The sequence below is a fragment of the Loxodonta africana genome, chromosome 18 (genome assembly GCF_030014295.1).
Source record: "Loxodonta africana isolate mLoxAfr1 chromosome 18, mLoxAfr1.hap2, whole genome shotgun sequence".
Taxonomy (NCBI): Eukaryota; Metazoa; Chordata; class Mammalia; order Proboscidea; family Elephantidae; genus Loxodonta; species Loxodonta africana.
In genome coordinates, this window is record NC_087359.1 from 8,755,656 (window position 1) to 8,827,744 (window position 72,089).

The window sequence follows — 72,089 nt, forward strand, 5'->3', positions numbered from 1 at the left end:
TGGGCAAAATGGATACCAAATGTGTGTTTTACTTCAGTTGTATTTCATATTTATAGCGTTTGGGCTCTCCTTTCCCCCAGCTTATAAAAAGCGACGTTCCTTTCAGTGAATTGGATAATGGATCTGTAACATTTATTACTGCTAGTGATAGGACAGGAAACCCTGGTGGCGTAGTGGTTAAGTGCTACGGCTGCTAACCAAGAGGTCAGCGGTTTGATTCCGCCAGGCGCTCCTTGGAAACTCTACGGGGCAGTTCTACTCTGTTCTATAGGGTCGCTATGAGTCGGGATCGACTCGACGGCAGTGGGTTTTTTAGTGATAGGATGGTCATTGCTTCTGAATACCAGGCCTTTCTCTTGATTTGAAACACTTACCCAGTCGCATACTCAGAGTTTTCTTGGAGTCAGTATTCAAAGAGAGTTTTTGCTTCTACTTCCTATTCCCCCCATTGTTTGACTGAAGAGTTTTTTAAAATAAAAAAATAAAACAGAAATAATCTGTGAGCCTGGGAACCAGACAGTGAAAACATTTGTTTTCACGTCAGTATAAAATGCTGATTTTACGAATATCCAATGGGGAGTTCTCACCACAGCCTTGGCTGAAACTTTCCATGTTTGGCATGGAACTTGAAATGGAAATAAAACTATATAGCTTTGTTGCCGTGGGAAGGGTAACATTTAATTTCATGTGTGTGACTAAACAAAGCCCTAACGCAACACGACTCCAGTAGCAGCCTGCAGCTTCACAGCAGAGCTGAGATGCAGAGATCCTGATGTCTGAAAAGCAGGCCTCTACGTAGTCAGTCACTTATTCAATCGGTAAATGTTCTTTGATAACCTATTCTGAACCAGGTACTATCATTCTACAAGCTGGAGGTGTAGCAGTTAACAAAAACAGCTGAAAAGTTCTGCCCTCATGAAGTTTATATTCCAGTGAGAGGAAGCAGAGGTGAGGATAAAAATATAAAATATTTGATATTTTAAACGGGAAAAAGTGCTACAAAGGAAACTAAAACAGGGCTATAGAAAGAAAGGGAGTCCCTGATGGTGCAAGAAGTTAATGTGCTTGGCTGCTAACTGAAAGGTTGGAGGCTGAGTATACCCAGAGGTACCTCAGAAGAAAGGCCTGGCAAACTGCTATTAAAAAATCAGCTACTGAAAACCCTGTGGAGCACAGTTCTTCTCTGACATACATGGGGTCGCCACGAGTCAGCGTCAACTCGATGTGCAACTGGTTACTGGTGAGGGGAGAGTATGTGTGTCTTGCAGTGGTGGAGTGGTGGTAGCAATTTAGATAATGTGGTAGGCAGAGTTCTGAGGTGACCCCTCCCATAAGCCCCATTCTGTATTCATCTTTCCCCTTGAGTGTGGGTGGGACCGGTAGAGTGTGGTGAAGGTTGTGGGATTGTCACCCTTATTTGGGTTATGTTATATAAGACTTGTCTTGGCAGACTAGAGGAAGGCTTTCCTGCTGGCCTTGAGCAGGTGGGCAACCTTGTGATAAGAGGACCTGCGGGAGCTGTACGTCGCAGGGATGTGGGGGCTTCTGGTTGCTGAGGGTCGCTCTGGCTCACAGCCAGCAGGAAAACAGGGACCTCAGTCCTCCAGCTGCAAGGGGCTGAATTCTACCAACAACCACATGAACTTGGAGAGGACCCAAGCTCCTGAAGGTAGGCGGCCCTGCCTTGTCTTGATTGCAGCCTCTGAGCTGAGAACACAGTGAAGCCGAGCCTGGATGCCTGACCCACGGAAGCTGCATGGTAATAAATGGGTGTTGTTTTAAGCTGTGGAGTTTGTGGTGATTTGTTACGCAGCATAGATGACTAGTAAAGATTGGGTGGCTAGGGAAAATCTCGCTGAGGAGGGAACGTTACAGTCAGGGCTGGCGGAAGGGAGGGTGTGAGCTCTCAGCTGTCTGTGGAAAATGTGTTCCAGGCTGGGGTGGTCCGGGAGCAGCAGGGAGAACCCTGTTTATGGAGTGGGGTGAGGGGCCGCCATGCAATCAGTTATGAGCTTGGAGAGTGAACTTGGAGCCAGGTTGGAAAGCGCCGGTGGGCAGTCATAGGGGTTTTGGCTTCTACTCTGAAGGAAATGGGAAGTCATTAGAGGATTTTAGGGAGAGTGACCCGGCCTGACCTGCGTTTTAACAGGACATCTGGCTGCTCTGCGGAGAATAGACTGCAGAGGGACTAGGATGTTTAAAGGGCTGAAACAAGAGACTGTTTTATAATTCTCAGACTGTTGCAATAACTCGGACCAGAGATGGTAGTGGCTGGGAATGGGTGGTAAGAATGGTTAGGTTCTGGAGATGTGTCGAAATTTGAGTGGATAGGATCTGATGACAACTTGGACGTGAGGTGTGATTGAAAGAGGAATGTGAAGAATGAGTCCAAGGTTTTAGGTTTTTGGCCAAAGTAACTGGAAAAAAAAAATGTTGTCATATTGATATCCTACTTTGGAGTTAGGGAAGGAGTGTGGAGTGGAGATATAAATTTCGGAGTCATTACCACATTTGTATGATCTGGATGAGGTCTCTAAGGTAGTCAGTATTGGTAGGTAAGAAAAAAGTCTAAAGTGCTCCATTAAAATATTTGCAGTTCTTTTATCTCTGTGATTTCTGTTACAAGCTTTTGTTCGATATTTGGCTTGACTTAATTTGTTTTCCCTATTCCTCTCAGGAACTTCAGCTCTCTTTAAAATATTTTCTGTTTGTGTTCCATATGTAGTATTAGGAAACCCTGGTGGTGTAGTGGTTAAGTGCTGCAGCTGCTGACCAAAAGGTTGGCAGTTCGAATCCACCAAGAGCTCCTTGGAAGCTCCATGGGGCAGTTCTACTCTGTCCTCTAGGGTCGTCATGAGTTGGAATCAACTCGACAGCAGTGAATTCGGTTTGGGTTGGTTTTATGTAGTATTACGTAAGGGACCTTGGGGGGTGAGGAAGTGAAGCTGGATATGAAACCCACGTTGCTACCTCCTGGTAGGAGGATTCCAGTACCATTAGGAGCAGTCTGCACCAAAGGGCCCCAGAACCCTTTTTCTCGAAGGCAAATAATTGTTTAAATTTAAAGTCTTCTAACTGCAGCTGAACAAGAGCAAACAGAGTGTTTATATACTTCACCCTAGTGCTTAATTTCATTATCTAAGAATAGGTAAACAATTGACGTGACTTTTCAAAATGGGATTTACAGAAGACCTATTGCCAGCTGGGTATAGTTTGCTGTAGTTCTTTAGTTACACGCAACTAAACTAATATATGCACAAGACTAGGACGTGGACTCTGCAGGTTTAGAGGGGAGGAGAAGATTGAGACTGACCAGAAGAGCAGCCGATAGGAGGTGAGAGAGTAGTCTCTGGTTGCCTTTTGGAGCCACACTAATGGAGAGTCCTGGGACCAGGGTATTTGGAGCTAGAAACTTGTCGGGGGCAGCGGTGATTTAGTGGTAGAATTCTCGTCTTCCATGCTGGAGACCGGGGTTTGATTCCTGGCTAGTGTACCTCATGCACAGCCACCACCTGTCTGTCAGTGGGACCTTGCATATTGCTTTGATGCCGAATAGGTTTCAGTGGACCTTCCAGGCTAAGACAGACTAGGAAGAAAGGCCTGGCAATCTACTTCCTAAAATAAGCCAGCAAAAACCCTATGAATTACAATAGTACGATTCCATTCAGCATGAAGTCGCCACAAGTCAAGGGCTGACTCGGTGACAGCTAACAACAAGAGACTTGTCAGAGTTGAAGGTGAGAGTAGATGAACCTTGTGGCTCTAAAGCAGTCGCCCTCTCTCTGTGGGTAGCTCTAGTCTTCCTTGAGCAATTCCATCTATCATACATTTCCTTTTCAGGCTAATTACGTGTTTATCTGTACCTTAAACAAAAATGAGCAGTGATCTCATAGCACCTTCTCAGTCCTTGTTGCTTTCTTCTGTTTTTCTACCCGAGATTATCAGACGTTCTGTTTAGTCAAGTATTTGATTGTTCTTGACAATGGGTAGTTCTCTAAGTGGCACCTTTTTTAAAAAAAGAATGACACAGAAGATGACATAAAACCTCTGGGAACTGGGAGAGTTATTCATACCCTCTCCTGTTCCACAAAGGAACTCCAGGCGGCAAGCTTGGGAAGTTTGGGTTTCAGGCTGTTTGCTGCTGTAATGAGGACATGGCAGTCATGTTGTCTTACCACTGGGGATTCAGCAGTGGGGTCAGACAGCAACAGCATGTCACCACACGCACCCTGCCACACGCACCCTGATTTACAGCGTGAAGGTTCAAGTACCTCCCTGCTTGACCTCCCGTGAGCCCTGGCACACATCTGACCAGCAGATGTGCCATGCTGAGGAGCCTGCTCAAGCCGACCTCATTTGGATAGATTGACCCTTCTTCTCGCCTCTACGGTCTCCCCGCTTTGTTCTTTTCATTTGAGGCTATGTTTCTTTCTGGCACATAAACAGTTACCATTCTTGATTTAGCGATTACATTTTAATTAATTTTCCCTGAACCTGCAGACACAAATTCTTTGGCGTCATCTGAGAAGGATGCTTTTGTCTGCTTCCCTTGGAGTTCTGTGTGTTTTTAAAGCGTGGCATTTTCTGTGCCCTTTTGAAGCTGAGTGAATCAATTGTGTTCTTAAGTGACAGAAGTAATTTTTTCTTTTTAAGGTGCATTGGGCCTGGGGAGATCTGATCTCAGTCAAATAAAGCATCCTCTTATAAGTAGATAGAACTCTTTATTTATCCGTCTGGAGTTACACATAGGACGTGCTCCGTTTTCAGCTTTTCATTCCTGTTAAGACAAAAAAGGAAAAAGGAAAAAACACCATCAAATCTTATGTTTCATGCTTAAAATTAGTACCTTTCAGGGGTTTGGGAGAAAAATTTCCCTCATTTGAATAGTTTTTTTTCTTGCTCTGCTGTATCAGTTTCTGATATTACGAGAGACCTGGTTCCATCCTGTTTTAGTCTACCCTGGATCAAATCTGGCCCGCCACTTGTTTGTGTAAATAAAATTTTATTGGACCACATTTGTTTATGTATTGACTGTGGCTTGTTTCATGCTACGGTGGCAGAGCTGAGCAGTTACGACAGACGTTGTGATCTGAAAAGCCTAAAATACTGCTGTATTTGGCCCTTTACAGAAAAAGTTTGCCAGCCTCTGGTCTAGATTTATCACTTTTTTTTTTTTAAACTCAGAATTTTCTGTCATAAAATAATTTTGGAATAATGGATATTTTTAGCTTTCTAAATTTGTTAGGATGAGCCCATCTAGAGAGTATCAAATGGTTTAAAATAAATGAAATTTAAATATTGTTTCACTTTCTAGTACCATTTCAATTTCTACAGGCTATAAAAATTTATTTTACTTAAGAAGCATATTGTGGGAAAATGTAGAATAAAAGACATCTACTGAGACTGCAGGAGGACGCTGGTATGTCTGTGTCAGCCTAAGTATTAGATTGCATTTTCATAGAGCTCGATAGCATTTAAAACTAAAATCTTCATGAAGGCATAATTCACACCTCTGTCGAGGTCTCTGGGTAAATTGCCCAAAATGACATGTTTATGGACTGAAGTGGAGGATGGATACGCTTTGACTAAAAGCAAAGCAGAGCTTAGTTTGCACAGGTTTCTGTGTGTATGTGTTTGTGAAAGTTTCAGGCCCCCCCCTTTTTTTTTGGTGGGGGGGAATACCAAAAACAAAAAGCCAAACCTGTCGCTGTTGAGCTGATTCCAACTCATAGCAACTCTTTAGAACAGAGTAGAACTGCCCCATAGGGTTTCCAAGGAGAGGCTGGTGGATTCGAACTGCTGACCTTTTAGTTAGCAGCTGTAGCTCTTAAACACTGCACAACCAGGGTTTTTTTTTTGTACTAATGCATATTTTATTTGAACTGCCATTCAGTTTTCCATAGCTTCGGGTTGTTGACGTGTGTTCCAAATGTGGTTAAGGATGGGTTTTCTTTCCCAGCCTTCTTCCTCACTCCTGCCCCTAGGGAAATGGCTGGGTATTGAGTGTTCTCTCCATCAGATTTTGTACTTTCATGGGTTAGAGTGGAACACGAGCTGAAACTGACGAAGCCTTTATTTTTTGTCTGGTGCTGGGAAATAAGGGTAACAAGGATTGTGTTAAATGCTGCAAAATCTAATTATGGCTTGATTTACAGCCCCATTTGCGCCCAGGCTCAGAGTTGAGTTCCCTGCCAGGAAAACAATCTCAGGTGGGCTCCCTGCTGTGCCAGCCTCCTGGCTGGGGTGCCTCGAGGGTGGCCGCTTCCCTCTGCTGGCACCTGCCTGCCTGCTCTCCAGGGCTAGCAGAGAAGCTCACGGTGTACAGCCCGGGCCAGCACACTTCTGGGGCAGTTGGCCAAGGGAGCCTGCGGCAGCTCCTTGTACTGTGGAGGACAGAAGATAGGGCTTGTTTGCAGAGTACCTGCTGTGGTTTCTCTCACCTCCTGCAGATAATGTGCTCCTTCCTGGCTCCCTTGTCCACCAGGAAGAGGCTTGGACACACACGCACAGGCACGCATGTGCGCATACACACAAGCGTGCGCACACATGCTTAGGCAACGGAGCATGCTGTTTTGGCCAGGCCACTCTTCTCTATTTCCTGAACATGGAGAAATCAGGCCACAGTTTATTTTCCTAAGAATATTAACTGGGGCCCCTGCCCTAGTAACTTCTCTTATTTCTCGGTACTGCTCTGAGCCAAGCTTGGGGACCCACATTTCCCCACTCTGTTTTAAATCAGGACTTGCTCCCCGCCACCAGCCCCCCCGCCCCCAAATCTTCCCAGTCACCTTCTCAAGTCAGTGGAAAGGCATGGTAGCTCAGAAACAACAGTGCGGCTTCATGGCTCAAAGCTCCAGTCCTGGGCGTGATCCTGGGGTGCCCTGGTCTGACAGCTGAGTAGCTCGCAAATGGTTTCTTCAACTGCAAAATGTGTGAAGGGGGAGGGAGGCAGCTCCCACTCCCCCTCCCCTTTCATAGCTGTGGTTACAACGATTTCTGTTTAAGAAGAAACTGAGTCTTAATTTAAGTAATTTAACCAAAATTCTTAAAGCTAGTAAAGAACAATGCAGGTATTTTACTCAAGACTGTTTTGAAAAGCCCCTTTGACCCCAAGATGCTTAGCTGTGAGTTTGTTGTTGAGAGGAGGAGGAGTCAGGAAGAAAGAGGGCCAGTGCATCTACAGTAAAACCTGCGGAAGCTGGAGCCTGTGGAACACAGAACCTGCCAGAGAAGGAAAATGCAAATATTTCCCGCTAAAACGAGCCATAGAAAAGTGGTAAGACTGCACATTGTCAAAGGCAGAAAACGTTGGAGACCCGGAAAAACAAGGCAGTCATGTCAAGTTCCAGCTCTCACGGGTTTCACTACATCGCTGTTCCAACTCACAGCGACCCTGTGTACAACAGAATGAAACACTGCCCGGCCCTGCACCATCCTCACAGTCGTGTCTGTTTGAGCCCATTGTTGCAGCCACTGTCAGTCCATCTCGTTGAGGGTCTTCCTCTTTTTGATGACCCTCTGCTTTACCAAATACCTTGTCCTTCTCCAAGGACTCGTCTCTCCTTGATAACATGTTACTTTCATGTAAAAAGTTACCAGTTTCCTCCAGAAAACTGCTTTGTTATTACAGACATGAGACAAAAGAAAAATTTGTCCGGTAAAAAAGCTGAAGAGGCAAAAATGTTAGGTGAAAACTTAAAAAAAAAAAAGAAGTGTTTTAAATGGGCGTTAACAGTGATAACTAACAGTAATAGAAGGAACAAATCTGTCCTGGAAGAAATACAACCAGAATGCTCCTTAGAAGCAAGGATGGCGAGACTGTATCTCCCAGCCTTTGGACGTGTTAGGTTAACTTTAAAAGAAACAGTCCGGCTTTCACATCGACAGCACGTGAGAATCCCAGTTGCTCCGTCTCCTAGACAACATTTGGTTTTTTAGCGATTTTGGTGACTATGAAGTAGTGTCTTATTGTGGCTTTAATTAGCATTTCCTTGATGACTAATAACGTTGAATACTTTTTCATTTCCTTATAGGTCATATGTATATCTTCTTTTGTGAAGTGTCCGTTCAAGTATTTTGCCCATTTTTTAAAAAAATCTGACTGCTTGTCTTTTTGTTGTTGATTTGTAGGGGTTCTTTTATTTTTTCTGGCTCAACATCCTTTGTCAAGTATAAGTACTACTAATTTTTTCTCCCGGTTGATACCTTGTCTTTTCACTTTCTTAACAGTGTCATTTGATAGGTGAAGTTTTTAATTTTTTTAAGGACCAATTTTTTCTTTTATCGTTAGTATTTTTTGTAACTTAGGGAATTTTTACCTACCCCAATGTTGCAAAATATTCTATGTTTTTTTCTGGAAGATTTATAGTTTTAGTTTTTACTTTTAGGTCTGTGATCTATTTCAGATTGTTTTTTTGATGTGAGAATGAGGTTCAAGGTTTATTATTTTTCCAAATGGATATCCAGTTCTTCCTTCGTCATTTGTTGAAAATACTTTTTTTTTTCATTGAATTGTTACAGTGTCATTGTCAAAAATCAGATGTATATACGTTGGCCTCTTTCTGGCCTCTCTCTCCTCTGCTTCATTTATCTGTTTATTTACGTTAGCACCACAATGTTATGGTTATGATGTCTTTATAATATAGCCTGGCCATCCCTCTGGGGTTGAGGATACTTTCATATCAGTGGGAACACATTTGGCCCACCCATCTATAGTCAGATGATTCCACAGATGCAAAACGTCACCATACAATATTCTGACATGGAATTTTGCAGGTGGAATGTGTTATGCCATTGGATGACTTCCAGTTTGTTCAGATATGAAAATTTGGTACAACACATTCCATTTCACTGTGATTTAGGTCAGAATAATGCTGAAAAGAAATGTGTATGAAGGCATGAACGAGCACTGACTACAGTGTGGCCCAAAACTAGTAAGCCAAGGAGGAAGACAGATTAACTGAAGCTCCGGTTAATTTTGCTCTGCTGAGAGCAACTGTTATCTTAGATAACAGTGCTTTAGAATTGGTTTTTGTTGAGTACCAACAGAGTAGTTCCCACCCCCCCCCCCATAAAATAACATCCTTCTAAAAGGTACACAGCACACGGTATATTAGGGGCAAATAGAAGCTGTTTTGCAAAAAGAATAAGGATGGAAAAGAAATTCTATGTTAATTCCATTGCTGAAAATGAGGAAGTTAAAAAACAGAAAAGGAGTAATTACAAATAAAAATAGATATTTTTTTTTCCTTCTCTGGCCTCCCTCCTACAGAGCACCCATCAGGGCTGAGGTTTGAGGATGGGTTCCCTGCCCATCAGAGCAGGGCTTGGGCTCTCTCACCCAGAAGGTCTCAAGGAGGAAAAGTAGAGTGTTAATTCTTAGGACCGCCCAACACCACCAATGGAGGAGCAACGCCTGTCAGATTTTCTGCCTCACCCAGAGAGGCCGGGACCCACTCTCTTCTGTGTGGCTGAGCTGCAGCCATTTGTAGATAAAAATAAAGTAACTAAGAATCCCTCACCTCCGTCCACAGACACGTGTGTGCACATGGTCTGTCACAACTCCTGGCACACTCACCCACTTCACTTACCAAGATCACACGTTCACATTGTTTCTGTTCCTTACACAACAATGAAAGTAAATGCTTGCCCTTTGGGGAAGGATGATGAAAACTGTAAAAGCTTCTTTAGTCTCTAAAATGTGCAAAACACCATCAGGAACTGGGGTGGGCAGATTCAGTTGCTGCCCTGTGGACTCGGGCAGTGCTTTCTTACGAATCCATTAGGTGCTTTGTGACGTTTATTCCTATCACAGAGCATTGCTGTGACATTAATTTAAAAGCCTTCTCTAAAATTTAGTACATACACCACTTGGGTAGGCTTGACTCAGACTTTATGATTCAAAAAAAATTTTTTTTATCATCATCTATTTTATATAAGACGGACTTAAACCCTCCTCTTCATTAGAAGGCCTGCCTGCAGTGGAATGAAATAGCTTCTCCCTGAAGCCAGATGGGAGCACCAACTTGTCAAAGATCATGAGCATTCATTCTGGGTGAATGTAATCTAATACTGGAAATTTAAATGAGTTTGTAATCTGACTTTGAAAATAAGGTAGAAGAGAAACCCAAGAAAGTTTCCTTAAGGTGAAGTAATGTCCTTCAACTCACTTTCACTTTCCGTAGCTAATGATGTAAACATGATAAAAGTAATAGGCCAACGAAGCTTATCTTTGCACGCACTTGTTCTTACCGCTACACTGATACTGTGCTCAGAAAGGTGCCCTACATAGGAGGAACTCAAAAGTGACTTTCAAATCTCGCCACAGGTATACAAACTGTTCCAGTAACGTTTTTAGGAGTAACTTTTTGAGTAACGTTTCCAGCAACTTTTTATTATTATTATGCCCATAAAACATAAATTGTTGACCCAAGAAAGAACCTTAAATAAGAGATTTTTGTCTTTATTTAGAAAGCATTCTGATGTTCATATTTTCAGAGGATTCTTTCTCTTCAGATAACTTCTTCCTCATTTTTGAAGGACAAACTACTTTTTCCTGTGAAAATTACTGGCTGGTGTAGGCTCCTGAAGAAGAATGAACCTTAAGTGAAAAACGTCCCATAATTATTGTGACTGCCTTTAACAGGGTAATGTAATGAAAATCATTTCTTTGCTGTAAAAGAAGAATATGGAAAATGATCTCTTTTCATGTTATTGCATGAAAATAGCAATGGGAGAAATATAGAGAATGTAGATAAAAATAAATAATCACCGTCTCTAAAAAACTAAACAGTTAAAAAAGAAGTCGGAGTGTGACTATTTTCAGTAGGAAAAAAGTCTTGTCTTTTTACAGGTAATTACACTCTTAATTGTATAGATGGAATAGAGCAGAGTCTGCTTCAAGGCAGATTTCTGTTACACTAATCCTACTTGCATGTTAGTTTCTATAGTCGAACTTAAAAAGAGTCTCCCTTCAATATAATAAAACCACCTCTGAAATGTACACGTATAACTGGAAATTTTTGACAAAACCATTGAGTTGTTATCTATTACTGATACCGAGCCATGGTTTCATACATTTTTTAAACTCTGAAAGTAAAAATGTACTCAATAAAGGCAGACAGACTGAAATACAGTTCCTTTGCTTTACCTTTAAACTTGATCCCTATTAGAGTCTCAACAATCCATAAAGCTTCAGAAACTTGCCAGCATTCCGATCTTGAATCATGCCAATATTTCTAACTTTATATCCAAAGCAATTATTTTCTATTTGCTTCATTACTTAAACTTCCTGGCTTCTTTTCAGACGCTTGAACCTGGCCACATCTTCTAAGCGTGTAAGAATGTCTTTAGATAAAGTACAGAATGGCCCAAATAACTAAGGAGCAGCATATCTGAGCCTGACTTAGCTGTGAGGATTCGCATGCATCCCAACAGCAGCTTGACCTTGTCTGTAAGCCACCTAATGTCTAATGATAATCAACAAATTGGCCGACAGTCCTGGGCTGAACTTTTGGTTCCCCGCTTCATGGCTTGACTGATGGCTGGGAATGGTTAACACATTAGAATCCCTTTTACTGAGGCTGGCACTAGCTAGCCGGTTCTCTGAGCTCAGCTGCCTTTGTAGACTGGCGGACCTGGTTGGACCAGATGACCAGAGTGTGATGACAGCAGGAGACTCTGTATCTAGACTTCAGAAGGGCTTATTAAACAGGTCCCTTGGTAGTTCAAACAGTTTGCACTTAACAGTTAACCTAAAAGTTGGCAGTTCAGATGCGCCCAGCAGGGCCACGGAAGAAAGGCCTGGCAGTCTGCTTCCATAATAAAGATCACAGCCAAGAAAATGCTACGGAGCAATTTTACTCTGTAACACATGAGGTCAGCATGAGTCAGAATAAATTCGTCAGCAATGGGTTTTGTTTTCTTTTGGTTTTGGTTCGTTTAAATACTTGCCACCCACAGGTTTTTCTTTTCCTTGGGTGGGAGTGGGAAGAGATAAAAGTTTTTATAAACAGTTTATCTTCAATGTTAGCTGCAACGTAGTAGAAAAACCAAACAATTCAGACAAGTCAGTCATTTTATCATGCAGAGAGAAAAAACTATCCACACTGCTGTTTGCCTCTAGACATTTTCTATGTATATATTCCTAGAGATAGATGTGTATGTGCACAGAGATAATTTTCACAAAAATGGAATTATATTATACGTTGAGTTATAACTCTCAATATTCAGCTGTATTTCCATTTAATAAATACTTTTTTATAATATCACTTTTTAAAAATAGACTTTATATTTTTAGAGAAGGTTTAGGTTTATGGAAAAATCTAACGTAGTTTACACTGGAGACAGTGGTGGTTAGTGGTAGAATTCTTCCCTTCCACGTGGAGGAGACCCAGGTTCGATTCCCGGCCACCGTACCTCATGTGCAGCCACCCCCTGTCCATCAGTGGAGGTTTGTGTGTTGCTATGATGATGAACATGTTTCAGCAGAGCTTCCAGACTGAGAGGAACTAGGTAGAAAGGCCTGGAGATCTACTTCCAAGCCAACAAAAACATGGTCTGATCCGAAACCAGCCATGGGGATGGTATAGGGCCCTGTGGGGGTCACCAGGAGTCGGGGCCAGCTCTGCAACAGATAAAAATAACAACAACATAGCTTACTGTAGATGTACAGTTCTTTGGTTTTTGACAGTTACATGATATCATGTGTCCATCATTATTGTATCATGCAGAATAATGTCACTGCTCGGAAAATGCCCTATGTGTATAACATCACTTTTAAATACTGTATAAAAAAAAAAAAAATAAGGGTCCATTAAATTTATTTATACACCATCATTTATTTGACCAATTGGGTACTGTTGAATATTACTGTTGTTTTCTTTTGTTCTTTTTTTTTTTCCCCTACATAATGAAGACTGTGATAAATGTCTTGTTTCTGTATTTTTTTTTGTACATATTCTCAATTATTTCCAATTTTTTTTTTTTTTTTTGCATATGCAGTGCGACTGTTTCTTGAGGAGGAACTTCCCAAAGTGAAATGCCCAGGGTTAAGGACATACATAGTTTTCCATTTCAAGTTTTCCCACATTGCCACATATCAAAAGTTGTGCTTATGTAAGTTCCAGAATTTCCAGACATTATTAACTAAGTTTTAATACATTATTATTTCTTATCTGGATTGTACTCAGGATGTTACGGCTGTATATTTATATTATATACATCTTTCTTGGAGGGGTGTCAGTTTTTCTAAGACTATTAATATCATTTGGCTCAGCCAAGTGTGGAAAACTTATGTAATGTTTACTAAGTGCCAGGCACTTTCTAAATGCTTTGTATATATTAACTTGTTTAATCCACACAACAAAACATCCTTGTGTACAGATTAGAAAGTTGAAGGCTAGAGGAATTAATTTACTCAGTTACCAGCTAGGAAATAGCTGAGTTGGTGTTAAACGCGATGGAGTAGGAGAGAAGTACAGAATGACACTGTTCTAGCAACAGAATTTCCCCCAAGGAGCATCACTGAGGATTTATCCTCCAGCGTTTTGATCTGACCTTTTCAAAATAGCTAAGCTTTGTTCCCCTCTGACTTTAGTTTCAGGAAGACCCCAGATGAATTTCCTAACAAATGTGTTCTGTCATCACAGATTTGTTTGGATAAAAGTCTATAGTCTTTTGGAATTAATAAATAATGTTTACTTAAAAACGTAATTATGGACATTCATATGCCTTGCATACCTTGCGTTCTTCCAGAAACTTTTTCCTTAAAGCAGCAGCATGCCTTTCGCAGCTTGGTAAATGGTACATGCCTTGATTTTTGACACTAAAAACAGAGGTACAAACCAGTGCTGATGCTGTAGACATAGAAGGAATATTTAAATTATAGGAAAACCTTATTTAACTGAAACGTTTAGGCACCTCGCTTTAGGAGGCAAAGCTAACATTTAGGACATTAGCATATATGTTTTAATTTAAAGTTTTGTTGGATGTATTCTGTGGTGAAAGGTGGCACAGTTGACGCTCATGTGGTAACTGAAAGGTTGGTGGTTCAGATCCACCCAGTGGCACCATGGAAGAAAGGGCCTGCTGGTCTGCTTCCTTAAAGATTGCAGCCAAGAAAACTGAGCTGCATGAGGTCACCGTGAGCCGCAATCGACTCTACGGCACAAGCCAACAACACCGTCCGGTGGTGAACAGAGGAGGTCCAATCCCGCGTCCTCTCGTGGTACGGAGGTTAGTGGGACTGGCAACAGGGCCTAGTAGGTAAATGCTTATCGTCCTAGAAGGCGCTGTGATTTAGGAACAGAGGAGAGCTGATGAGCTCAGGGCCGCTTCTGCACCGTAATGCCTGGCCCTTATTATCTGCCTGTGTGGTGATTAATTTTTGTGTAGGAGCAAACATGAGGAGAAAATTGCCTTTGAGTCTGGGGCCCCAGAGCAAGCCATGTAACTGCCCTGGGCCGTTTCCTCCTTTCTAAAATGAGAATAATAATATAAAAGACCAACCTGACTGCATTCTGGGGAATCTCAAAGCAGATGATAATGTCTGAAATTTTCTTGTCAGTTTTACAGCCCTGTTCACGTTTGATTGTTGGCATTATTTTATCTGTCTTCCACTTTGTGGAAAGTCCTTGCAGCCTGGGTCATTGTTCTCCTTACCTAGCAGATAATATAGGAGCTAAGTAACCAAAAAAGCAAAACCAAATCCAGTGCCGTCGAGTCAATTCCAACTCATAGTGACCCTATAGGACAGAGGAGAACTGTCCCATGGAGTTTCGAAGAAGTGCCTGGCGGATTTGAACTGCGGACCGTTTGGTTAACAGCCATAGCATTTAACCACTAAGCCACCAGAAGCTAAGTAAACACTACTTAAATTTCACAGTGAGGGGAGGGAGGCCCCAGTAAATTCCAGGCCTGGCATAGGGGTAGCAGTAACCTTGCAAACAACAGGTCGTTATGCGCCTGGCAGTAAAGTTCTCAGCGATTGATATGTAATTTTGTATCTAATCATCACAAAACCTCCAGAGTTCCTCTGTTTTCCTTATTTTTCTAGTTGAGGACACAAGGACGCAGATGGGGTGAAATAACCTGCCTGTGGCCCCGGGCTTGTGGGGTGGAGCCCGGACCCCTCACTCTCATGCCTGACCCTGGCCAGCGCCCCCACTGGACTAGCATTGCCCGTGAGCCTCCCTCTAGCGTCTGGGTGCCAAGGCGATTATACTCACCTCCACTTTGTCAGTGCCTGCACTTGAAAAGCCTTTCATGTTTGCTGTCCAGGTCTCTGCGCTCCTCCATTGGACAGGTTAAAATGACAAACCGCCAGAGAGGCTGAGGTCCGGAAAGACATCATAATGCATTCTCATCCGGTCAAATCCTGATTCATAGCGACCATATACCACCGCGTAGAGCTGCCCACAGGGTTTCCAAGGCTGTAAATCCTTATGGACGTTGACTGCTACATCTTTCTCCTGCAGAGCAGCTGGTGAGTTCAAACTGCTGAACTTTCTGCTACAAGCCAAGTGCTTAACCCACTGTGCCACTAGGGCTCCTAAAAGACTTCATACTTGTGTTTATTATAAAGGGCCACAGCAGGAAAGAGGCTCTTGGGGATGGGAGAGATGGGGGGTGGCTCCTGAGTGACAGCCCCTCTGAACACTGGGGTCAGATCACCCTTGCCTCATGCTGTCCTGTCATGCCCACTGGCGGTCCCTGGAAAGCCCCTCCACAAGGGGTTGGGGTTGCAGCTTCCTTGTTTGGGGTCTTCCAGAGCCACCACTGTAGCCAGCCCCTGGCAGCCAGTGTTGTTGTTGTTGTTAGGTGCTGTTGAGTCGCTTCCGACTCATAGCAACCCCATGCACAACAGAAGAAAACACTGCCCAGTCCTGAGCCATCCCCACAATCGTTGTTATGCTTGAGTTCATTGTTGCAGCCACTGTGTCAGTCCACCTCCTTGAGGGTCTTCCTCTTTTCCGCTGACCCTGTACTCTGCCAAGCATGATGTCCTTCTCCAGGGACTGATCCCTCCTGACAACATGTCCAAAGTATGTAAGATGCAGTCTCCCCGTCCTTGCCTCTAAGGAGCATTCTGGTTGTACTTCTTCTAAGACAGATTTGTTCATTTTTTTGGCAGTCCATGGTATATTCAATATTCTTCGCCAACACCACAATTCAGAGGCGTCAGTTCTTCTCCAGTCTTCCTTATTCATCATCCAGCTTTCACATGCATATGATGCGATTGAAAATACCATGGCTTGGGTCAAACGCGCCTTAGTCATCAAGGTGACATCTTTGCTCTTCAACACTTTGAAGAGGTCCTTTGCAGCAGATTTACCCAGTGTAATGCATCTTCTGATTTCTTGACTGCTGCTTCCATGGCTGTTGATTGTGGATCCAAGTAAAATGAAATCCTTGACAACTTCAGTCTTTTCTCCATTTATCATGATGTTGCTCATTGGTCCAGTTGTGAGGATTTTTGTTTTATGTTGAGATTCAATCCATACTGAAGGCTGTGGTTTTTGCTCTTCATTAGTAGGTGCTTCAAGTCCACTTCACTTTCAGCAAGCAAGGCTGTGTCGTCTGCGTAATGCAGGTTGCTAATGAGTCTTCCTCCAATCCTGATGCCCCGTTCTTCTTCATATAGTCCAGCTTCTCGGATTATATGCTCAGCATACAGATTGAATAGGCATGGTGAAAGAATAACAACCCTGACGCACACCTTTCCTGAATTTAAACCAATCAGTATCCCCTTGTTCTGTCCAAACAACTGCCTCTTGATCTGTGTAAAGGTTCCTCAGGAGCACAATTAAGTGTTCTGGAATTCCCATTCTTCGCAGTGTTATCCATAATTTGTTATGATCCACACAGTCGGATGCCTTTGCATAGTCAATAAAACACAGGTAAACATCCTTCTGGTATTCTCTGCTTTCAGCCAGTGTCCATCTGACATCAGCAATGATATCCCTGGTTCCACGTCCTCTTCTGAAACCAGCCTGAATTTCTGGCAGTTCCCTGTCTATATACTGCTACAGCCGTTTTTTAATGATCTTCAGCAAAATTTTGCCTGTGTGTGATATTAATGATATTGTTCTATAATTTCCACGTTCAACTGGATCACCTTTCTTGGGAATAGGCATAAATATGGATCTCTTCCAGTCATTGGCCAGGAAGCTGTCTTCCATATTTCTTGGCATAGACGTATGAGAACCTCCAGCACTACATCTGTTTGTTGAAACATCTCAACTGATATTCCATCAATTCCTGGAGGCTTGTTTTTCACCAATGCCTTCAGAGCAGCTTGGACTTCTTCCTTCAGTACCATCGGTTCCTGATCATATGCCATCTCTTGAAATGGTTGAACATCGACTAACTCTTCTTGGTATAATGACTCTGTGTATTCCTTCCATCTTCTTTTGATGCTTCCTGCATCGTTTAATATTTCCCCCATAGAATCCTTCACTATTGCGACTCGAGGCTTGTATTTTTTCTTCAGTTCTTTCAGCCTGAGAAACACCGAGCGTGTTCTTCCCTTTTGGTTTTCTATCTCCAGCTCTTTGCACATGTCATCATAATACTTTTCTTCGTCTCCTTGAGACGCCCTTTGAAATCTGTTCAGTTCTTTACTTCATCAATTCTTCTTTTTGCTTTAGCTGCTCGACGTTCAAGAGCAAGTTTCAGAGTCTCCTCGGACATCCGTCTTGGTCTTTTCTTTCTTTCCTGTCTTTTCAGTGACCTCTTGCTTTCTTCATGGATGATGTCCTTGATGTCATTCCACGACTCTTCTGGTCACTAGTCTTCAATGCGTCAAATCTGTTCTTAAGATGGTCTCTAAATTCAGGTGGGATATACTCAAGGTCATATTTTGGCTCTCATGGAGTTGCTCTGATTTTATTCCGGTTCAGCTTGAACTTGCATATGAGCAATTGATGGTCTGTCTTTTCAACAGTCGGCCCCTGGCCTTGTTCTAACTGATGATATTGAGCTTTTCCATTGTCTCTTTCCACAGATGTAGTCAGTTTGATTTTTGTGTGTTCCTTCTGGCGAGGTCCATGCGTATAGTCGCCGTTTATGTTGGTGAAAGAAGGTATTTGCAATGAAGAAGTCATTGGTCTTGCAAAATTCCATCATTCGATCTCCACCATTGTTTCTATCACCAAGGACATATTTTCCAATGAGTGATCCTTCTTCTTTGTTTCCAACTTTGGCATTCCAATCACCAGTAATTATCAATGCATCTTGATTGCATGTTCAATCAATTTCAGACTGCAGCAGCTGATAAAAATCTTCTATGTCTTCATCTTTTGCCCTAGTGGTTGGTGGGCAGATTTGAATAATAGTCATATTAACTGGTCTTCCTTGTAGGCGTATGGATATTATCCTATCACTGACAACGTTGTACGTCAGGATAGGTCTTGAAACGTTCTTTTTGATGATGAATGCAACACCATTCCTCATTGAGTTGTCATTCCCAGCATAGTAGACTATATGATTGTCTGATTCAAAATGGCCAGTACCAGTCCGTTTCAGCTCACTAATGCCTAGGATGTCGATGTTTATGTGTTCCATTTCATTTTTGACGATTTCCAATTTTCCTAGATTCATACTTTGTGTATTCCATGTTCTGATTATTAATGGATGTTTGCGGCTGTTTCTTCTCATTTTGAGTTGCGCCGCATCAGCAGATGAAGGTCCTGATAGCTTTATTCCATCCACGTCATTAAGGTCGACCCTACTTTGAGGAGGCAGCTCTTCCCCAGTCATCTTTTGAGTGCCTTCCAACCTGGGGGCGCACCTTCCAGCACTATATCAGACAATGTTCCCCTGCTCTTCATAAGGTTTTCACGGTCTAATGCTTTTCAGAAGTAGACTGTTGGGTCCTTCTTCCTAGCCTTAGTCTGGAAGCTCAGCTGAAACCTGCCCTCCATGGGTGACCCTGCTGGTATCTGAATATCGGTGGCATAGCTTCCAGCATCACAGCAACACATAAGCCGCTACAGTATGACAAACTGACAGACACGTTGAGGGGCAGCCGGTGTGTTGTCCCTTAATACAGCAGCTGTGACCGGCCACCACACAAGCCTCCTTAAAACATCCCCCTGAGCCAGACTTGCTCACAGATTGAGTACGTGATTGTCTCCTTGTGCCCTACCCTCACGTCTCTCCCCGTCAATGACATTAAAACAAAAAACAAAAAACAAAACTTGGTGTTGAGAGAACACAAGACAAACAAGTGGGTTATAAACCGAGACCCATAGAGAGACCAACACAATTTGCTTCTGTTGCCTGGCAAGGTGATTCCCCCAACATAATATCCTTTCCCACGGGTGTCTTCCTGGGAGGCGCCTAGAGCTTGCTCACGGGCTGGTCTTCTCACTGAGGCACAGGGAACTGCAGATACCCAGCCTGCTCTGCCGTGGGCCCGCCCGTGGTAAACAGCTCGAGGGATGACGGCATCTGTCTAAGGAGAGGGAGTAAGCGCTGCAGCCCAGCTTTGGAGGAACTTGAGTGAGCGACAGCAGCCTGGCTCTCTTCCCTAGCCCAGCCGCACTGCAACCAGACCACGCGCCCTCAGTGCTAAACCCATTAAAAACCAAGCTCATTGCTATTGGGTTGATTCCAACTCATGTTGACTCCGCATGTGCAGGATAGCACTGCTCCGTAGGGTTTTCAGTGGCGCTGGCCTTTCGGAAGTATATCACCAGACCTTTCTCCCGAGGCACCTCTGCATGGGTTCAGACCACCAACCTTTTGGTTATTAGCCAAGTGCTTGACTGTTTGTGCCGCCCAGGGACTACGTCCTCTCTGCTAGGCTTAAAAAAACCCCATATCTTGTGGATATTGGAGTCCGTGGGTGGTACAAATGGTTAACATGTTTGGCTGCTAACCCAAAGCTTGGAGACTCAAGTCTACCCAGAGGCACCTCAGAAGAAAGGCCTCGTGATCTGCTTTGAAAAAATCAGCCGTTAGAGAACCTTGTGGAGTGCAGTTCTACTGTGACACACACGGGGTCGCTGTGAGTTAGAACCGACTCCGCGGCAGCTGTTCTGGCTTTGGTTATTATTGTTGAGAACAGAAGGAAATGGCCCCATTACCCCTATGCTTTTCCGCCAGTAGTGCTGTCCTAGTAGCCGGGGGTTACTTTACCGCCGGAGCGTTTTTTCCCTTGCCTGGGTGTGGTTTCAGTGGGGTGCTCCAGTGCTTGCATAGATTTGGGGGAGCCGCTTTTGGGTGTCTGCCCACCTCCATTCAAACGCTGCTAACCAGCCCTACCCCAGGAGGGCTGTCGCGCTCTCCAGCCCACAACTCTTCACTGTGGACTAGAACCTGAGCCTCATCCTGGACCGAGCCTGAATGCTGGGACCCCTCCCCCTGCCTCTGGCAAAGCTAGGGGAGCAACGCCCGGGGCTCCCTCCAGGCACGTGAAAGAAGCTTCAGGGGAGGTGACCCTGTGTGTGGTCAGTGGGTCAGGCACCTCCCTCAGCCCAGCTCTTGCTCATCAGAGCACAATAGCTCCTCCTGGCCCCTCTCAGGAGCCCTGGTGGCGCAGTGGTTAAGTGTTTGGCTGCTAACCAAAAGGTCAGCAGTTTGAGTTTACCAGCCGCTCCTTTGAAACCCAGTGGGGCAGCTCTGCTCTGTCCTCTAGGGTCACTGTGAGTTGGAATCGAGTTGACAGCAATAGGTTTGCATTTTTATGGGCCCTTCTCAACTAGATGGAGGTTGGCAAATGTTTGCAGTTGAGACACTTGTGGCCAGAATATTCTGGCCAGTCTAACGTTATCTGAGCCCTGAGTTTAAGCAGAAATGTATTTAGTTCATGAACCCTAGCTTCTTTTCCAAGGGAGAAAACTACAATGCCATCCTATGAAAATACACAGGCGACTTGCTTTCCTCTCCTCCTCCTCCAGAGTTAGAGAATCAAACCTCGGAAACCGAGTTAGTGAGGGAAAGGCTTTCTGTGGTGCCTGCTCCTCGTGCCCAGAGCAGCAAGGGGACCGCGAAACGTACACATCTTCAGTGCTTGTGGAAAGGATGGTGGCGGTGACTTGACTTGGAAGATGATGGAAATTTATTACTAAAAGGAGGAGTCCCTGGGTGGTGCAAATGGTTAATTCATCAAAAGGTGGGAGGTTTAAGTCTACCCAGAGGTGCCTCAGAAGAAAGACCTGGCAATCTACTTCCAAAAAATCAACCACCGAAAACCCAGTGGAGCACAACTGTGCTCTGACACACACGGGGTCACTATGAGCTGAAGTTGACAGCAAGTGGTAACGGGTACTACTGAAGAGGAGAGCGTGCAGGAATGAATTGGTGGTCAGTCTCCCAGAGGGCTTGGATTGCACCCTTTTCCGTCTGTATGTTTTGCTGTGTATATTCTCAACAACAACAAAATAAAATCTTTTAAAGATTTGACTCAATCAAGTTCAAGGACAGAAGCGCTTATTCCAGAGGTTAAAGAAAAGCTAAGTGTCGATAAGAAAGATTGCCAATTAACTGTTACTCCGTTTCAAAACAAATACTGGTTTTGAATATGTTGAAAGATAAGACCTAAACAAGGACACTTGCTTCCTTCTTCTAGAAAGTATCTATTTAATGTCTTATAAAATAGGCACGAAATGAATTTATCAAACAGCTTTTTAGTGCCTGATTTGAGCTGGCAGTCCGTTAGGTGAGAGAAAGAACGAGGTGTTAGATGTTTCCTAGATAAATGCCTAGAAGTTTGACTGTCCACTGCTGGTAGCCGCGGTGAGCTGTGCCTTAGGGAAACCACTGAAGCCGGTTCCTCTGGGATTTTTACCCCTGATAATGGTGATTGCACTTTGGTAATTCACATGGATGAATGCTTCCCAGCAGCGGAGGTAGCAGTAATTTTCTTTAGCAGGCTTGTTGCCAGCATATTTTTCTAGAATTTGCTTATGTGTCTACATTTCTACAGATTTTTTTTTTTTTTTTTTACTCTTGAATTTATGGGCCATGAGTTTTTCTGATTTTCCTTAAAGTTTACGGGTCTTGCCATTGCTTTCACTGGTTATTTCCCAGTTTGTGGTGTGCAGAGATTGAAGGATGAAATGCCCGTAGTCGATGTACCTTTTCCGTCGCTGCTAACTAAACCCTGGGACGATTTGGTTCCCAAGAGTAAATTGGAATGCCCCTGGAGCATGTAGGTCTTTGTAAAGGTCTTCAACTGAAAAACAAAACAAAAGTGCAGGAATGAGAAGTCTGCATTTTATCATTGAATTGGAACTTGACTGGTGGAACCAATTTCTGGGAATTACCAAAAAAAAAAAAGGTTTACCAGATTAACTGTTTTGAGTAGCGTCAGCCTGGAACTGGAAGTCTATAGAATATATTTAGAAGAAAGAAGTGACTTTAAAGAAAAACAAATGGATGGGTTGTGGGGCTGAAGGCTGCATTTGGCTAGCTGACTCCTCTGTTCTCCCCTAACACGTAAGTTTGTCATTTGAAATTAAAGCAAACTTTTCCTCATAGGGTCGCTATGAGTCGGAATCAACTCAACAGCAGTGGTTTTGGGTGGGTTTTCCTCATTACAAGCTTTCTCCATTTTCTGTTCCATAGAAAACACTTTAAAAATATATGCTATCCTGAGCTTCTGTGAAGAATGATGGAAAACATTTGGAACAGATACGGGTGATGGTTGAACAACATAGTAAACGTAATTAATGTTTATGTGAGCAGTTAATTAATGAACATCTGAAAAGTGTTGAAATGGAAACATTTTTGTTGCATATATATTTACTGTAATAAAAAATGTATAATACCATTTAGTCTATATTGCAGATCATTAATGAAATAAAATTATAAGCCTATAGTTTCCTGAAAAGTCCTTTTAAAATTGGTTCTAAAAGAATCAAGTAAAAGTTGAGACTATTAATATCCAAATAAAAGTAAATGCAGTAACTTTCCTCCCTACAGTGAGTGCTGATCGTGGTATAGTGTGATTGATCAGGTTTGCCATTAGCTTGTCACCAACGGTTACTTCTAGGTGGTGTTCCTGACAAATCTGTACACTGGGGAAGTGCTTACATACCTCTTGCGAGTGGTGTGTGTGGTGTAGTGAAAAGATTGCCACTCCTGACGCGAGCTCCTGCTTCATCAGAACTCATTCTGTGCCAGGTCCTGGGCTAAGTTGCTTGCTGACAGTAATCCTAGAACGTGACACGGAGAAGTTGAGGCACTTACCCAAGGTCACACAGCTAGGACGTGCAGGTCCAGAGCTCAGGCCCACGCCTTCTGGCTGGAGAATCCAGACTTTTTAACTACACACCACACAGCCTCCCTTAAGACCTGGCTTCTAGAACTAGTTTTGCCGTCAAGTTGTACACTGGGCAAATGGCTTTACTTTGCTTTTACAGTGACTTCTGGGAACCCGTTTTGGTCCCGTGTAGCTCTAAATTACTGTTGATTACTGTCATCAAGATTATGATTTTTGACACCTTGACCAGCACTTTCCCACTATGGATGAAAATTTGCGTGGTATTTCCAGTTATATTGTAGTGAGATTAGCACTTTCTGACAAATAAGTGGCAGGTTGCTAATCAACATAAATAAAATGAATGTCAGATTTGGGAGCAGTACTACCAGTATTTTCACAATACGGATTTTACATTTACATTTATTCCTAGATCTGTTAAGCTGAAATAAGCTGGCAGTACAGTGCGTTGATTGAAACACTCTTTGTTTCTTTAGATTGTGGGGGGGGGACAAGAATACACTTCAGAAATCACTTATCGTTTATAAGGTGCTGCATTAATCCTCAAAATGACGGGAAGTCAAGATGATCTTGTCGGTGGCGTTTAATTTATCAGAATGTCGTTTGCTCCTGCCCTCTGCTCCAGTAGCTCTGAGCTAGCAAACTGGCTGTAATTAGATTAGCAGCCAGCCTGCTACTCGCGCTGACAGCCTCAGAGAGCATGTGCTGGATTCCGCATGTGCCCGCTCCTCATTGGCTGTAGCCGCTGCTGCTCGCCTGTTGGATAGGTTTCCACAGTAATCTTTATGCTGCATTAGAGACATAGATACAGAGGTACTGTACTGTGTTCTTGCAGCGGTGGAGGTGGGCAGCTAGCAGCCCTGGGAAAGAATCAGGCACCAGGAGAAGGTGTTTGTCTTTGTTGGAGAGCTCACCGCTAGTTCACGGCTGCTGGAGGAGGTCACTCGAGGAGTTGCTGGTAATTACCTTCCATCCTTTTTTTTTTGTCGTGAAAACCATGGCCATGCCTGAAAGGAGGAGTGTTCTTCCTGTCAGCTATGTAATCTCTTCTTGCTATTGTTAATGTCATGTGCACTCTGCGTTCCGTGCTGAAATGTTTTTTCCCGGGGAAGACGTGGCAGGCACCCCGCTGCCCTGTTCAGGAAAGAGCCTTGTTTTTACCTGGATTTTTGCATCCATGTGCCTGTGGGCCATTCTCATTGGCTCTCCTCTGTTTTGGACAGCCCGATGTTGTGTCCATCTAGCTGTCTTTGCAGGTGAGTGCCCTACGCGGCGGACTTTGTTTGCATCAAGCCCAGACTCTCGGGAATAACAAGCAATCCAGGAGAGTCGAATGAGGCACACTTTAATTAGGGCAAGGCAACGACTCTCCGATGTTGTTGCCAGGTCTTAGTGGGAGAAGTCACGTGCTATTGTTTCTTCAAAGATGTGCGCTGCCTTCATTTTGGGTGGTTTTCTTTGTTTGACCTTTTGTCGTTTTCATTAAGCCTTTTTTATCTAGAGAACCTGAGCATATCCCATTCTGCCACCAATATTTGTAGGTGTAGGTACAGCTGTGCCTAAAAGAGAATTTTTGACTCGTGGCTTTGTTTAACAGGGACGTTGCTTTTGGAGTTGAAAGAAAATTGCAGGAAGGTGGGGTTCTCGCCACTTACTTTGATGAATGTTTAACAACATTTTTTTATTCCTCCTAACAATTGCCTGGATTATTTTCCAAACCAAACCATAAATAATCTTGAATTCTGTAATAAAGATGGTACATCACAGACGGGAAAAAATTTAAATGGGCCAGTCTCAGCCTAAAAAACCCCGAATGAAATGTGAGCCTTTACTTCCCCAAGAACCTTCACCGTAGGATCTAGTTTTATGCCAGCAGAGCTCCCTGCTCGCAGTTAGTCCTCAGACTTCAGCGTCAACGTCCTCCGGTAGCAGACGGTGGAGTCCACAGAAACTTGTGTATTAGTCGTCGTTCATCTGGCTGGCTGGCTGCCACCATGCGTCTCCTGTCAGTCGGAGCTCTGCTGATATCTGGAAATAAAAAAAAAATAGGCAGGCGTTAATTTCCCACTCTGCAAGAATCAAACATTGCAGTTTGGATATTTTGTTGAAATAACTGCTTGGATTTAAAACCTTGTCTTGGCTCAAGAGACCCAGTATGTTCTTTGGCGGAGTAAAACTTAAATACTAACTGTGCCTCAGCTCCGTACCCCAGACTCCCTCCCCAGGTCACCCTGCAGCATCATAAATCATCTGCCGTAATATTTCCCTGAAGTAACAGTTGTAAGGGAAAAAAAGTGAAATATTATGAAGTTGATCTTTTATTCTAGTCCAGTGCCTCTCTGACCTTAAACAATTTACAGTGGCGTTAGATATAAGATACCTTACGGGATGAAATAAACGTGGGAACAATCTCTGTTACTCCCACTTATTAGTCATATTTGGACGCACGTGATGAAACCACACCTCGTTTGGATTTCGGAAGACAGGGGATTGCAGTCTCAGTTACAGTGATTTTGCTCTTCTTCAGAAATCCAGGATCCTCTCTCCTGGGTGCCTCCTTCCTTCTGTGCACGACATGCTTCCCCACTGCGGACTTGGAGGACCGTCCTGTGTATCAGCAGTTAGGTATGGATAGTCATTTGGGGAAGGATACCAAACCCAGTGCCCTCGAGTCAATTCCAACTCACAGCAACCCTATAGAACAGAGTAGAACTGCCCCATAGAGTTTCCAAGGAGCACCTGGAGGATTCAAACTGCCGACCCTGTGGTTAGCAGCCGTAGCACTTAACCACTATGCCACCAGGGTTTCCTGGGGAAGGATAAATTGATGGAATTCCTTAATTTTCTCTTTCTCGGTCTCCCTAAGTGGCCTTGGTATTAGAGAATTTCTAACAAGTAGGCTGCCTTACTGTCAGACCACTGGACAGACGTAAACGTACAGAACATCCTTTTGTGAGCACGGCCCTGCTGAGCTGTGTGTAACGTAAAGACGTGGAAAGTAGTTCTAAGTGATGTCGCTTCTCAAGGGGTAGACCTCGAAGACTTTCAATGTCTACAAGGAAGTTCTTAAAATTTAAAATATGTATGTTTTTTGGGACAGGGTATGTATACTGTGTTATATACCAGTACAGTGATATCCTAAAAAACAAAACAAAACAAAAAAAACCTAGATAGCCTAGTGATATCCTAGAGGGCCTTTTAAGATGTAGTATAGGAACATTTTTATAGCAGCACTAAACAAAATGTTATTTATGTTTTTTCAGAGTAACAAACTATGCACTTTTATCTTTAGGTGCAGCATATTTTTTTTTTTCACCGTACGTTTAGGGAAATCTTTGTATATTTCTGAGATAAGAAAGTAAAAATGTATTTCTTGGATACTTGAAAACTGTGTTCTCCCTCCCTCCTTATAATTGTACAGCTCTTCACTGACAGGAGAGTGACATTTCTGAACAAAGTTAGGTGTATCTGTATGTGAGCCAGAGTATAAAATAAGTCTTGGCGGCTGCTGCCGCCATTGAGCTGGCCCCCAACTCACGGCAACCCCGTGCACAATGAAGTGACACACTTTCTGGTCCTGCGCCACCCCCATGATCGATTGCAGATCTGATTATTGTGATTTATAGGGTTTTCAGTGGCCGATTTTCAGAAGTAGATCACCAGGCCTTTATTCCTAGTCTCTCTCAGTCTGGAAGCTCCACTGAAGGATGGGTGGTAGCTGTGCATGAGGTCCATTGGCCAGGAAATGAACCTGAGTTTTCGACATGGAAGGTGAGAATTCTACCACTGAACCACCAATGCCCCTATAAAACATGCTGTATTAAAGAATTAAAACATTTGTTTTAAGTGATAGTTTTTAAGGGTGGGGTTAGCCCTAGGGGCTTAGAATCAGTTTAAAATCTGAGAGCCATTCCACGTAGAATAAGTTGTACCACAGAGTTACAGGGCTGAACAACACCAGTAAAAGGAACGGAGCAGCCAGCCATCCATGCGACTGAACTTCTGAGTTCCATCGCAAGTGGCTCGTTACTTGGTGATCGGTGACACCAAGGAACTGAGAGAGATCTGTCCTTACCAATTGATACATGTTTCATGGTTAGCCCTCCTGAAGTTGTCTGGATTAGGAAAATATTTGAAGAGACATTAGGCTTCTCATCTAAGCATATTTATTTATTTCTCTCATAATTTTATTCTATAATTGTAGATACGTGCTATGTGCTAGAAACGGTTATCGTGGTTAACATGCTTGGCTGCTAACTGAAAGGTTGGAAGTTTGGCACTGCCCAGAGGTACCTCAAAGAAAGGCCTGGTGATCTGATCGACTTCTGAAAAATCAGCCATTGAAAACAGTATGGAGCACAGTTCTTCTCTGGAATCAACTTGACAGCAACTGTTTTTTTTTGTTTGTTTTACTATATGCAAAGCTCTATGCTAGGCCTTAGGGAGAGAAAGGTGGAAGGCACAGTCCTTCCCTGGAAGAAGCAATCTGTTGAGGAGTTAGGGGTACCAGGAGCCAGAGAAGGCTTGGTGGTTCGTGGTAGAATTTCTGCCTCCCATTTTTTTATGTGGGAGACATCTCATGCACAGCCATCGCCGGTCTGTCATTGGAGATATAAAAATGGCGTGGAGCAGCGTCTCACCTCCTCTAACTTCACAAGGGGAAGGAGAACCGAGATCAATGGCTCAAGACTGATTCCTATGATTTGGGTCACTGCCATCTTTACCAATTCTGACGCCAGCTTCCCCTCCCACGGCATGCTCTGCTTCTCTGCTGAGTTCGATAATTCATTGCAGTGGCCAGACTGAACTCACAAATGATACTCAGGATTGTGGGGTTTATTAGGGAAGAACAGGTTACAGTTCAGGTTCAAGAATGCCCAAGATACAGTTCTCCCACCAGGACAGTCTCTTCTCAGCTGTGGTGCAGGCAGGGCTCTCTCTGGCCTCTCAGCCTCTGCCCCTGCTTGAGCAAGTGTTACCAAGCTCTTTTACTTCTGCTGATAAGTACCCTGAGGCACCCCACTCCACTAGTAAGCCTCAGCCCAAGGCGCTCATCTCTAGCTCCACAGGTTGGCAAACCTAGCTTTACACCAAGTTCCTGGGGGCACCCTGCTCTGCCAGCCTCCTGTCCAAAGGCACTGAGCTTTCTCACGCCGTGAGCTGTGAAGCTCACCACACTTCTCCTGCTGGTCTCTCATGCCACCATTTCTCTGCCACCACTTCTTGCCGTCTTCAGTGTTACAATTCCCTTTCCCTCTCCTCTCTTCTCCCTCTCCCTCTCAGTTCTAGGAACTTCTCAGCACAGGAATCCCGAGTTCAAAGGACATGTTCTGCTCTTGGCTCTCCTTCCTTGGTGGTGGTGGAGTACTCTCTCTGCTCTGGAATTGGCTCTTTTTTAAGCCTAGTGAGTTGGTAAAACTGACCAGTCTCCTTGGTGGCCACAATTACCTTATTTGCACAGTCCTGCCCAGTCACTTGGGTGAGAGTTACAAGACCATGATGAAAAAGGCCACACAAAAGTGATCTATCACACTGCAGGAGGCTTTCGTGTTGCTTTGATACTGAACAGGTTTCAGTGACGCTTCTAGACTAAGACAGACTAGGAAGAAAGGCCTGGCGATCCACGTCTAAAAATCAACCAATGAAAACTCCATGATTACAACGGTCTGATGCGCAACTGATCATGGGGATGTCACAGGACTGGGCGGCGGCGTTTCCATCTGTTGTGCATGGAGTTACTATGAGCTGGGGGCCAACTGAGCAGCAGCTGGCAACAACATGGAGCTAGAATGCCAGCACGTAGCTTGGTGGGGCAAACAAGGGTGATCAAACCTTTACGAAGGGGGTGGGGCGCCAGGGAAGAGAGACGGTGCCTGAGCCAGAACTTCGTGTCTCCCACAATCTTGGCACTGTAGTCACTACTAGTTGTAGGCCACTGGTCTATTTTATGTTTTGTATTGACTTTTTAGTTCACCATGTCATCTGGGTGATACCTAATAAATGTAAGACACGTGCATTAAAAATGTAGTACTTCTTTTCTTTTCCTTAACTCTTCTCATAAAACACACTAGGTTGTTGTGTAGACTTGTTTATGTTTTTAATAGATTTACATAACATGGGATTTGAGAATAAGAAGCATATCCAGTAATTTAAAATTGTGCTAAAGGGACTGCAGAACTCTTTCATCACCAGTTGGACTCCTGCAGAGCTAGCCATGATCCTTTGTGTCTTGGATGTCTGTTGTCTCTCGCAAGTCGTTTGTTGTTGTAGAAGCTCATTAAAGACCAGCTCGTACAGTGGGGTCTCAGATTGTAACACTTGCATTTAGCCTTACTTTGATGAAGGCATTCTGCTTTTCTTAGACATTTCATTGAATAGAGGTATACTTTAAATCTTGCCAAAACTGGAGGGGAAGTTGACTTTAAGTTCACGTATTTGGATTAGATCTTGCCCTCCCGTGAAAGCATATTGTGCAGTCTCTGGACGTGTGGTCCAAGAAGGTTCCTGACTCTATAGCGTTTTACCCTCGTCAGGCTTCCACACTTACCTTTTTCATTCACGCTTGCTGACTCAAAAGCGTTCTCCCTTATGAATTCATTGCCAGTTCCTGCAGCTCTTTGCCCCTGCTGACCTTGGAACAACTACGTTGTGTTTAACACCTGTCTCTGATGGTTCCTTTACAGTCTCCTTCTTTTCTGCCCACCTTTTAAAAAGTAGATATTCTCCAGGGTCCTGTGTTTTTCATATTCTCCGCCCATGCCACTCTCTTTCCCTCGGTCGCCTCACCCGTTGCCACAGGCTCAGCCCTTTCCTCTGTGCTTGGTGTTGCCCTGCATTCTGTCCCTGATACCAGCCACACTGGCCTCCTGGGCTCCTTGCACAGGCTAGGAGCCCTTCTGCCTCAGGGCCTTTGCACTTGCTGTTCGTTCCACCTTGAATACTCTTCTCCAAATAGACAAGGGTTATTCCCTCACTGCCTTTAGGATTGTGCTCAAATGTCACCATCTCAGTGGGACTTTCTGAGATATTATCCATTGTATTTGTTTGTTATTTTTTATCTCCCCTGTCTGGGATATAAACTCCATGAAGTCAGAGGTTTTTGTCTTTACCCCCAGAGCCTTGAACAAGTACTTGGTCCATAGAGAGTGCTCAGTGAGTACTTGTTGAATGAAGAATGAATGAATGAATGGAGTGTTGGCATGGGAGCATTACAGCATGGGAGAAGGGTGACCCTGTGGCAATCAAGAGCGCCACCCCAGCCAGCTGAGTTTGTGCCAAGCCCCTCTCTAAGGTGGCCTCTGTTTGCTGTTCTGTGAAATGCAGAGTAAAGAACCAGATCAGCCTTCGAGTCGATTCCAACTCCTAGCGACCCTATAGGACAGAGTAGATCTGTCCCACAGGATTTCCAAGGAGCAGGTGGTGAATTCAAACTGCTGACCTTTTGGTTAGCAGCCTTAGCAGTTAACTACTGTGCCACCAGGACATTGCCCTCCTGTCCCACTGTGGGCAGACCCAGACGGGGGCAATGAGGCCCCACTTGTGAACCTTTATTTATGCGACTTCTTCCAATTCTTTCCATATAGTTGCTATCCATGATTAAATGCTACCCTTAAAAATAAACAATAGTTGAAATGAGTGAAACATTTACTTTGAAATAAGGTATGAAAGAAACTAATTTATTTTGGTTTATTGACATGTTTGCTATTTATTTTAAAAAGTGTATTGACTAATTTTTAACAGTGTAATTGTTGTCTGTTGCCATGTATTTAATAGCCTGCCTATTTTTTCAATAAAAAAGGAATAGCAATCTTTTTTTCCCCCATCTTTAGATATTTCATGCTACAAAGAATACTTTAAGAAAAGAAGGCTTTCCTGTGACATCTGCCTGCCACCTGTAAAACTCATTTCCCTTTCAAGTAAGTACAGTGCTTTGATCTGTTCTGAGCAGAAGGTATTGTCTCAAAAAACCTGTATCATTAGAATAATAAGACATACTGGCCCAGGTTTCTCTTATGTTGCCCTCTGGCACTTAAGGGAGCCCTGGTGGTGCAGGGGTTAAGTGATAGGGCTACTAACCAAAAGGCTGGCCTTTCAAATCCACCAGCTGCTCCTTGGAAACCCTGTGGGGTAGTTCTGCTCTGTCCCATAGGGTCACTATGAGTTGGAATCGACTCAACAGCAGTGGGTTTTTTTGCCCTGGGTGAGTCCAGGGCCTGAATACCAGGCGTGGTGATTGGTCTTTCCAAAGGTTTCCAAGGTGTGCCTTCCACATAACCACTGCCAGTTACAGTTTATAAAACGCTAGATTATCTTTACCTGTGATGTTCCAGGCATTTCCAAACCAAAACAAAACCCAGTGCCTTCGAGTCGATTCCAACTTGTAGCGACCCTATAGCGACCCTACAGGACAGAGTAGAACTGCCCCATAGAGTTTCCAAGGAGCGCCTGGTGTATTCAAACTGCCGACACTTTGGTTGGCAGCCATAGCATTTAACCACTAGGCCGCCAGGGTTTCCTCCAGGCATTTAGAAGGTGCCTATTATGTATATAGAGTTCCTGGGTGATGCAGATGGCTAACGCACTTGGCCACTAACTGAAAGGTTGGTGGTTCGAATCCACCCAGAGTGCTTCGGAAGAAAGGCCTGGTGATCTTATTCCCAAGAATCAGCCATAGAAAATCCAGTGGAGCACAGTTCTACTCTCACACACCTGAGGTTGCCATGAGGCAAAGTTGACTTGACAGCAGCTAGTTTATTACGTGCACAGATGTGAAGACCATTTAAAAAATGAAAACCCTTACAGTCTAACAAGAAAGACACTGGCTGTGGTTGGAGAGTGAGATGGTGTTTTCGGATTGGGTCAAGTGGCATTGTGCCAGGCGCAGGGGTGCTGGGAGAGGGCATGGCCCTCCCACCGAGAGGCTGTGACCTGGAGGCGAGCAGGGGTTGTAGGATGGCCAACCTGGGGATGCGCCGGCTCCCCAGAGGGCTCCGTGGGGCTGCTTTGCTGCATGTGCATGCCCTCCTGGGCATACTTTCTGGTCCCCACAAGCTGATGGGGAGCCCCTTTCCAGAGGAAAGAGGAAGCACCCTTTCCAGGTCTCTTCCTATCACCAGACCCATCTTCCCATGAAGGAGCTGAAGAAGTAGATAACGGTGGTCCAGGTACAGACGTCCCCTGCCCCATTGCAGAGGAGCTGATACCTCACATCACAGAATGAGGGGTCAGAGTGTTTAGGGAAGTAGAAGACAGCTCTTCAGTTAGCACCATCTCCTGCAAGTTGGGGGACAGTGATAGTTCTGTGGTAGAATTTTTGCCTTCCATGAGGGATACCTGGGTTCAATCCCCAGCCAGCACACCTCATGCACAGCCACCACCCATCTGTCAGTGGAAGTTTGCATGTTGCTATGATGCTGAGCGCAGGTTTCAGCGGAGCTTCCAGCCTAAGGTGGACACAGAAGAGAGGCCTGGTGATCTACTTCCAAAAGTTAGTCAGTGAAAACCCTATAGGTCACATAGTCTGCAACCAGTCATGGGGATTTCGTTCTGCTGTGCATGGGGTCACCATGAGTCAGGGCCAACTCAGTAACACCTAACAGCACTGCTGCACTTGGAGTAGTGGTACAGAGCACCTGCGTGGGATCACACAATCTTGACCTCAGTGTTCACATTCCAGGTGACCAGATGTCTTCCTTAAGTCTGCTTTCAGCAACCGTACATAATATACCATTACTTACATAGTAGGCCGCACATTTTATTATTTACTATTGTTGGATTGTGCAAGATACAGCTGGGTGGATGTTATTGCTCCTCAGGAAACCCGTTGCCGTTGAATCGATTCTGACTTAACAGCAACCCCATAGGACAGAGTAGAACTGCCCCATAGGATTTCAAGGCTGTAAATCTTTATGGAAGCAAACTGCCACATCTTTCTCCCGGAGTGGCTGGTGGGTTCAAACCACTGACCTTTTAATTAGCAGCCAAGTGCTTAACCACTATGCCACCAGGGCTCTTTTATTGCTTCCCAGGAATCTCAGAATCTAACTTAGGCTGACATATAAGAATCGGCCTGTGCTGGGTGGAATTCTGCAAACTGCAAAGAGAAGAACCAAAGAAAAATCTGACAGCAGCGTGAGATCAGGGATGCACCTGACATCCATCACTCTTACTCTGTCCTGTCCCACCTTATCGCGGATGTCGGAAGTTGTAGTCTGAGAGCCTTGGGCCCCTGTAGGCCAGAAGGAACTCAGCAGCTCTCATCCCCAGGCCCTTGTGGAGCCCAGGTTGTAGAGTTGCACCTGAGTGCAGGTGAATTTAATGGCCAGTGGCTTTCCACTGGGCCTCTCTCCCCTTTGCCGTTGTTCTAGGGAGACCCTCCACCCTGGCTTGACCCGGACCAAGGGGTTTCCCAGGACACAGGACTTTACTGTTGAAAGCAGTAAAGTTTCCAGCAAACCAGAACAAGTTGGTCCCTTGTGATTCCCACCACCCCACCCTCTCTGCCAGCTGTGTTTCTCCAGTTAGGGGCAGGATTCAGGCGGCTGTTGAATGTGCAAACCTGGTGGCCAGAAAAGAACCGGGGAGTTGGGTGGACAGGGGCCCAGTCTCAGCTGCGCTGGTGACCGTGCAAATGAGATGGCCTCAGGTTGCTTTCTTGCTCTGAGCCTCAGTTTTCTGCATGCCACATAAGAGCCATGCCAGCTGGCAGGTAGGGGTGTTGGAAGAGTTACATGATGTAGCTCTGGGAAGTGCCTGGTACAGCACAGGCACTCGAGAAGGGGGGATCCCTGCTTGCCCCCAAGACAGACTGTGTAGAGGGGTCGTTTGGTTCCCCTCACAGGCACGAGGGTCTTGAGCTCTGTCAGTACCATTGCTAAACTAGGCCTTGAAGTTAGAGAGGATTCATCATGTGGCTCATTAATGCAACGTCAGCTGGGCTGTTGTCTTATGCCTCTTCTGGGGACAGTTTACATTTATCAGATTACCATTTTCCATCGATGTAAACTGCTTTTGAAATACCCTGAATTTATGCCATTATATATTTGAGATTCTAGTGAGACTAAATGTCAGGATAACTCTCTTAGAATAAATGTTAACCCCTGTGTCTGATTCTCAGAATAAAGCCAGATAAGTGTGCAAGTTATGTTAAGTTGTTTTTCTATCAGTTTTTCCATAGACAAATAAGATTAAAACTTTTTTTTAAAAAAAAAAGGGACCGTAAAGAATGTTGTGAAAAGCATAGTTTTTATCTTATCCATACAGTCGGTCTTCCATATCCACAGGTTCCACATCTGTGGACTCAGCCAACAGTGGATCGAAAATATTCGGGGGGGAAAGAAAGAAAGAAAGTTCCAAAAAGCAAAACTTGCGTTTGCGGCGCCGAGCCCTCCACTGAAGGCACGTGAGTGACGGGATATGCAGGCACACTGAGCTGTAGCCTCCCGCCATCTCACAGACCTCAGTCTCTCTCCAGCACTGGGCTTTTGAGCACTGTTCGCCTGGCGTCTGCTTAGTTCAGTCCTTGTGTCGTGTGCAGCCTTCGTGGTTCTGTGAAAAAATGACTCCTCAAAAGCAATTAAGTGGTCAAAGCAATCCCTCAAAGGCTGAGAGACATTGTACGTAAAGTGCTGTCTCCCTAAGAGAAAATAAAAATCTTAGATTTTTTGAAAAGTGGTACGTTGCTTGCCGAAGTAGGCCATGAGGTCAGTAAGAACGAATCGAACGTTGGCACATGAGAGCAGAAAGAAGCTGAAATTTGTGGGCATGTTAGCGCTACCCCTGCCAAGGCAAAAATGGTCTGTCTGGTTCCTGATAAAGTGCCCGCAGAGACCGAGAAAGCATGAAGTGGTAAGAATAAGCATTACCAACTGTTTACGTAGCTTTTACATTGTATAAGGTCCTGTAAGTAATCTAGTGGTGATTTAAAGTATATGGGCAGATGCACAGGTTATATGCGAATATTACGCCGTTTTGTATAAGGGCCATGAGCATCCTCGGATTTTGGTATCCTTGAGGGTCCTGAAATCAATTCCAGTTCCCCGCCAGTATGACTGTATTACTGATCAGTAGTCAGGGATTTGGGAAATGTTTTTAACTGTTCCAGGCTATTACTAACGCTTGATGTTTGTTAAAGCTTTGTTCTTTTCTAAACCCTTAAACTATGGATAAGCAGCCGTGTGTGTGTGTGTGTGTGTGTGTGTGTGTGTATTATTTTTTTACCTGTTGCCATTGAGTTGATTACGAGTCATGGCAACCCCATGTGTGTCAGAGTAGAACTGCGCTCCGTAGGGTTTTCGATAGCTGATTTTTCGGAAGTGGATTGCCAGGGCTTTCTTCCCAAGGCACCTCTGGTGGACTCGAACCGCCAACCTTTAGGTTATCAGTGCAATAATTGCAGTAATTGCACCACCCAGGGACTCCAGCCTTATATATACATATGCATTAGGCATGGGTGCTGTAAGTGGTTAACCCGAGTTAGGCTGCTTACCAGAAGATTGACAGTTTGAGTCTACCCAGAGATACTTCAGAAGAAAAGCCTGGCATGAAGTAGGAGTGGACTCAATGGCAACTGGTTTGGCTATTCTCGTTATTAAAAATTCTTCTCAGTACATGTATTAAGATTGCTTTCTTTTTGGAGTACCACCTGAGACTTTCAGTGGTCCTTTGTTTAAGGAAATTAAAAAGGAAAATGAAGACATGAAATAAAACGACCTTGTAATGTTCTTTTGGTCAAGTTTTAAGAGGTTTTTCAACCTAGAACATGAACCCTCCTGAGCTATGTATAAATAAGTTACCTTAATCAAACTTAAGTACTTGATAAGGTTAGTTTCTCCTGGAAAGTGTGCTTTTTAAGAACATGAACTTCTCCAGGGCAGACGTTTGCTCTTCCATCCTGTGAGTGCTGGATGCTTGAAAAGCTCCCAGAAGCAGACAGCCCTTGTGCATTTCTCTGTTAAATGGTGCTGGCCAAAACTATGTGCCCGTTTTCCCCAAACACCTTCTTCCATCCAGCATTTCCTAAAACTGGTCCCTCCATAATGAGCGATCCGTCATTTGCCTGTGACTCACCTGCCTCCCCCCAGTGCCCCGACCCCAGCCTCTGCCTCCATCAGCTCAGTGCCAACCCGGTGACTCAGAGCTCAGCATGTCCAAGGCAGAGTCACAGCTGACCTTGAGCAGGGTCTCCTCAGAAGCCAGGGAGTGCCCCAGGTAACCACCCACTGCATGGTCTAATTGGCCAGGCTTCTTTGTGACTTTGTAGAAGACAGGAGGAAGATTCAAGGGCATTATCTGGGAAAAATAACTGGGATTTTAGGTATTTTGTTCTCCTTAAGCACAAAAATTGCATAGACTTCTGTAATGATAGATATACAGATATTCTCTTCTCTAAAAGAAAATGCCCTTGTACTCAGGAAAAAAGTATAATTCCTGTTTTGACAATGTAACAGACATTTATTACAAAGCTCAGGATCTGCTGATTACAATTTAAATTGTTAAATTATGCATTAGGTCATTTGGCATATTTGAAATGCATATTTTTGAGAAAATTGAAAGACAAATCCTATAAGTTTCTATGTGTGCAAAGTTAGTTTTTTTATAAATTATTAATGGGTATTAAAATATAGGAGTCTCTGGGAAGTGCAAATGGTTAACACTCGGCTATCTATCATAAGGTTTGGGGTTTTAGTCTACCCAGAGGCACCTTGGAAGAAAGGCCTGGTGATCTACCGCTAAAACATCAGCCATTGAAAACCCTATGACACGCAGTTCTACTCTGACATACATAGGGTTACCATGAGTCAGACCCCAGTTGATGGCAACAGGTTTGGGGTTTCTCTGTCTGTGTGTTACACTATAAGCCAGTTCATTGTCAATGCAGGCAAAGATCGGAGGAAAGCGGGACCCCGTGCTGATAAGACCATCATCTGTGGAAGCCTGCTCCGTGACACTGTGCTAGAAGCTTTATGTACCTTATCTGTAGCCTTCACCTGCCTTGCAGAGAGGGTATTGCAACCTTTATTTTGTAGGTGGGGGAAACCAGGGTCAAAGAGGTTAAACCTCATACCAAAGGTCAACCATGTGATAAGACACATGCTAGATATAAAACCTAAGGCTCTTCTATTCAACCCCTTCCCAGAACCTTCCTACCAGTTGATATCCTTACAATGATGGGGTCATAAATGGAAGAGGTAGCTGGTTAAAGGAAACTGGGCCATGGGAAGGTGGAATGGGGCAGTTACAAGGAAACGTGGATGTCTGGTGGAATATCAGACTGATTCTGTAGAAGCAGTGAATGCTTTGATTAGTAAGACAAAGGAAGAGACCAGAAAGTCAGGTAATGGAAACAAACTGAAGGAGCCACACATTGAAGAGAGGAAGACCCATACAGAGAGAGGAGAAGAGCTAGGCTACCAGACTGGTGCACTTTATTCCCCCATCTGCTGCTGTCAGTAGGTGGGGTGAGAAGGTGCTCATGCTGCTGACCACTGGCAAGTCGAGAGGTGGGACGCTCCCCAGGACCCTGTGCTCGGTGGACAGAGAGGGCTCCTCTCACCCTGGTTTCTCCTTGAAGGCCTAAGATAAAAGTATGTTAAATATTCAGTTCTCTTGTTATTTTTTTTATGTATCTGTGTTTAAAGATGCAACAGAGAACCTGTAAGTACTCTCAATCTGCATTTCTGTTTCTTCAGGAAGTTCCCCCTAATTCTCCCTCTCTATGCTCTGTCCTTGGGTAGTATTTGGAGGTGCTGCCTCTGATAGCTTCATGAAACACTGGTCTGTCATTGTCCCAAAAGGTTTCACCCTTGCCTTGACTTGAGCCCACGGGTCTAATTCTGTGTAGCACAGACTTAAGTCCAAGCTCAACACTGACACCACACCACCATGGAAGCACCATCCCAGGGCAGGAGGCCTTGACGAGGGCTCCCTTGCTCTTTCTCTCACACCACTAAGCCATCAGGCCCTGCTGGCTCTTCCTCCGAGTCTTCTCACCTGGGCACAGCCACCGTCTTCATCACCAAGCGTCTTGTTGGCTAACGTAAGCTCCTCCCCAGTCTGCCTGCCTCCTGCTGTCACACCAGTCCAGCTAGCGACCAGAAACTGAGTTTACACACACTGTTTTCATCATGTTACTTCCCCGCTCCAAAACCTAGGTCTCTATCAGTTACCTATCAAATTTTGATTCCCGAGCCTGGTGGTAAAAGCCAGCACTCGTCTGTCTAGGCTCTCAGCACTCGTCCAAGGTCAGGATCCGTTACCCTTCTGTTCTGCACACACCTGGCTCGTTGGCGTCTTCCTCTTCCTGCCTGGACTCTATCCCTTCCTCTCTCCCACTGCCCAGGAGTCCCTTTAAGATCCATTTCAAAAGTTTCTTTTCCCTTAAAAAACACTTTTTTGATAAACTCAACCAATTCTTACCATTCATTCATTCAACAAATTCATGCAGTAAATTTCTTCACAATATAGCATATGCCATGGGCCTTATAAAGAGCAGTGGTGGTTCCGTGGTAGAATTCTCGCCTTCCGTGGGGGAGAGACCCAAGTTCTTTTCCTGGGCGATGTACATCATACGCAGCCACCACCCATCTGTCAGTGGAGGCTCACGTGCTGCTATGATGCTGAACAGATTTCAGCAGAGCTTCCATAGTAAGACAGACTAGGAAGAAAGGCCTGGCAATCTACGTCCAAAAATCAGCCGGTGAAAACTTTGTGGATCACAATGGTCCGGTTCACGACCGATCATCAGGATGGCACAGGACTGGCAGCGTTTATTCTGTTATGCGTGGGGTCACCATGGGTCAGGGCCGACCCAACGGCAGCTAACAATAACAACAGTATACATTTATAAGTAGTTTTCAAATGATTTTTTGTTTATTTAAGCAATTCCGTCCTATCTCCCAAACATTTAAAAATGTTTTCTTAATGCATAGGACATGAGCTTTCAAATGTTTGGATGGATGAATAAACAGAGTCTGGCCACGCCACCCTGGAGGCTTTCCATAGCAATACATGCCCTGTGATAACACGCACTGTGGTTGCAATCACAAAGGAAATGTTAGATCGTTTTGCATCATCAGCACTGTTCGTGAACTGAAGAGAAGTGCAGTTACTTACCAACCTGGTAAAAGCTTCATAAAGATAATAGTTTTAGTCAGTAGCACAGATTGAAAGCTATTGTCAGTTCTTATTCATCCATAATATAGTGACATCTACATAGACGTAGAGAAAACACAATCAAGAAGAAAATAATAACATCTCCTTTGAAACATAAAACAGGTTTGCTGAGAACAAGAAGCACAGCAAGTAGAAATTCTGTCAGGGTCCCATAAGTTTTGAAGGCCCAGCTCAGATTTCAACTACTGTGTGGAGACTTGTCTTATTCCTAAGTCTCCGTTTACTCATTCTGAGCAATTTGCATTCTGTGTTCTCATAGACTCTTTAAAAAAATCTCGTATCATCAAACAAAAACAAAAACACAGCACTCACTGTTGAATCAATTCTGATTTGCAGCAAGCAACTCCATGTGTATCAGTGTTTTCAGTGGCTGATTTTTCAGAAATAGATTGCCAGGCATTTCTTCTGAGGCGCCTTGAGTGGGTTCTAACTGCCAACCTTCTGGTTAGCAGCTGAGCGTCTTAAGTGTTTGTACCACCAGGGACACCTGCCCCTGTCAAAGGGCACTTATAATTGGAATTACGTTACAGTAAATTTTTTTCTGCCTATTTCTAACAGACTATAAGCAATTCAAGGGTCAGAGTTGTGTTTGAACTCTGAATCTTTATAATCCAGCACAGAATCTACTAAACAACCCGTAAAACCCCATTGCCATTGAGTTGATTCCAACTCATAGTGACTCTATACAACAGGGTAGAACTGCCCTATATGGTTTCCAAGGAGCGGCTGGTGAATTCAAAGTGCTTAGTTTTGGCCAGCTGCCAAGCTCTTAACCACTGCACCACCAGGGCTGCAGTAAACTACAGGGGATTAAAAATGCGTGTGGGTTTAACAGGACTGAAGGGCTTTTTATGCACATACAGGAGAGTGACTACAGCTTTCTCGTCTGCCTGATCAGTCACTGCCTCCCACAAAGCTCTACGAGCAGCGTCTTCAGGCATGAGAACTAGCAGCCCGGGTTCACGGGGCCAGCGGCATTGTTGCTCTGCAAGAGAGAGACCCCATCTACAGGTGCATCAAAGAGGGAGAAAACTAAATCACAAACAAAAGAGGAATAAAACAGAGGAATCCGGAGTGGGTTGCTTATAGTTGGTTACCTACACATTGCAGTATAGAATTATAATACCCCAGCTCTACCTAAACTTTAAACTACTTAAACTGAGTAATGAAGGCATAATTAGCTCTTTAAATCTAGACTCAATTGCACTTAAAATTTGGTTTTGTTCACAAAGTCAGTTTAGGTATAATTTTGGCTTTTTAGCTCAAATTGAGTGTTCCTGAGGAATGGCACAGGACCAGTCAGCTGTGCCTTCCATTTTGCATGAGGTCACCATGAGTCAAGGCCAGCTCCGCGGCAGCTACAAAAAACAGCAGGGACTCACCGATTTAACGTTCAAAAATTCAATTATGTGTAATTGATCCCAAGTTCAATAATTGTCGTAATTCTGCAATTTTGGTAAAATACCAGTTCAGACCCCCACACCAGGGCCAGTGCACTGGAGTGAGGAATGGCAGCCTACCCTGTGTTCCCATCTCATCCAGACTCCCAAGCTCTGTTGCACATGGTAGAACAGTTGTGTTTCAACTAAAAAATGTCCATCCAATGCCTTGTGCTTCCAGGGCTTCACCGGAAGCTGAGAAGCTGACGTTCCTGGTGAGATGAAAGCTTTCGATCTCAAAAATCACTGAGAGACTGAGACCAGAACAGTGAGATAGTGCCTGGCTACCACCACTGACTGCTTTGACAGGGATCACAATGGAGGGTCCTGGACAGAGCTGGAGAAAAATGTAGAACAAAATTCTCACCTCAAAAAGAAAGACCAGACTTGCTGGCCTGAAAGAGACTGGAGAAACCCTGAGAGTATGGCCCCTGGACACCCTTTCAGCTCAGTAACGAGGTTCACCCTTCAGCCAAAGATTGAACAGGCCCATGGACCAAAGGACTAAAGGGGCGCACCAGCCCTGGGGCAGAGACTGGAAGGCAGGAGGGAATAGGAAAGCTGGTAATAGGGAACCCAGGGTTGAGAAGGGAGAGTATTGACATGTCGTGGGCTTGTTAACCAATGTCGTAGAACAATGTATGTACTAACTGTTTGATGAGAAACTAGTTTGTTCTGTAAACCTTCATCTAAAGTACAATTAAAAAAAAGAAAAGAAAAAATCACTGAGATAAGTCGCAACTACTAGTGCCGAAGTTGGAAATGAAGAAAAGTAAAGAAGTGTGAAAAAGGGCAGGTTTTACCCAGAATTGAAGCTCCGGTTCAGCAGACGAGTAGAGAGAGTGGTACGGCTGATTCACTGATACCAAGAACCCATGGCACAGGAAAGATTGCCTCACTGAATTGCATATTCTGGTTTTCAGGTTCGGAGCACCTGTGGGGTAGTGGTTAAGTGCTGCGACTGCTAACCGAAACACTGGCAGTTCAGATAGACGAGCTGCTCCTTGGAAACCCTATGGGGCAGTTCTACCCTGTCCTGTAGGATTGCTGTGAGTCAGAATCGACTCGACATCAACAGGTTTGGTTTGTTTTTGGTGGTCTTTAGGTTCAGGCTGGCAAATGCCAAGGGCCTGTGGGTCTGTATTCCCAGAAGTCTCAAGTACATCTCACTTGAACATCTAGGCTCACTGGAGGAGCAGTTGAAATCAAGATCTTGCTGGCTGACATTTGAATTATGTGTGTTGTTATTGTTGTCAGGTGCCATTGAGTCGGTTTCGATTCATAGCGACCCTGTGTACAACAGAACAAAACACTGTCTGGTCCTGCCGAATCCTCAAAATGCTTGAGCCCATTGTTGCAGCCACTGTGTAAATCCACCTCATTGAGGGTCTTCTTCTTTTTCACTGATCGTGTACTTTACCAAGCATGATGTCCTTCTCCAGGGACTGGTCCCTCCTGATAACATGTCCGAAATAAATGAAGTCTCTCCATCCTTGCTTCTAAGGAGCATTCTGGCTGTGCTTCTTCCAAGGCAGATCTGTTCATTCTTCTAGCAGTCCGTGGCATATTCGATATTCTTTGCCAACATCATAGTTAAAAGGCATCAATTCTTCTTTGGTCTTCCTTATTCATTATCCAGCTTTTGCATGCATACCCGGCAACTGAAAATACCCTGGCTTGGGCCAGGCACGCCTTAGTCATTACAGTGACATCTTTATTTTTTAACACTTTAAAGAGGTCTTTTGCAGCAGATTTGCCCAGTGCAATGCGCTGTTTGATTTCTTGACTGCTGCTTCCATGGGTGTTGATTGTGGATCCAAGTAAAATGAAATCCTTGACAATGTCAGTGTTTTCCCTGTTCATCATAATGTTGCTTATTGGTCCAGTTGTGATGATTTTCATTTTCTTTATGTTTTTTATGTTAAGGTATAATCCACGCTGAAGGCTGTAGTCTTTGATCTTCATCAGTAAGTGCTTCAAGTCCTCTTCACTTTTCGGCAAGCAGGATTGTGTCATCTGCGTACCGCATGTTGTTAATAAGTCTTCATCCAATCCTGATGTCTTATTCTTATCCATACAATCCAGCTTCTCAGATTGTTTGCTCAGCATACAGATTAAATTAGTATGGTCAAAGGATACAACCCCGACACGCACCTTTCCTGATCTTAAACTATGCAGTGTTCTCTTCTTCTGTTCGAAGGACTGCCTGTTGGTCCATGTACAGACTCCTGGTATGCACAGTTAAGTGTCCTGGAATTCCCATTCTTCACAATGATATTCATAATTTGTTTTAATCCCTACGGTTGAATACCTTTGCAGAGTCAATAAAACACAAGTGAACATCTTTCTGGTGTTCTCTGCTTTCAGAAAGATCCGTCTGACATCAGCAATGATAACCCCCGTTTCATGTCTTCTGAATTTAGCTTGAATTTCTGGCAGTTCCTTGTCACTGTACTATTGCAACCGATTTTGAATGATCTTCAGCAAAATTTTACTTGTATATGATATTGTATGATAATTTCCATATCCTGTTGGACCACCTGGCACAAACTTGTATCTCTTCCAGTTGATTGGCCAGGCAGCTGTCCTTCAAATTTCTTGGCAGAGATGAGTGAGCACTTCCAGCACTACATCCATCTGTTGAAACATCTCAGTTGATACTCTGTCAATTCCTGGAGCTTTGTTTTTCGCCAGTGCCTTCAGTGCAGCTTGAACTTCTTCCTTCAGCACCATCAGTTCTTAATCATAGGCTACCTTCTGAAATGGTTGAAAGTCGACTAATTCTTTTTGGTATGATGACTCTGTGTATTCCTTCCATCTTCGTTTGATGCTTCTTGTGTCTTTTAATGTTTTCTCCAAAAATCCTTCAGTATTGGAACTCAAGCCTTGAATTTTTTCTTCAGTTCTTCAGCTCGAGAAATGCAGAGTGTGTTCTTCCCTTTTGATTTTCTAACTCCAGGTGTTTACACATTTCATTATAATACTTTACTTTGTCTCTTGGAGCCGCCCTTTGAAATCTTCTGTTCATCTTTTTTTACTTCATTATTTCTTCCTTTTGCTTTATCTGCTTTACATTCAGGAACAAGTTTCAGAGTCTCTTTTGACATCCATTATGGTCTTTTCTTTCTTTCCTGTCTTTTTAATGACCTCTTGCTTTCTTCATCTGTGAAGTCCTTGATGTCATTCCACAACTCTTCTGGTCTTCAGTCACTAGTGTTCAGTGTGTCAAACCTGTTCTTGAGATGGTCTCTAAATTCAGGTGGTATATACTCAAGGTCATACTTGGGCTCTCATGGACTTGTTCTAGTTTTCTTCAGTTTCAACTTGAACTTGCATATGAGCGGTTGATGGTCTGTTCCACAGTCAGCCTCTGGCCTTGTTCTGACTGATGATATTGAACTTTTCCATTGTCTCTTTCAACAGATGTAGTCAATTTGGTTCCTGTGTATCTGGCATACCAACAATTGCAAAGATGGCGCAGGACCCCGCAACATTTCATTCTGTAGTTCATGGGTTGGAGCTGATTTGATGGCAGCTAACAAGTATGATACAGAAAAATTATGAGTATGTGACCTTGACACTCTTATTAAGAAGCAATAAATTAAGAGATCACTTGAAGACATGTTGTATCAAATCTGTAGTATTTTAGGATTTCTCATTGTGTGTCAGTAATGATGCTTAATATTATATATGTTTGTACAGTATTTCACTATTTTTAATACAACAGGTATGTTTCGGAGCATTTTATGATTACTAGATATTTGCATCCAATCAGTTTTTATTTTTCAGGACATTAAGATATGGTTGTGAAGTGCTATCTGAAATATTCTTGCATCTTGAACTAATACGGCACCACTTCATGGGCACTTAGCCTCGTAGATATGTAGGACTGGACTACCTGGTGATTCTTAGGATATCTCATAGCGTGTTCTACTTCTGTTTTAAACTTGTGCATTGTTGCTGCAATGTGTAAGACACTTTACAACCCGCTGCGTTGTGTCTTCAGTCCCTCACTTGTCAGTCATAAATCACGGTGCTCTAAGAGTACGCTTCAGCAGTGCTGGATCTGCCAACAGAGACAATGAAATACTGCTGTGCAACAACTAGAAGACTGGGGAGTTGGTGGTCTGTGTAGTGTTTCTGGGACGTGTTCTCAGAGCTGGGATCCCTGGGTGACACAAGTGGTTCAGTGTTCAAAAGTAGTAACTGAAAGGTTGGTGGTTGGAACCCCCTCAGAAGCTGCATGGAAGGCTGGCTCACAGTCTACTTCCAAAAGATCACAGCCATTGAAAACCTTGCGGAGCACAGTTCTACTCTGACACACATGGGGTTGCCAGGAGTCAGGGACTGACTCGACAGGAGCTAACAACAGCCATAAGGTGTGTTTATAATGCAGTTGACCAGGAGTAACTGACTGGAAGAGATCCTTACCCATGCCTATTTCAAAGAAATGTGATCCTACAGAATGCAGAAATTATTGAACAGTATCATTAATATTACACGTAAGTAAAATTTCACTGAAGATCATTCCAAAGCAGTCGCAGCAGTCCATCAGCAGGGAATGGCCAGAAATTCAAGCCAGATTTAGAAGAGGACATGGAATGAGGGATATCATTGCTGATGTCAGATGGATCCTGGCTAAAAGCAGAGAACACCAGAAAGATGTTTACCTCTGTTTTATTGACTGTGTAAAGACTATGTGGATCATAACAAATTATGGATAACATTGCCAAGAATGGGAATTCCAGAACACTTAATCGTGCTCAAGAACCAGTCAGGAAAGGTGTACATCCGGGCTGTATCCTTTCACCATACCTATTCAGTCTGTATGCTGAGCAAATAATCCAAGAAGCTGGACTATATGAACAAGAACGAGGCAGCAGGATTGGTGGAAGACTCATTAACAACCTGCGATATGCAGATGACACAACCTTGCTTCCTGAAAGTGAAGAAGACTTGAAGCACTTACTGATGAAGATCAAATACTATGGCCTTCAGTACAGATTACACCTCAACATCAAGAAAATAAAAATCCTCACAACTGGACCAATAAGCAAACATCATGATAAATGAAGAAGAGGTTGAAGTTGTCAAGGATTTCATTTTACTTGGATCCACTATCAACAGCCATGAATGCAGCAGTCAAGAAATCAAATGACACATTGCACTGGGCAGATCCGCTGCAGAAGCCTCTGTAAAGTGTTCAAAAGCAAAGATGTCACCTTAAACACTAAGGTGCACCTGACCCAGCCCATGGTGTTTTCAGTTGCCTCATATGAATGCTGGCCAATGAATAAGGAAGACCAGAGAAGAATTGATGCCTTTGCATTACGGTGTTGGCAAAGAATATTGAGTATACCATGGACTGCGAAAAGAACAAACAAATCTGTCTTGGAAGAAGTACAGCCAGAATGCTCTTTAGAAACAAGGATGGCCAGACTTCTTCTTACATACTTTGGACATGTTATTGGGAGAGACCAGTCCCTGGAGAAGGACATCATGTCTGGTAAAGTAGATGGTCAAGGAAAAAGAGGAAGACCCTCAGTGAGATGGACTGACATGGTGGCTTCAACGTTTGGCTCAAGCATAACCATTGTGAGGATGGCGCAGAACCGGGCAGTGTTTCGTTCTGTCGTACACAGGGTCGCTGTGAGTTGGAAGTGACTCAGCAGCACCTGACAACAACAGTGCAGTGACCAGCGCTCTCCATCTTGCTCTGCCCTTCCTGGGTGCCCTTGGAGGGATCACTTAGTGTTGGAGGACTGAGGTTGCTGGACTTTCCCTCCCAGCTCTCTGATTTGAGACTGATACAGCCGGAGCAGTAGCATTTTGCGTTTTTATAGGCTTACAGATTTTACATTGCACTTGTATGTCAACAACCTTGAGGAGTGGGAAGTTGTTATCTCAGCTTCATAGATGAGGCCGCAGAAGCGTAGAGGAGTGATTCCTCACAGTCATCTGGCTCATCATAAGAAAAGCCAGGGTGCCGGCTCATTCCTGTCCTTCTCCATCCCAACTGCAAACTCGCCCTCTCTCTGACCAGGACCTCGTTCCTGCATCTGCGTAATGAATGGACTAAATGACATCAGTGACTTTCAAACTCTGTTCCCTGGGGCTCTGATGATTCTGGGGCTGAAGGGGGATTGAGATTCGGGGCTGTGCTTCAGGCAGAACTTCTGTCTGCAGACCTTACGACCCAGTGTTCCGCATAATCTTTCCTTTAGGGAGAGCTTCTGCAGCTAGAAATTACTTTGAAGACTACCGAACATAAAAATTCTTAGGACGTTCTAAGCTCTCGCCTCTAGGGCCCACTGCCAATTCAAAACTCAATGAAATTAATAAAAACATGAGTAAGTTGTCAACAGGAAAATTTAATAATTTGGCTTACAAGATTAATTTGCAGCTTTCCAAAAATAGATCTGTTGGGTGAGACCAAGTGACCTCCCAGAAGTAAAACTCCCTAATCCCTGGTTCAGTACTGAATCCCGAGTTCACCCCTAATCTTTGCATCTTCACTGGCCTGTTGCTGCTCCACTCGCCTCTGTCTTCTTCACATCAGATCTTTTCTGCACAACTGAATGAGCATAAGCAATTTAAAACATCACGTTGCTCCCATTTCCTGGGTCCCATCACTTCCAAGATCAAGTTCTGGCTCCTTAATGTAGATAACAGTTTCCACATGGATGTCTGTCTCCGTCACCAGCTCTGCCTTCCTCCTCACAGATTACCCTCCAGGACCTTGAAAGGACTCTTGCGTCCCTGTAAACACCAGGCTCTCTCAGGCCCCTGGTCTCAGGTTCATACTCTTCTTGTGCCTGCGGCTCAGATTCAGGGGTCCGTTCACACTTCTCCCAGGAGGCCTTTATATAACCCTTAGGCTCTGGGACTTAACTCTTAGCACCTGATATGGACCTTCATCTCTGCCCTTAACCAGATCCTTTCAATTCAAATGCCATTTCTTTTCCTTTCTAGTCTGTGATCTCCCCTAAGGACAGAGAACATTTTTCAAATGTTTTCGTATACCCCATGCTTGGAATAGTGCCTGGCTCATGGGAGAGGGCTGGTGTCTGCTAACTTGAAATTAAATCAAAATCCAGTTTCATTACGGTATGTACTTTGACAATGCATAACCAAACCAAACCAAACCCTCTGCTGTCGAGTCAATTCCAACTCATAACGACCCTATAGGACAGAGTAGAACTGCCCCCATAGAGTTTCCAAGGAGCACCTGGTGGATTCAAACCGCCAACCTTTTGGTTAGCAGCCATATCTCTTAACCACTATGCCACCAGGGTTTCCAAACAATGAATACCCAGTGCCATTGAGTCGATTCCGACTCGTAGCGACCCTATAGGACAGAGTAGAACTGCCCCAACAATGAACGGGATATCTCAATTTTACTTATTTTACACACATTGTATCCTAGAATTGTAAATACTTCACAGTTAATTTTAAAGGGTGGTCAGAATTCTTAGTTCCTGTATTAAATTCCTTTTTAGAACATGGATACATATATTTGGTGGTCTGTGCCAAACACAGAAGTCTTCCCTCTTCCCCAGTTACTCAGTAGCTATCTTCATTATTTTACTGACTTGATGAATATCTACTTCTGTCAGGGCCCAAGTGATGTGTGCAAGTAATACATCCAGTTTATAACTCCTACAGTAAGATGACATTTCTAGATAGAATTCTCCATCTTTCATGTTTAAGTTCTGAATTCAGTGAAATATTTCTCTTTCCATATATATGTATATTATACGTTTCTTTTTCTGTTCTTGGAAGAGCTTTGATAAGAGGGATTGTATGTGTTTCATTTTATAGGATGCTATGAGCACCTAATTTAATAAACCGAATTATAGTTTCTCTGATTTTCTGAACTTTGGAAAGGTTTATGATGCTTGATTGATTTCGCACACTAAAATTTGTATGGAAGTGATGAGAAACTGAACAGTGCTTGAGAATTATAACTTCGTCTTTTGGGGAAATCATTGCTAGAGCGAGAGGACAACCATGGAGGGGCTATGAACGGGGTACCCAGGTGAAGGTGTATTTTGTCCTAAAACCCATCAAGGATAGATTTTTCTGCTTTTAATGCTAGCTTGAAACCCTGGTGGCATAGTGGTTAAGTGCTACGGCTGCTAACCAAAGGGTCAGCAGCTCGAATCCACCAGGCGCTCCTTGGAAACTCTATGGGGCAGTTCTACTCTGTCCTGTAGGGTCGCTATGAGTCGGAATCGACCCAACGGCATTGTTTTTTTTGTTTGTTTTTTTGTGACTAAGAGGGCTACAGCTGTCCAGCGTGTAGCCATGAAGCCTGACTGGGCCACCCCTCGTCTGTTTGAGGGGTGGGTATCGCAAATGGCTCCTGCATCTTGGCTCGGTCTGCTCTTTGTCCCAGGGCTCAGGATCAAACTTTTCTAACGAAGTCTGCTGTCACTCACAACATAAGATTAAAGTCAATCCTATGGACGGCTTACTGACCACCGGACATGTCTCCGTCATAGCACACGCCTGGAGGTAGTTCACAGACTAATGAACAAAGGCAAAAAAATGTAAGCTCCGGTGACTTTTAAAAATGAATGCCGCATACCCCATTCATCATTCGCATAAAGATAAAAAATCCTACCAAAGTCATAAATGATGGTCACACTGAAAACCCAGAACGCAGCTCTGTCTTCTCCGGTGTGGTCACAGTGTTCTAGGGAATGTGTGAAATGAGCTCTCCAGTAAAGGTGTCTGTTACCCTGGAAACACACTTCCTAGTTTCTGAACCCTTCAGGCTAGTTCCGGGAGCGTTAACTCTATACTAATGTGAAGAAGTGGAGCCCCGGTGGTGCAGTGGTTAAGAGCTTGGCTGCTAACTAGAAGATCAGCAGTTCATATCTGCCAGGCGCTCCTCGGAAACCTTATGGGGCAGTTCTGCTCTGTGCTGTAGGGTCGCTATGGGTCAGAATCGACTTGACAGCATCTAACAACGATGTGAAGAAAATAAAAATAAGTGTACGGTTAATATCTAGCTTTGTAGTAGTTATAATCCTGAAAGAAAAGCATTCTTGTCAAGTTACGAATAGACGCTACTCATCTGTAAAATATTACATTTAGTATGATTAATACTACTACTTCAGATAAGCAGAGTGACCCCTGCTGGTAGTCACATTTAAACCACCAAACCCATTGCTGGCAAGTCGATTCCGACTCATAGTGACCCTGTAGGACAGAGTAGATCTGCCCCATATAGTTTCCAAGGAGCCCCTGGCGGATTCAAACTGCCGACCTTTTGGTTAGCAGCCGTAGCACTTAACCACTACTCCACCAGGGTTTCCAGAGTCACATTTACTTGCTGCTAATTGAGACTTCCTTTTCCTTGTCACAGTTTGGGCTTGGTATCAAAGTCACCAGGGGGATTATAATTTTGTTTAATCATAGTGTCTTAGATAGCAGCCAAATTCTTAACCACTAAGCCACCAGGATGTCTATATCTTAGTTATCTAGTGCTGCTATAACTGAAATACCGCAAGTGGGTGGCTTTAACAAACAATTTTATTTTCTTACAGTTAGGAGGCTAGAAGGCCGAATTCAGGGCACCACCTTAAGGGAAAGCTTTGTCTTTCTGTTGGCTCTGGGGGAAGGCCTTTGTGTCTTTCTGGCTTCTGTTCCTTGGTTCCTTGGTGGTCTTCATATGGGGTGGGGTCTGTCTTCGCCCACCCGTGCTTGCTTGCTTTGCGCCTAATCTCTTTTTATATCTCAAAAGTGATTCGTTTAAAATACACCTTGCACTGATCTTGTTACTGGAATAAGGTTCTTGCCTCTCACTGGTCAAGAATGAGCAGGTGAGGCACGTAGTTTTCCACAACAGCAAAGCTTTATTGAAGAGGCTTGCAAGCGGAGACGAGGAGGGCCTAGAACAACGCTTACACCCTTTTCAGAAAACAAAAGACGAGCCTAAGTTTTTAAAAGTTCTTGGGCTGGGAAAAGATTCATGTTTATTCATAGGCACAGGCAGGGATATGTTAACTAAGGTGCACGTGCAGCAGCTTTCCAGGATGGCTCCTGTCCTGGAGGCCTCTGGGATTCGTAGCAGGACTTACTGTGGGATGTCACGCCTGCACAGTCTCTCGTTCCCTGGGTTCGATTCCCTGGCTGGGGCTGTAGCCCGTCACTGCCCCTGGTGAAAGGTCACATGGCGGTCACAGGTGGGTGTTCTGCACATGTCCCTGGGCCTAGTTTTCTCCAGCTGCTTCTGAAAGGCAACTTTAAAGATTAGTTCGTGGGCTATTTTTAGATACCCTGCCCCCTTGTTCTGGGGAATGGCTTGGCTTCTGGACCCTGGCCCATTTCTTATTACTTTGTTTGCAGATTTGGGGGTCCCTCTGTTGTCTGTCTTACTAAGTATCTAGGTTCCACGCTGAACCACCTATTACCTGATAAAAACCCAGTGCCGTTGAGTAGTATAGTCTGTTTCTCTTTTACTTGCTTTTCTAACCACACCAGTCACCAGTCCCTTGGCTATTTCTCAAACAGGCACCCTCTGATCTCAGGGCCTTTGCTCCCTGTCTTAATGTGGCCTTATTAACATAACAAAAAACTCTATTCTCAAATGGGATTACATCCCCAGGTATAGGTTAGAATTTATGACCCATATTTTTGGGGAACACAATTCCATTCATAACATATAGTTTGCATTTTATTATTATTTTTATCTTTTAAATCTTAGCATCTTTATGAGACATGATACATGTCCAGACAGGGTGAATAATTGTTCACTTTTTCCTCCTTGACGGTAGACTTCGTGTACACTGTTTATAAATTCCTTCTTCTAATCTCTTAGCTTAAAAGTGAAGATAACATACCAAGGGATGGACAGAATGTTCAAGGTTACACAGTAATGAATGATCGCACACTTAAATATTTCACTGTAGTTTTAAAAATTGAATGCTTAATACAGTTTTAAAAAATTAAACACTTAAATAGTTTCAGTATTTAAATATATTTTTGAAACTCTAAGGAAAGTAAGTTTGTTTATTCAGTCTATTGAGTTCTTGCTTAAGAATTCAGTCCTGATTCTCCTCCTTGCATGGCCCCTCAGGGCGCTCGTACACTGCATAACTTTGCAGACATTCTAAGTTATCCTATATATGTGACGACAATAATGTTTTGATTTGCATCACCAAGTAACGCCGCCCATTTGTTATTACAAGCCATTGTATGTGCCTTGAATTTTTAATATAACAGGGCTTCATGAGCATTCGTAACCCAGGGGACTATGTGTGTGTGTGTGTATAAAATATACATATAATATATATCTAATATGCATGCAAAAGCTGGACAGTGAATAGGGAAGATCAAAGGAGCATTGATGGCTTTTGAATTACGGTGTTGGGGAAGAATATTGAATATACCGTGGACTGCCAGAAGAACAAACAAATCTGTCTTGGAAGATATACATCTAGAATCCTCCTTAGAAGCCAGGGTTGCCAGACTTTGTCTCACAATATTTGGACATGTTATCAGGAGGGACCAGTCCCTGGAGAAGGACTTCATGCTTGGTAAAGTAGAGGGTCAGCAAAAAAGAGGAAGACCCTCAAGAAGATGGATTGACACAGTGGCTGCAACAGTGGGCACAAACATATAGCAATGATGGTGAGGGTGGCCCTGTACTGGGCAGTGTTTCCCTCTGTTGTACAGTTGGAACGGACTCTGTGGCACTTAACAACAGCAGCAGATACATTTCTTTGTCTGCATTTTTATATATATATTTATATATATACACACAAAATTGTCATCTCTTTCAGTATAGATTCTCATCTTTTTTTCCTTTGTATTTTCTTATGATAATTTTTTTTTTTCTATTCTGTAGCATATGGTATTGCACATAGGTGGACTTAGAAGGCTATGTCTTTGTGTGCTTCGTTTTCATTTGTAAGATTTGTGTTGATTTTTCTCAGATTTTTCATCTTTTTTCCTACTCCTTGATTGCTAAACACTCAAGAATATCACACTTTGGCTTTAGCGCCCTCCTCATGCATTTCATGCATTTGTCCACGTGTTCTGCTCCAAAGGAACACTTGGTCACTGGTGTCAGCTAGCCTCCTCCCTGCTCTGATTCCTGCCCGTCTCCTGCTTTTCTCTTGTCCCTGAGGAGTCTAGGGAAACCCTGTGGAAGCCAGGCCTTGCAACCTCTGCACTCCAGGTTCTGAATAATACGCATTCACAATCTGCAAACACTGAAACGCTACTTCTTAAACTTAGTCTGGTTCTTTGTCCTGTTCTTTGAAAAGAACAATAATTGATTCAGTTTCGGGTGATTGCACTTATTCCCATAAAATAATATTTGGGGAGTTGTTGGGTTCCATCATAGGTAGCAAATGCAGGCTGTTGTATTTCGGTTTGATTCTCACTTGAATACGTTTCACATATTACAGTAGAATTGTTTTGTATTCTGAATCTCTTCGGTGATTTTGTAACAAGTTAATCTTATGTTTGGTTCAACATACAAATCAAACATCATTGGCGTGAAAGCGCTTAACAAACCAAGTCTTGAGTGTTTACGCCTTGGCAGGCTTCACTGAGCAGCCTGATGTTCATTACTTTGAGGACTCATTTACTGAAGTGATCATACGAGCTCAGCCTCATTTAAAGAATAAATTAATTGCTTCTAAACTTGTGCCAGCAATTGTTATTTCCAGACGACAGTGAAATCACTTAGCATCATTTTTAACCTTTTCATCAAATTATAATCTCGTTTTAATCCAAAAATAGCCTTTTTTCTTTTTCAAACAGGCTAACCATAATGAATATTTAATCAAAGTAAATCATAGTATATTATTAATTACAGTAGTATTGATTTCCAATCTAGGTAAACTGACTTCCTTCAAAACAGAATATTTTCCATGTTTCAAGAGTTAGTTTGTTGATGTACTCAGTTACATTGTAATTTAATCTATGATGGATTGAAGTCACACATGGTAGGACAGCCACATTTCTGAATAACAAGTGGCATCTGTAAGGGGGAGGGGGAGAGCTTGTACCTGGGAAGAAGAAGAGGCAGGGGGTGGTGACATTCCTCAGTAAGATGGTCTCTACATAGTTAAACTTTAAGCCAAGGAAATGATCTTTACAGGAGTCCTTAATTTGATGGAGTCCTTAATTTGATAATGTCCTTAACTTGATAAGGTCCCTAACTTGATAAGGTCCCTAACTTGGTAATTAAACTTTAAGCCAAGGAAATAGTTTTCATTGGGGGTCCTGTCCTGGCTGTTAAATGTTAGCAGAGAGAGATAAGAGACAAGAGGGGTATAACCCCCCCCCCCCCCCAAAAAAGACGACTATCGGGAGCACTCAGATTCTTTCTCTACCTGAGTAGCCCGCTTGACCTTTCTGGTGAAGTGTACTTTTACTGCTAACCCTCTGCTTGTTAATAAACCTCTGCTCACTTGACGTTATTTGTCTCAGTGTTTGAATTCTTTCCTACACCGAAGACAAGAACCGAGGCCATTCTCCAGTAACACACCCAGAGGCTCACAGCATGTCTTATACCTCTTGGTACCCATTTCCCTTGAACTGAAGGGGCAGGTCTTGCCCACCAGCCATGACCCAGCAGTAACTGTCTTAGTTGGGATCCCAGGGCATATGTTTCATTTATACCCCCCCCACAAAAAAAAAAAAACCTTTGCCATTGATTTGATTCTGACTCCTAACAACCCTATAGGATGGAGTAGGACTACCCCATAGGGCTTCCAAGGAGCAACTGGTGGATTCCAACTGCCGACCTTTTGTTTTGCAACCAAATTCTTAACCACTGCGCCACCAGGGCTCTTTTATTCCCAAGGGAAGGCGCAACATTTGATGGTTGACTGGAAGTTCATTCACTAACCAGCCTGCTGCTCCTTGCCTCCTGCCCTTCCTAGCTTTGAGAATTGTACTCGCAGACGTCACCAGTGACCTCTTAGACACTGAGTCTAGTAGCGTCCCTTCCGGGGCCGTGCTGCTCAAACGGAGATGCCTGAAGTGCTGAGTGCCCCCTGCATCCTCGACACAGGGGCCTGACTCTCAGCTCTCAGCCCACTGCTTGGATCATTCCTTCTCTGACAGCTGAAGCTGTCACATTTACCAGCTTGAATTTATTCTATTTAACAGTGCTCAGGTCCTACCACTGAAACTGGAAAGAAAATCTTAAAGATGAATGCCAATTTTAGTTATTTTCCAGACCATCCTGTCTTTCTCCTTTTTTCATTCAATAATGCTAACTTATTCATCAGTACTTTTCAAGAATATGTTTAAAGTGGGGGGAGGATGTTAAGAGATCCGTCTTGCATGTAACTTTGTTACTGCTTGCAGCGCAGTTCAGAGCGAGTCCTCCTGCCTCAGTTACGGAAATGGAAACTCAGAAGTGGGAAAGGACGTCAGAGCAGCAAACATATTCCCACAGTTCAGTTTGCTTCTGTTTTAGAGCAGAGTTGGGAAATTATTTATCCACAGCATAGCCATTCCTTAGTGTATCACTTGATTTTAATGCTAGAGGATTTACCGTTGTTTATGTACTTTGACCTGCAGCAAAATTACATATCCCTTGAGTCTAACATTCCTAAAATTTTAGAGTATTTCTGGATTAAGTGACTAAGAACATGTTTTTAAATGTAGCAAACTACTGTAGACTAGAGAATATGATTTCTAGTTATGAAAAGGAATTTAATTATGCAAGTATTACTATAAGCTAATTATATTTGTTGCACAAATGAGTTGATTTCCACCAAGATCATACCAGTATATCTCATGTGCAACAACTGAGGTGAGGCTTCTGAGCTTTGTGGCCTCTCTCTACCGTCAACCTCTGTCCCCTTCCTAGAGCCATCTCTGACTACGTCACTCTTTGGACTACAGTCTTCCATCAGCACTAACCACACCGTGCTTGCTCACTGTGACTTCTATAAAAAAAAAAAAAGCACTTGCTATCCAGTTAATTCCACCTCACGAGGATCCCATGTGTATGTCAGAGTAGAACTGTTCTCCATATGGTTTTCATGGGCTGATTTTTCAAGAAGTAGATTGCCAGGCCTTTCCTCGAGGGCACCTGTGGGCGGACTCAAACTTCCAACCTTTTGGTTAGCAATTGGTCACATTAACCGGTTGCACCACCCAAGGACTGGCCTTCGGCTTTCGCTGGCTCTCATTCACTAACCAGCCTGCTGCTCCTTGCCTCCTGCCCTTCCTAGCTTTGAGAATTGTACTCGCAGACGTCACCAGTGACCTCTTAGACACTGAGTCTAGTAGCGTCCCTTCCAGGGCCGTGCTGCTCAAACAGGGAGATGCCTGAAGTGCTGAGTGCCCCCTGCATCCTCGACACAGGGGCCTGACTCTCAGCTCTCAGCCCACTGCTTGGATCATTCCTTCTCTGACAGTGACTTTTCCTTTGCGCACATCTTAAATGTCAGTGTTGCCCCAATACAGGCCTCTGCTTCTTTCTTCTCTCATTTTGTGCGTGTTTTCAATCGAAGTGTCTCCACTTCCATGAGGTCCTGACTCTGTACTTCTCGTCCTGCACATCTGTAACTCCACGTGAGCCTTCTCCTGTCTTGCGTATATTCCCCTTGTGTGCTAACTGGAAAGAGCCCTGGTGGTGCAGTGGTTAAAGTGCTTGGCTGCTAACTAGAAGGTCAGTGGTTTGAACCCACCATCTGCTTCCGTAAAGATTTACAGCCTTGGAAACCCTATGGGGCAGTTCTGCGTTCTATAGGGTCTCCATGAGTCAGAATCGACTCAACACGACTCAACAGCAGTAGGTACTAGCCACACCATAGAATGCCAAGATGGACCTCTGTCAGTTTATGACAGTATCGGAAACTTCTAAACCATTAAAGAAGTTGAAGAAGAAAGTAACACGGTCAGACTTGTGCTTTAGAAAAACTACTTGTCGTGGAGTTGATTCTGATTCATGACGACCCCATGTGTTTCGGAGTAGAACTGTGCTCCGTAGGGTTTTCAAGGCTGTGACCTTTCAGAACCAGATCACCAAGCTTTTCCTTCCAAGGAGCTTCTGGGTGGGTTTGAACCACCAGCCTTTCAGGTAATAGTTGCATGCTTAACCATTTGCCCCACCCAGGAAAAGTCCATCTTAATCTTTATCTGTGCACTATTATATGGTACAGTGCTTATTGCAAAAAGAACTATTGAATTAAGCATGTGTGCAGGGCGAAAAGGTGGTGAGTATTCTGTAGCTAATGGTCTTACATCTGAGTTTTTAAAATTCTGTATTCTGTTTAAGGGAAGTTACGGTTCTCAAATTAGTTAAACTTAGTAGAGCTACGGAGAGGTTTATGCAGTTGACTCAGCTAAGGCAATATATAAAATAAGACTTGTCAATATAGAATAAAACATGTCTGTCGACCTTAATCACAAACTCCACAAGTGCAGTATCTCATTGTCCTATCATTTTCACAGATTTAACCTTTTTTAACCCCTTCCAGGATGTAAAAATAAAAAAAAAATGAGTCTGAATAGCTCACTGAGATTTGCTTTTCTAACACATCTGTTTCCTGACCTGGTTTTCCTTAGAATATATGTGAATGTGAGTGAGGATCCAAGTAAAATTCTTGTTCTTCAAAATTCAATTCTGGCATTTCCACTTCTAGAAAAGCCCCTTCTCCACCGCCATTCCCCTCCCCGCCAAACCCTGCAGTTACTTAGGTGCCTTTTCTTAAAGGTCCCGTAGTGCTCAGTTCAAAATTCTAACGAGTTGTTGATGGCACTCAAAGGTAATTATAATTGTCTGATTGCTTCCCCAGCAAGAGCATGGCTCCCTAAAGGCAGGAACATTGCCATCTTTGACTCTTACCCTACCTAGTGCTGGGCTCACTCAGCCTCCCCGGTATATATTTGCTGGATGAGGGAACAAAGGTTAGAATAGAGATGTCTGGGCTCTAAGTCCAGCACCTTAACCTTTGCTTCGCTGCACACTTACATTTTGTAATAAGATTTTTCTCAGCGCTAGTCTTTCAAGGTTTATCTGTCAACTTATGCAACACGTTGGTTGGATGTTTCTTGGATCTGTAATATGGAAACATGTAGTTAGAAAGAGACACTACAGTTCCACCTGTTTGCCACTGTAGTTCACCTGTGGAGTTGCAGCAAAGCCTTCACAATTTGACAGGCATGTGGCAAATTTTAAGGAAGTATAACCAAGGGGGTTACAGAACACCTGAGAGCAGGTTGGATCCCAGGAACAAGTAGAAAACCATCTGTTGAGACTACAAAGAAAGATGGAATGCAAAGGTTTCTTTTTATTTTTGGACCATTTCATGTTCATCTTCTTTGCACCTGAGGGATGGTAGTAGCACGGGGCTAGATTACAGAGAAGGATTATAGACTGTTCCCCCTCTTTTTGTAGATTTTGTAATAACATCAAATTGATTGTAAATGGTGAAAGTCCACCGGCAATAATTTGCTTGTAGCTTTCTGTGTTTTTTTTTTTTTCTGTGTTGCAAAACAAAATTTAACTGCTTTTGAAATAATTATTCCCCACAGTTTTTATTAAGTTCTTTATTTTTATGTTATAGTTACATTTTTTCTAAAATTCACCATATTTGATTGCCTTTTAAACTATTTAATATTTGAAATTGTGTTTTTATATGCGAATGTAACCAATCTGAAGAAAATTACATTTGTGAAGTAACGTTCTGAAAAGATTCTTAAGTGTTAGGGCTCACTGATTTATTAAAGTATGGAAAAACTCTTTATTCTGGAGAAAACCGGAAGTCCCACTTCTCCTGAGAACACAGGTTGAATTTTAATGGAGCAGCTTTGCATCAGCCACATCATATTACTGACGTGTATTAGGCTGCAGCTTTCTGTACCAACAGTTTAAAATAAAAGTCTCCTTTTTTCCTGCCTTTTCTAGGAAATAGCACTTCCTGAGATGGAAAATGGTAAACTGTGGGACCTAAGTGCCTTAATAAGCAAGTGGAACTAGGCGCTTTGGGCGATCGTTGTCTTTTGTCTTAGAGAGGGGATAGTTTAAAAGACTAGTCTTTTCCATTTTCTTAATATTGCTTCAGTCTCCAGTGTTACCTAAGGTTGGGGAACAAGTTCTAGAGCCAGATGAACCTTGATTGTCATCCAAAAGCCATGCTTTAATCGCTGGCGATCTTGGGCAAGCTCCTTCTACTGTAAGCCACTGTTCTCTCAGGGTTGTGTGGGTAAGTGAAAAGATGAATGTTCCCTAGGAAGTGCTCATACAGATATCATTTACAGTTATTATTGTTTTCATGGCCCAATTTTTATTGCATTGAAAACAATTTTTAAGTTATTTTTCTATTTAAAAAAAAATTTTTTTTTCCTATATTCAGGTGTCTTTTTCAATTCTTGGCTTGTAATACAATGCTTTGGAATTTAGTTGTTGTGCCAACATAAACAAATACGAAATACTCTGTTGTAACTTATGGAATTAGAATCTAGTGGATTTGAATATGCCCAGTTATTTCTCTTTAATGTAGGCAGTCTTTGCTTTACATGGTTCGAATACGCATGCATTTTCAGTGACCACGTTTTCGTTAAACCAGTCCACCAACAACAAACTTCACCTTTCGGTTACCATAGTGTAGTGACTGAGTAATTGCATGAAGTACAAACTTGGCCACCAGCTCTATAGTGCACGAACCACTAAGTAAACGACAGGCAGTCATCCTGGTTAGTGAGCAGCAGACCACTGTCGCTGGTTGGTCGCCAGCCATACTCAGCTGACGCATAGGCAGCAAAGCATGTACAGAGTTGTGTCATGTTGTATCTCCGTGGCAAACTCGCGAGACATCTCACAAAAATGGACACTGGAAAGTGCAGCAGAGAAATGAAAAGTGGTGATGCTGGAAGGGAAACTTGAGTCAAATGTGGATAAAAACAGCTGACTGTGGGAATGCAACACAGCGCCATTCAAGAGGCCCTTCAGATGCAGCCTGAGGAGCTTGGCGGCAGAAATGAGCCAAGTGGTGTGGAAAGGGGTGAAGACGTCCTAGAGGAAGTGATGCAGGCAGAGACTTCACGGTAAAGGAACTCTCAGGGATACTCAAGACACTGGAAGCACAAAGGATACAGTGTTGGAAGTTGATCCAAGTTTAGAAAGGATAGGTTCACTGTGAGTCAGAATCAGCTTTTTGGAACGGGTTTTGGTTATAGTAATTCACAAAGACACAAAAAAGATGCTCCTTCATATCTCAGCTATACGAGGAGAAGGCACGCACTGCTCAAAGTACTCTTCGTTAAGTTTTTACCTAGAAATAAAACACTTTAATTTTCAGTGTTTCTAACGTTTGGAATTGTAGCGTTCATTTCCGTATGCATTTGAAACCCAAGATACCAGAAAACCAAACCCACTGCCGTCGAGTCAGTTCTGACTCATAGCGACCCTATAGGACAGAATACTGTTGCCCCAGAGGATTTCCAAGCAGCTGGTGGATTCCAACTGCCAACGTTTTGAGCCCTTCACCACTTTGCCACCAGGGCTCCAGCCAGCAACAAGAGAGTTTTTAAGGTTTTAACAAACATTTTAAAGGTCACAAAACAATCATAATTTTTCCCGTTGATTATTAAGATCACTTTGCATGGTTTCAGTTTGTGTGGTTATTCTTACTGTCTCTCATTACCACGCAAAGCGAGGCTGTAGGCAAAATAGTCCAACAAATCATGTTGCCGTTTAGATTCAGTGTTACCGAAAAATTAATTCGTGTTCCTCTTTAATATCAGGATTGTCAAGGATTTTCCTAGCCTTTTAAAGACTACTCATATAACAATAGATGCTTTGTTGATTATAGAACTTCCCTGATTTTTCTAATGTATGTTATTTTTAATTTTCAAGAAGTCTGGAAATTAAATATGCAGAAACTCATTTTTCCATGGCATTTTTAGTGAAATGTTTTTGCACAATGAAAGTTTTTGTGTGTGGATGTTTTCCTTGTAAAAGAAGGCCCTGCTGGCAAACAGCCAGGCCCCCGCATGGTACGTAGCTTGTTCTAGTGACAGAGCAGTTGTGATTGCTGGATTTACCATTCATGTCAGCTGTCCCTGGGGGGTGAGAAATGGACTCTTGTTTACGTGCTTAAGTCAACAAGCTCTAGTGCCTCAGTGTGTATTTTGTGATACGCATGAAGAATGTTTTTAATTTCAATAAGTCTGAAATAATTAAAACCGTCTTGTACATTCAACTTTACATAAATAACTTATCATTTGAAACTTAGAAATTGGATGGCTTGGAATGAATAAGAGCCTCTGGATTCTTTGTAATGCATCAGATCTCGTGCTGTGGTCTGTGGGAGAGAAAGCAACCCTGGTTCCAATTTTGGAGAACATTCCCCGTGCCACTAGCGTGCTCTGGTGGGTTACCACATGATTGGGCCATTCCCTGCAGGGTCTCATGCTAACGACATGCTTCATTACAGACAGTGATGAAAAGTCTCATTTGGGAAATGTTAGTGTTTTTGGAGATTGGTTTCGTCCTTTTTTTTTTTTTAAGTCCTGTTTGGGGAAAGAAGCTGATTTAAAAAGCTCTGAAAAAAAAAACAGAGTGGAAAGGTTGACTTTCTGTTTCTTTACTAACTTAAGTAGCTGTGTAGCAAGAAACAAACTGATTTTGTTCGTTAGGGCTTGAACCTCTTTATGTACAGGAATTTGCATATTTTTTTAAATTGTGGCAAAAATATACATATATATGTATATAAATTAAATAAACCGAAACCAAACCGTTACCATCTCAAGTTGATTCCAAGTCATAGCAACCCTATAGAACAGAGTAGAACTGCCCCATACCGTTTCCAAGGAGCGCCTGATGGATTCAGACTGCCAGCCCTTTGGTTAGCAGTTGTAGCTCTTCACCACTACGCCACCAGGGTTTCCATGTAAAACAAAGAATCAGTAATTTTTACATGTACAATTCAGTGACACTGGTTATATTCATTATGTTGATCAACAATCACCACTGTCCATTTCCAAATTATACCACCACCATTAACAGGAACTGTCCCCTAAGCAATATGCTTATACGTTTTCATATAATATTTTTCATTATATTTATCAGTTTTACAAATAACTTCAATCTTTTCACTCCATTTTTGTGTGAACCTGAAGTGAAGATTACCAGCAAGAATAATTGAGCAAGAAGACAGCAGTGTGAGTAAAGGAAGGAGTCAGAAATGTATATTTTGAAGATCTTTGCTCATACCCAAATTCTTTTGAACTTCCCTCTATAAACAAAGGCTATTTCAGGAATGAGAAGAGGGAGGAATATGGGCCTGAGCCAGGGTCGAGGTGGGTGAGACCCTCAGAATCCTTGTTGGGCTGTAGCAAGGTGCCCTGACACCACTGCAGGTCAGGCTTTCATCTCAGGCCTGATCTAAGAGTATGTGGGTCCCCTCGAGGTCTTGACCCATTATATTTAGCCGCAGAGGTCATGATGTCAAAGAAAAAATTTAAATTTTAATCATCTAATCCAGTTTCTTTCCTTTTTCTCCTCTGTAATTTAAAATACATAGTGTCCTAAGTAAATTCCTCTCTGTATAAGTAGATTTCTTTCTCCTTTTCCTAAGCATAGCATTTAATAGTACCTTCTGATTTGGGGCAAATTAGACTAATAAGTACATTTCCCCTCCAACAAATGAGTACGATAATGTCATAACCACCTGCCTGGAAGAATTTCTTGAATAAGTAATTCCAAACACCCAAGTATAAAAATGGATACTAAGTAGACAGCAAATTTAATCCCTGCTAGTCCAAAATTCTGGAAGGAAGCTTCAGACTTGTGACGTCCCATATCTGTTTCTCAGGGAATTATGTTCCCGTATGTTGTTCATGGGGAAGCCCTGGTGGCACAGTGGTTAAGGGCTCGGCTGCTAACCAAAAGGTGGGCAGCTCTACTGCGTCCTATAGGGTCACTATGAGTCAGAACCGACCCGACAGCAGCCAACAACAACAACATGTTGTTTCAGCGAGTGTTTAGTAGGCAGGAGTGGGAGCAGAGAATCCTTGTAGCACACGTGGAAGGCGCAGTGTTCTGAATGTGCGGTTTGGTGCTGTTTCTGAGCCACTCACGGCGGCCCCTGAGAAAGCCAATTGAGTAAGTCGCAGTGAATGGTTCTCTTCCTGGCCTGACTCACTCCCATAATAAATCAAATGCACAGAAGGGCAGATTAATTACACAAGGGCGATGGGGTGTTATTTGGTGTAAGGGTCAACACAACACAGCGGGCTCAATCGCTCTGGCTAGGGCGGATGCTCTGCTTCCCCGATGTCATTGGGAATGCTGCCAGGCCGTTTGGAAATCCCATCAGTGTCCCGGGCACATTGCCACTGTCCGGGATTGGAGCACACAGTCAGGGAAGAGGCGAAGCCACTCTAGACACCAACTAGTACTCCTCCCCAAACTGTCCTCTTAATGCTGCCTGCCCAAAAAAAGACCCATGTGGGATCAAAAAAAAGAAATGGCCACTAATTTGACTCTAACTCATGGCGACCCAATGCGTGTCACAGTAGAACTGTGCTCCACAGGGTTTTCAGTGGCTGATTTTTGGGAAGCAGATCCCAAGGCTTTTCTTCCAAGGCCCCTCTGGATGAACTCCAACCTCCAACCTTTGAGTTAGCAGCTGAGCACGTTAACTGTCAGCACCACCCAGGGACTGCATGTAGAATCAGTACAGCAAAAAACAAAATCATCTTTCCTCACTGCCCATTAACAGAAACAGCTCCCATGTCTTTCTTTAAGACCAGTAAGTAAATTAAGCCCTGGGGTCATTAAGAACCCTATATACCTGGATTCTCACTTTGTAAGACTGGAATTTGTATAGATAGCAGAGAACTTCTTCCATAAATATTAAGTTTGTAAACTGGATTTTAATCTTTCTTCCTGCCCTACTCTGTAGCTAGTTGGCAATTGACTCGAACTTCCATTCTATCACTCACTTGGTCCTCAGGGAAACGTTTATTTATGGGACATGGGCTGTGGGCCAGGCAGGGTGCTGGAGGTCTGCGGTGGGGGTGAAAGTGATACACAGACATGATACAGAGGAGTTCTTGGTCTAGTGGGGAAGATAAGAATGAAGGAGGTAGGCCGTAATGTAACATGTGACATGCTATAAAAGAAGAAAAGTGTGTTCCAACCCAAACTCCACCATTTCCCAGCTACACCTTGGGCAAGTCACCACTCTGCACCTCAGTTTCCCCATCCATTAGAGACTATAAGGCTGACCACATAGGGTTGTTGGCTGATTAGGTGAGATCATGCATGCCAAGGGCCACTTGTGTAACCCAGTAAACAGGAAGTATTATGGTCATTCAGGATAAATTACTTCTGGAAACCAGGCGAAGAAGTAATTGAGCTCCTCAGAGGGGTGGGAAAGAAGCCTTCAGCATTTTAACTGCAGGTTACAAAGTGGCCTAGTGGGAGAAGAAACAGTCTGAGCAAAGCAAGGACCCACGAAAAGCCAAAGAAAGGCAGATGTGTTGGTTCAGGGAGAGAGAAAGGAAAAGCCAAAGAAGGGCAGATGTGTTGGTTGAGGGAGAGAGAGAGAGCAGGCGCTAAAGCTGGGAAGGCGCGCGGAGCTCTGCCAGGTGCATCTGCTCAGCTTTTGGTGCTTTGAGGAAGGCAGCTCAGGCCACGAGGCCCAGCACCACCAAAGGGAAAGCTGAGGAAACTGTTGCCCGGGAAGCTGGTTGGAGCTGTTGTCTGAGTCACGAGCAGCAGCAGATTGCAAGCCATCCATTTTCCTGATGATGCCAGAAAGCCTTGAATGGGTTTCAGATCAAGAGAGGGGACCCACATACTCTTAGATCAGGCCTGAGATGAAAGCCTGACCTGCAGTGGTGTCAGGGCACCTTCCTGTGGCCCAACAAGGATTCTGAGGGTCTCACCCACCTAGACCCTGGCTTGGGCACATATTCCTCCCTTTTCTCATTCCTGAAATAGCCTTTGTTTATGGAGGGAAGTTAAAAAAAAAAAAAAAAAAAACTTGTTCATCACTCCAAACAGAAATCTGCACCACTGACCAGTAGCTCTCTATTCCCCTGACTCCTGGTAGCCACTAATAAACTTTTGTCTCTGTGAATTTGCTTATTCTAGACATTTCATATAAGTGGGAACATATTACGTTTACCCTTTTGCGTCTTCACGGTTTATCTGTGTGGTGGCATATATCCAGACTTTATGACTGAGTAATATTCCATTGTATGAATATACCACATTTTGTTTACTTAGTCATCCATTGATGGGCACTTGAGTTGTTTCCACCTCTTTGGCTGTTGTGAATAGTGCTGCAGTGAACACTGGTATACAAGTATCTGCTGAAGTCCCTGTTTTTAAGTGTCTTTTGCTGTATTCCCAGGAGTGGAAAAAAAAAAAAAAAAAAAAAAACCTGTTGCCATCAGGTCAATTCTGACTCATAACAATCCTATAGGACAGAGTAGAACTGCCTCATAGGGTTTTCCAAGAAGCAGCTGGTAGATTTGAACTACCAACCTTTTGTTTAGCAGCCTGAGCTCTTAACCACTGCACCACCAGGGCTCCAAGGAGTGGAAAGACTGGATCATATGGTAGTTCTGTGTTTATCGTTTTGAGGAATCACCAAACTGTTTTCCACACCTGTTGCACCAGTTTACATTCCCACCAGCAACGCACGAGGGTTCCCAGTTTCTTTGCTGATTGTTATTTTTCTGTGTCTCTGATAACAGCCATCCTAGTGGGTGGGAGGTAGCATCTCATTGTGGTTTTGCTTTCCATTTCCCTAATGACTAAAGATGTTGAGCATCTTTTCATGTGCTTATTGGCCACTTGTGTCTCTTCTTTGGAGACGTGTCTATTCAAATTCTTTGCTCATTTTTCAGTAAGGTTTTTTGTCTTTTTGTTGTTGAGTTGTAATGCTTTATATATTCTGATAGGAGACCCTTATCAGACATATGATTTGCAAATATTTTCTTCCTTTGTGTAAGTTGTCTTTTCACTTTCTTGACAATGTTCCTTGATGCACAGAAGTTTTTAAATTTGATGAAGTCTAGTTAATCCATTATTTCTTTTGTTTGTGCTTTTGGTGTCATATCTAAGGGTCCATTGCCAAATCCAGGATCCTGAAAATTTACCCCTATGGTTTCTTCTAAGAGTTGTGTGTATTTAGTGTTTTAATATTTGAGTTGTTGGTCCATTTTGAGTTAATTTTTGTACTTGGTGTGAGATAATGGTCCAACTTAATTCTTTTGCATGTGGAAATCCAGTTGTCCCAGCACTATTTATTGAAGAGACTATTTTTTTCCCCACTGAATGGACCTGGCACCCTTGTCAAAAATCTGTTGCCAATATATGTATGCGTTTATTTCTGGACTTGCAATTTTATTTCATTGGTCTATACCTGCTTCAATTTTGATCTCCCATAGTCTATTCTCAATAAAACATACAGAGAGCTTCCTCTAACTCAAGTCATATCCCCTATGTCCTGGATTCAAAGCCCTGCAGTAGACTGCCATTTGACGTGAAGATGGCCATGGTCCTTATGGTGTTCTGTAGGGCCCCGCATGATCATGCCTGGTTAGCTCTCCCACCTCCTCCCATGTCAGTCACAGGCCTTCGCACTTGTCTTTCCCTCTGCTTGGAATTTTCTTTCTTTAACATCACTGTGATTACCCCCTAGCCTACTTCAAAACTGCTCAGCTGTCACCGTTTCCAAGGGACCTTCCCTGTTTGAATTTGCACATCCTTTTCCGCTCCCGATAGCACTTGCCAGCTTTCAACACACTAAGTAATTTTGTGTCTTGTCTGTCTCCCTGACTAGACTATACATTCCATGAAGGCAGGGATTTTTTTTTAATTTTCTGTTTGTTGCTCTTCCCTTGGCATATAGAACAGTGCTTGCAGACAGGAGGAGCTAACAAACATTTATTGAATATACAGTTATGCCAACTCTGAACATCAGGCCAGAGATGTTCCTTAATATTTTTAATAGTTCTGCAACCCACGGGTACAATAAATGAGCCTATTTAGAATGTCTCGGGAGTTTTCTTCCTCCCAGACACTGAGATTTGCGTATTCCATGGTAGTAAACCCAGAGGTTATGAATGAACGAACATTTAGCTTCTTATGAAAAGAAAAAGACAAGTGAATTACCTCATTTGTTCTTGTCCAGAATGTATTCTATCTTTAGCTTGTAATTGTCAATCCCAGAAGCTAGAGGATATAACAGATTAGATTATAGAGCATCAGTAATGGTTTGTTAAGGCAAAACCGTTTCTAGCTACTTAATGCCTCTAGGATTCCAAGCCTACCTGCTCCCTTAAGACCGAAGGAAAGTAAGCAGGAAGGCCAGGGAGAACATTGTTTCAGGGACCCCATGGGATGGCTTAGAGCAAAGAGCCACTGTTACGGCAGGCTTATTTTAATAGCATTTTTGTGCAACTCTGTCCAGAATCCCTTAAGCAGGGGAAAAAATCAATAGTAGATAAACCAATGAGGGGATCTAAATGAAGTAGTTTCTCTGAGTCCAAATAAAGCAAGAGGCCAGTTGAGCTATGTGGAAAGAGTGGTGCTTTCTCAGTGGTAGGTAGACACAGGTAGAAGAGCCGAGAGTGGTTGGGTCAACTTTATTCCCTGGCAGAATATTCCATGAACCAGCCAGGGAAGATTTAGGAAGGGGAAAGCTGCAGAGGCCTCTATTTTTAATGTAAGCTCAGAGCCACAGCACAGCCACCAAAGGTGGGGGTGGCCAGTGTGGGGGAGTCCTGAACCCCTTAGCACTTCAGTTTCTTCACCAGTCAGATACTGATAGTGAAAGGCATCTAACCTGGACCTCAGTTGCCTTGTTCAGATTCTGGCTTCACCTCCTTTTAGCATTTTCTCAGGCAAAATATTTAGCATCTTCTTGAGGTCTCAGTTTCTTCATGTGTGAAATGAAGGATAGTAATAGTTTTCTACCTGGTAGAGTTGTTGTAGGAGGTAATGTGTTAATATTTATAAAGTGCATTTGAACAGTCTGAGCAGATGGCAAACATCATCTGAGTCTTATTCCTGTAATCATTATTATGTACCTAATGAATAAAAAAAAAAATTTTTTTTTTATGAATAAGTATATTAATAAACATAGTCTATAACCAGAAACCCTGGTGGTGTAGTGGCTAAGTGCTACGGCTGCTAACCATAAGGGTTGGCAGTTCAAATCCCCCAGGTGCTCCTTGGAAACTCTACGGGCAGTTCTACTCTGTCCTATAGGGTCGCTATGAGTCGGAATTGACTGGACGGCACTGGGTTTGGTTTTTTGGTTTTTTATCTTTATAACCAGAGGCGTTTTTGCAACTTCCTTATTCACTAATCTGTGTTAAGCTGAGTAAAGATTTAGGTTCTATGTTAAAGTCTTTTAGAAACCTCCCCAGTTGCCATCGAGTCAATTCTGACTCGTAGTGACCCTATAGGACAGAGTGGAACTGCTCCATGGGGTTTCCAAGGAGCACCTGGTGGATTCAAACTGCTGACCTTGTGGTTAGCAGCTGAATTCTTAACCACTCAGGTTTCCTTTAGAAACCTAAAAGGGATTAAATACAGGACAGCATTTTTTAAAATTCAGGTCAAAAACATCTACAACTAATTATGCAATACTGTGAAGTCTCTTAGCTTCCAAAAAGTCAGTGAGTATTAGATTTTTGAGTAAGATCCTTGGATTGTAAAAAGATATATACTGTGTGCATAAATGTCATTAGATTTTAAAAATGTTTATCCTGTTATCATTGATCTCTTTATTGATGAGAATGCCACTTCCCTAATCCCAAGAAACTTCCTTTTCTCTCTTTCCTCATCTCTGCACTTTCCTTGTCCTCTGACATCATTTTCCATGTGTTTGATGAATGAGCACGTTTGTCGTGGAAATGCAGATCCCTGCTCCTCAGCCCAAGCAGGTTGATAAGGCTAAGAAGCAAGAACCAAGCATAAGAGCCAGATAGCTGTAGGGAGATATTGACAATGAGAAAGGAAACCAGCTACATTCCATACCTTTCACGATGTTCAGATTTCAAACAGTCTCCATCCCAAAACTGGTCATCTTTTTTTTTGGCGTGGCTCGGGGCACCACCTGTGCGATCAGGGTGTTGTGTTAGGTTAGCTGGCTAGCTTAGGTAAAGTGCATCGCCACAGCAAGCTCCTTGCAAGGTTGTGGGGCCGAGGACGTGGAGCCCAGATGCTTCTGCCAAGACACTGCACAAAGGAGGATGCTTTACTCGACACACTTGTATTTTAGTAGCAAGCAGGGCTCTGCAGCAGCTTCAGATGTGGGCATCTTCCAGGCCACGTATGGGTTAAAAACTCTAAAACTGCCCTTTTGAAAAGCACCCTTTATTATGGATTGACTTCATGACCTCGTTTGGTGCAGACTGGTGCAAACTGCTTCCCTTTGTTGCCCTAAAACAAATCACAGTGATAATAATGATAAATGTAAAAAGCCACTGAGCCATATTGGTGCTTCTAGGCTCAGAGTCTCATTTGCAGGTTCTCATTTTAACATTGCCTGCAGACATTATTCTCATATATTACTTTGAGACATTCAGAATTCATGTTATTCATGATTCTTCTGAACAAGTCGGATAATGGTGTCTTTTGGTAGCCAGAAAACAAAAGCCCTGTAAAAAGGACCTATCCACCTGCCTGCTATCTTGGGACAGGCTTGTCTGAAATGCAGGGTGACACTCATAAAACTCAGACAGCACCCCTGAAGAAATTCAGGGCGCATGTTCTCCCTTCTGTCTTCTCCTAATTTGGTTTCTCTTAGTTTTTGTTTGAGGGAAATAGTGGGGTCTTAGTCTCCTAGCCCCGCAGTGACCAAATGGTGTTCACTAACAAAGTAGGCATCTTAAAGAACAGAGATTTATATTCCCGTAGTTCCGGAGGCGAGAGGGCTATGCTCTCTGTCTGTCGGCTTTTGGGGAAGATCCTTCCATGTATCTTTCAGCTACTGGCAGCCCCAGGTGTTCCTTGGCTTGTAGTCAGATCCTCAATGCTGTCCTCCCTCTGTGAACGACCCTGCTTCCCTTCTCTCTTCTTGTAAGACATCACTTAGGCGGGATTAGGACTAAGACCCACGTGACTGACTTCAGTATGACTGAACTGATAATATCTTCAAGAAACACTGTATTTCCCAAGTCAAGGTCCCCTTCACCGGTGCAGGGGTTAGGACTTCAACACATCTTTTTGGGGGACCAGACCAGTTCAGTCCATCACAAGTGGTATGTGAAGTTCTAATTGAGATAGAAGAGCTAACATTCCAACTAACTTGCTTCTCATAGGTGAGTTTTTGAGAAACTAGTTGAAATACACCCACTCCTCACTTATCAACATGGTTAGGTTACAAAGACCAGGTCGTTGTGTGAAAACTGATGTTATGTAAAAATGGAGGATTTCCTGTTTTCAGACCATGCATGTCTGAATTTTCTTATTTAGAAAATATGACCATAAAAATAATAACAGCTAGATTTACTGATGTGCTCATTGCTGTGACAAGTCCAGTTCTGGATTATTCCTCTGCAGAGAAGGAGGCTTGGAGGAGACAAAGCTAGATAAAGCCAGGCTGTGTGACTGGAGGCCCATGGCTCAGCCACTTCACCTTCCTCCTGTGCTGGGTCACAGCTTTCCTCGAGGAGCCTCCGGGCTCCAATCCCATCCCTGCAAGCCCTGCACTGATGATCTTGGAGCCTGCTCTGCCCTGCAGGCCTGGTGACTCACCAAGGCCTGGGGCTTCCTTCTAGGTGCTGCAAGTCTGGCTGCACACCTGGCCCCACCCAGGTGGAGGCTTCAGGCCCAGGTCCGCTCACTTTGGGATGTCATTAAACTTGTAGGCATTTCTTCCAAACACCCACTCCGATGCCTCTTTCTTTCCTCCCTTCCCACCCCACAGCAGTTTTGAGCTGCAGGGCCTCAGGTTGCATGGGAGCTGGGAACTCAGAACAGGTGTCCGGCGGCTTGGCACAGCGTGCACATCTGTCCAGAGGCCACCACAGAGGAGGCCAGCCCCTCGAGGCATCTGGATGTGGTACCCCCTGCCAGCAGGAGGGAACACAGGGTGCAGGGCTTCGAGGTCCACCTTCCCAGAGGTCGCCTGGAGATCCTCCTCCAGGGAGGGGACACACCGAAGCCATTGCTGCCATGCCTGCCACCCCCTTAATGTGAAAAATAGTTGGATGGTAGATTTTTTACTATTGTAAATGTGAAATGTCAGATAGCGAGATAGTCGAGAAGTGAGGAGTAGGTGTACACTCTTTACTCTTTCTTGTGAGTCCTTGTAGTCTTCTTGCAGTGGCCATAGCATGTATTCAGACAGCTCTGATTCCTTCACGTCCATCCTTTCGGTTAGCAGCCAGCATGTTAACCCAGGGTTCCATGAATGAATAACATATTGCTGTCTTACTGGGATTGCTTTAGCAAATCTTCTTCATCGCTTTTTCTGGGTTCTTCCCTTTTGATCATTCTGAGCTAGCTTTTCATGTCTGAGTTAATCTGGTACACTGTTTATGAGTGAGGAATGACGTAACAATAAGAGAATAATGCTGACACTCATTACCTGCTGGGAGAAATTCCAGACAGGGTGCCTCAGGAAGTACCTCTGGTATTTCAACAGGTGAATATCTCTCCTGGTAATTTATTTTTTAATTGAATCAAGTGCTTACAGATGGCTGGCTCCCATTCCAGCTCTGGCTGCCCTTCTACTCTAGATAATAAAAGTGCTGTCGATCTCAAAGGAGGGAATACTAGCCCATATGCTTGAGGTTTTGATCAGGAACCAATGGTACTGACGGAAGAAATCCAAGAAGCATTAAAGGCACTGGCAAAAAACAAGGCTCTGGGAATCGACGGAATACCAGCTGAGATGTTTCAGCAAATGGATGCAGCACTGGAGGTGCTCACTAGTCTGTGCCAAGAAATTTGAAAGACAGCTGCACGGCCAACCGACTGAAAGAGATTTATGTTTGTGCCCTTTCCAAGGAAAGGTGATCCAACAGAATGTGAAATTATCAAACAGTATCTTTATTATCACATGCAAGTAAAATTTTGCTGAAGATGATTCAAAAATGGTTGCAGCAGTACATCAACAGGGAACTGCCAGAAATTTAAACGTGATTCAGAAGAGGACATGAAAGGAAGGGGATATCATTGCTGATGTCAGATGGATCTTGACTAAAAGCAGAGAATTACCAGACAGATGTTTACTTGTGTTTTATTGACTGTGCAAAGACATTCAACTGTGTGGATAACAAATTAT